This window comes from Oryza brachyantha, chromosome 10 (assembly GCF_000231095.2).
Source record: "Oryza brachyantha chromosome 10, ObraRS2, whole genome shotgun sequence".
Classification (NCBI taxonomy): domain Eukaryota; kingdom Viridiplantae; phylum Streptophyta; class Magnoliopsida; order Poales; family Poaceae; genus Oryza; species Oryza brachyantha.
The window spans coordinates 11,413,051-11,467,290 of record NC_023172.2 but is presented as its reverse complement, the minus strand read 5'-3'; the positions used below and the strand labels follow the sequence as shown (position 1 = coordinate 11,467,290).

The 54,240-nt window shown below is 44.5% G+C and overlaps 6 protein-coding genes, 1 long non-coding RNA gene and 1 pseudogene across 9 annotated transcripts; 3 read left to right on the top strand and 5 right to left on the bottom strand.

Moving 5' to 3' along the window:
- Positions 1-707: 707 nt before the first annotated feature.
- LOC102712474 lies at positions 708-2,918 on the top strand (annotated as a pseudogene).
- Positions 2,919-4,939: 2,021 nt separating this feature from the next.
- LOC102712201 (probable leucine-rich repeat receptor-like protein kinase At1g35710) lies at positions 4,940-9,489 on the bottom strand. The gene is made up of 2 exons (XM_040528151.1): positions 6,300-9,489; positions 4,940-5,660 (listed from the first exon to the last, which is right to left on the bottom strand). The coding sequence occupies exons 1-2, from the start codon at positions 9,013-9,015 to the stop codon at positions 5,293-5,295; spliced, it is 3,084 nt and encodes a 1,027-aa protein (XP_040384085.1). The 5' UTR covers positions 9,016-9,489; the 3' UTR covers positions 4,940-5,292.
- Positions 9,490-25,287: 15,798 nt separating this feature from the next.
- On the top strand, positions 25,288-28,950 carry LOC102717741 (probable leucine-rich repeat receptor-like protein kinase At1g35710). The gene is made up of 2 exons (XM_040528150.1): positions 25,288-28,268; positions 28,373-28,950. Exons 1-2 carry the CDS (start codon positions 25,394-25,396, stop codon positions 28,759-28,761), a joined length of 3,264 nt encoding a protein of 1,087 aa, XP_040384084.1. The 5' UTR covers positions 25,288-25,393; the 3' UTR covers positions 28,762-28,950.
- Positions 28,951-29,779: 829 nt separating this feature from the next.
- Positions 29,780-34,242, bottom strand: LOC102711919 (cellulose synthase A catalytic subunit 7 [UDP-forming]). The gene is made up of 10 exons (XM_015841884.2): positions 34,154-34,242; positions 33,861-34,059; positions 33,491-33,618; positions 33,321-33,390; positions 33,075-33,234; positions 32,359-32,971; positions 31,796-32,272; positions 31,125-31,712; positions 30,651-31,001; positions 29,780-30,546 (listed from the first exon to the last, which is right to left on the bottom strand). Exons 1-10 carry the CDS (start codon positions 34,235-34,237, stop codon positions 29,959-29,961), a joined length of 3,258 nt encoding a protein of 1,085 aa, XP_015697370.2. The 5' UTR covers positions 34,238-34,242; the 3' UTR covers positions 29,780-29,958.
- A 504-nt stretch (positions 34,243-34,746) lies between these two features.
- Positions 34,747-35,737, top strand: LOC107305194. The gene is made up of 2 exons (XR_001551318.2): positions 34,747-34,869; positions 34,986-35,737. It is a non-coding gene; the product is annotated as an uncharacterized LOC107305194 (long non-coding RNA).
- Positions 35,114-37,949, bottom strand: LOC107305069 (eukaryotic translation initiation factor). The gene is made up of 5 exons (XM_015841531.2): positions 37,587-37,949; positions 36,597-36,765; positions 36,344-36,469; positions 35,487-35,552; positions 35,114-35,372 (listed from the first exon to the last, which is right to left on the bottom strand). The coding sequence occupies exons 1-5, from the start codon at positions 37,802-37,804 to the stop codon at positions 35,322-35,324; spliced, it is 630 nt and encodes a 209-aa protein (XP_015697017.2). The 5' UTR covers positions 37,805-37,949; the 3' UTR covers positions 35,114-35,321.
- Positions 37,950-38,888: 939 nt separating this feature from the next.
- Positions 38,889-44,047, bottom strand: LOC102717466 (peroxisome biogenesis protein 12). 3 transcript variants are annotated; one of them, XM_006661785.2, is made up of 10 exons: positions 43,729-44,047; positions 42,606-42,711; positions 42,320-42,468; positions 41,317-41,569; positions 40,877-40,986; positions 40,334-40,408; positions 40,145-40,231; positions 39,790-39,876; positions 39,532-39,669; positions 38,889-39,424 (listed from the first exon to the last, which is right to left on the bottom strand). In XM_006661785.2, exons 1-10 carry the CDS (start codon positions 43,834-43,836, stop codon positions 39,353-39,355), a joined length of 1,185 nt encoding a protein of 394 aa, XP_006661848.1. In that variant the 5' UTR covers positions 43,837-44,047; the 3' UTR covers positions 38,889-39,352. The 3 variants fall into 3 exon arrangements, with proteins under 3 accessions (XP_006661848.1, XP_015697146.1, XP_015697147.1); XM_015841660.2 differs by lacking the exon at positions 43,729-44,047 and adding an exon at positions 43,063-43,692; XM_015841661.2 differs by lacking the exon at positions 43,729-44,047 and adding an exon at positions 43,028-43,688.
- A 3,062-nt stretch (positions 44,048-47,109) lies between these two features.
- LOC121055583 lies at positions 47,110-47,908 on the bottom strand. Its single transcript, XM_040528411.1, has one exon. The coding sequence runs from the start codon at positions 47,755-47,757 to the stop codon at positions 47,464-47,466; it is 294 nt and encodes a 97-aa protein (XP_040384345.1). The 5' UTR covers positions 47,758-47,908; the 3' UTR covers positions 47,110-47,463.
- Positions 47,909-54,240: the final 6,332 nt, after the last annotated feature.

Here is a 54,240-nt window from a genome sequence, read left to right as displayed (position 1 = left end):
TTAACATCATTTGACACGAAGACATTAGACCTCAACGGCTGCGGTAACGTATTCGGCGCGAAAAACGTAATAATAGATTAGTACATGATTAATTAATTATTAATTATAAAAATTGTAACGTAGATTAATATAATTTTTAAAACAACTTTTCTATAGAAAATTTTTCTAAAAAATATATCATTTACGTGCAAAAAAAACTAGAAAATTTGGGTTACGATGAGGTTGTAACGAACGTAGCCAATGTCAATCAAGCTAGTGCCAAGAAAAACATCCATTCTTAAAATAAGTTTTTTCAATGTTATAGTTGGAAATAAAAATTTTAAAAGACTAAACTGTAAAAAAAATACTGGATGATTTGGATTTATAGCGAGAAGGGGATGTCTAGTGATTGGCCGATCGAAATTCCAACATGGCCGGAGACGACGACGACGACGACGCGTGGTCGTTACGTCTTGCCGTGCTGCACGACCAACTAACGCGCCGCGTTTTATCCTTTGGTTCTCCGGTCTGCTCGCTACGACTCCGGTCACTCTGCGATGAAGAACGTAGCCCGCTTCGTCGTCGTCCCACTCCTCCTCGTGGCGGTCGCCGCCGCCGCCATCACTGCGACGGACAATGCCGCGGCGTCCTCGCAGACGGAGACGGACGCGCTGCTCGCGTGGAAATCGAGCCTCACCGACGCGGCCGCGCTGTCCGGATGGAGACGGATGGTGCCGGTCTGCGCCTGGCGTGGCGTGGCCTGCGACGCCGCCGGTCGGGTCGCCTCGATCCGGCTCCGGGGTCACGGTCTCAGCGGTCGTCTCGAGGCGCTCGACTTCACAGCGATCCAGGCGCTCACCGAGCTCGACCTCCGCGGGAATAACTTCGCCGGTGCCATCCCGGCCAGCATCTCGCGGCTACGCTCCCTCTCCTCGCTTGACCTCGGCAACAACGGGTTCGCCGGCTCCATCCCGCCGCAGCTCGGCGACCTCTCCGGTCTCGTCGAGCTGCGCCTCGACGGCAACAACCTCGTCGGAGCCATACCGCACCAGCTCAGCCGGCTCCCCAAGATTGTCCATTTAGACCTGAGGGGTAACAAACTCACCAACCCAGACTCCGGCAAGTTCTCGCCGATGCCCACCGTCAAGTTTCTGTCACTCAGTTCCAACCTCCTCAACGGCAGCTTCCCGGAGTTGGTCCTCAGGACCGGCAACATCACCTACCTCGACCTGTCGTTCAACAATTTCTCCGGACCAATACCAGACACGCTTCCAGAGAAGCTCCCAAACCTGAGGCATCTCAACCTGACTGACAATGCGTTCTCCGGTCGTATTCCTGCGTCGCTTGGGAGGTTGACGAAGCTCCAGGACATACAGTTTGGCTTCAACTCCCTCACTGACGGCATCCCGGAGATCCTCGGGTCGATGGCGCAGTTGAGGATTCTTGAACTTGGACCTAACCCGCTCGGCGGGCCTATTCCGGCAGCTCTTGGCCGGCTCAAGATGCTGCAGCGGCTCGACATCTGGAACGCCGGATTGATTTCCTCTCTACCGTCGGAGCTGGGCAACCTGAGCAATCTCAGTTATCTGGATCTATCCGTGAACCAGCTCTCCGGCGGCATTCCGGCGGCATTGGGCAGTTTGACAAGCTTGGTGATTCTTGATTTCTCAGAGAATCATCTGACAGGAGGCATTCCACCTGAGTTGGGTCATCTCAGCCATTTGTTATTGCTCGTACTTAGCAATAACTCCATTTCGGGGCCTATTCCGGGAAATTCGGGAGAAAATCCCTCCAACGGCTTTTGCGGATTGATTTCCCTCCAGTTTCTGCACCTGTCATACAACAAGCTTACAGGTGAGCTGCCCAACTGCTGGTGGAACCTGCAGAGCCTGCGGTTCTTGGACCTGTCCCACAATTCCTTGTCAGGTGAAATCCCTGAAGCAAAGACAAACTACAGTTGTGCGCTTATATCGGTTCATCTTGAGAGTAATAGCTTCACAGGATTATTTCCATCAGCTTTCAAGGGATGTCAGATGCTCGCTTTCTTACATATTGGGAATAACAACTTCTTTGGTGGCATCCCTCCTTGGATTGGGGAAGGCATTCCATCGTTGAAGATTCTTAGCATGGGATCAAACAGCTTCACAGGTAAAATTCCTTGGGAGTTGTCGCAGCTTCCACAGCTTCAACTGCTAGATATAGCCAACAATAAATTGACTGGAATAATTCCCAGAGCTTTTGGTAACTTTGCCTCCATGAAAGATCAGCAGTTTACTTCAGATAATCGTTTTGATCATGATATAACCAATATAATTTGGAAGGGACAGGAACAAGTTTTCCAAGGAACGATTAAATTACTGCTTGGTATCGATTTGTCAGACAACTTTTTGTCAGGATGCATCCCTAAAGAGTTAATGAATCTCCAAGGTCTTCTATTTCTGAATTTGTCAAGAAACCATCTATCATGCAGCATACCTAAAAGCATTGGCAGCTTGAAAAAACTCGAGTCGCTTGACCTCTCGTCGAATGAACTTTCAGGGGCCATTCCGCCAAGCCTTGGCGATATATCTACCCTTGGCGTTCTGAATTTGTCGAATAATCATCTGTCAGGGGAGATACCCACCGGCAATCAACTACGAACATTCAATGCATCGATATACAGCAATAATTCTGGGCTATGTGGTTTTCCGTTTAATATTTCTTGCACTAATTCATCACTTGCACCAAACGAGAGATACTGTAGAACTTGCGAGGACCAATATGTATCCTACTTTGTGGTGGCTGGAGTGGTTTCTGGTTTTTGTCTATGGTTTGGAATGTTCTTTTCCGTTGGGACATTAAGGTATGCCATTTTCTGTTTTGTTGACCGAATGCAGTGTAAGGTTATGCAGCAGGTATCATGTATTAATCAATTCCGCTGAAGAGGAAATACTGCTTAGTATGTGTGAAGATGTGGGAATATTGGCTGTGGGAATATTGTGGATTTCTGGAGAGACCCATGGGTGCAAGGACAGAGTGTTCAACAAAAGTGGCCGGAGCTATACAGCTACGTCGGCAGAACAAAGGGGATGGTTAAATACGGAGTCACAAATCGAAACTGGGTCAGGCAGATCAGGGGAAGCTTATCGGTTGTCGCGCTCGTGCAGTTTCTGCAATTGTGGGACTTAGTCAATCAGGTGGCCCTATCCAGTGAGCCGGATGTTTATACCTGGAAGTTGGAAAACCACGGATCATACACGACGAGATCAGCGTATTCGGTGTTCTTTTTGCCAAGAATCCAATCAATCGCAGGGGCATTGATTTGGAAATCGAGGGCACCGGGGAGAGTCAAATTCTTCATGTGTTGGCAACTCAGGGAAGTTGCCTAACAGCAGACAATCTGGCAAAACGAGGGTGGCCCGGGCAATCGAGGTGCGCCTTGTGCCAATCTGGAGATGAGACCTGTGAGCATATTTTCCAAACCTGCAGCTATACATCACAGGTATGGAGCAGCCTCAGAGCTTGGACAGGAGTGCATTTTCCTCTGCCGAGCGAAGTGCAGACAGACCTGGTGGGCTGGTGGCAAACAGCCAGGGGAAGCTTTCGGACGCGCTACCGTAGTTCTTTCGACTCACTCTGCATGCTTGTCACCTGGATGGTCTGAAAACAGAGGAATCAAAGAGTTTTCGAGAGGAGGGCTGCTTCAGCGCAGGACCTTGTAAGTGACATTAAAGCAAAGATTTTAATTTGGAGAGAAGCAGGGATTTTTCGGGAGGGAGACGACTAGTTTTTAATCTTTGTGTTTGTCTTTTTCTCTCGTCGATGGCCTACTGTCGATCGCTGATCATCTTGATCAGTTTGTATTTTTCTCCACAACTTTCTTAATTCAATTTGGCCGGCCCAGTTGGGTCGGCCCCACAAAAAAAATGTGCGAAGATGTGTTTCCTTAATGTACATCCTAATGATGAAGAAGTATATTTAGCTTTTCAATTGTTCTCCTCTTGTTCTGAATTTGGCATGTTTCTTTTGTGAGATTTGCTCCGGCCCAATAAAAAGTACCTTGCGGTACCAAATCATTTCTGATCGTTGGATCTAACCGTGCATATTCTACTCAGCTAGATCGAATGGTGGAAAACGATTTGATACCTCGAGATACTTTTTGTTGGACCGAAACAAATATCTTCTTTTGTATGTTAAGACCAGGAGAAGTTGAGAATGTTAATTACTCCATTTAATCAAATTGTGTGGTTTTATGACACGTGTCACCTGAATGAACAGCTGTACTCACGAATTTTTTGAGAAATATTATTAATTTAATGGAAAATCATAAAATTAGATGTTGTCTGCAGAAAATCGTAAATTTAGCACCCTGTCGAACGGTGGGTACTCGATTGGGCCTCGTTGAACTGCTGTTGTTCGATGGGGCCTCTATCAAATAACTATCATTTGACTAGTCCCACCACCTGGTGCCACGAGGCCCGTCGAACTGCTGTTGGCCGATAAGGCCCTCCCACCGCCCCTATTGAACTGCTGCAGGCCGATTGGGCTCTCCCACCGTCCCTATCGATCAACCAGCAGTTCGACAGGCCCCCTGTCAAACTTTCCCTGTTCGACAGGCCCTGTCAAACTCGCAGCCGTCTGATCTCCTCCCCAGTCAACTGCTGGTCGTTCGATATGGGGTCTATCGAACTATGGTAGTTCGACAGGGAGCTAGATTTGTGATTTTCCGCGAACGGCCTCTAGTTTTACGATTTTCTATTAAAATAATAATATTTCTCGAAAAAATTATGTACTCTACTCTTGTGACTAGAGTAACTCATTCCTACTACTATCCTGTTGTGGTTATCTGATGTTTGGACGGAAGAGCAGAAGCGCGTCCTCTCAGTTACAGTATTACAAACATTTATCTGCCATCCATTCTGAAAATATTCTTCTAATCACATATACAAAGGAGAAGGGACTATTAAAATGAAGGCGGTTCCTTTCAAAGATGTGTCGATTTTCTTTCAGATATTTATGTTGCAGTGGCACAAATTTGACCATTTCTATTCTATCTTATTTACAAGTTTATTGTTCCCATGGGAAAAAATAATAATATTACCACAGGAATAGTAACAAAAAATACCGTTATACAAAGTTGATGAAAGACAGACTTTTGTGATTCAGTGTACAAAATAATTTCACTATATTTTTTATCACCAGCTAAAGTAATGCACTATCCTAAGCTTGCTCTTGGCATTAATCTGGCAATGGATCTTACAAATCAGTAAGTCTCTAGGTGTGATCTTCCCCTCCCTGACCGGCGCCTCCATCTCTTCTGCACACACAGTTTTGTCACTTCTGGTAGTCTGTTAGCTTGCTAATTGTGATCAGTTTGAATGTTTCAGAAAGGTAGGCTTGAGTATGTGCAGATATCTCCTGCGCTACAGATCTCATGGAAGGCCTGGATTCAGGGTTTGCCCTTGTGCAACCAAGCGCGATTCTCACGATGAACACAACCTCTTCTGCAAGCTGTCCTACTGGAGCATCCAACCGCTGGTCTAGTATGTCCTTGAGCAGTAGGTCATCTTCTTGTGATGATGAGATAGCAGGCAGGGATGTTAAGAGGTCACCAGGGTGCTTTCCCATCATGACCTCCAGCGCAACCACGCCAAAGCTGTAAACATCGCACTTCTCCGTAACCCTCATTGTGTAGGCCAATTCTGCGAGAATGAATCGAAGTTGGTTAGTGTTACTGTGATGCAGTGATGCAATTGTCAGCATTAGTACAGTTTTTTTTTCAATGACAATCTTTCAAAGTTCTGCAAATCTTCAGGACAAGAAAATGTGGTAATCTAATTTAATAATAGCTATGACTTTAGTCCTTTCATGATAGGATCTTCACGACAAGAAAATGTGGTAGTCTAATTTAATAATCTAATTTAACATGCAAAATAATCTTAATCAGATAGGATCTTAGTTTCTTACTTGAATTCTCTTTTCTTTTTGTATTTACAAACAGACAATTTGACAGCCATATTTCAAAACTACTGCTCTTCTTTCGGTAGTTAATTGCACAAAATGTTTTTATCATAGTCAGAAATGTTTGCTTCTGTTATATAGTACATTAGTACGTGGGAGCATCGAACTAAATTTAGCCATCTAGTTTTTCATTAATTATATTACTAAAACATCCAAAATACTATTTGGTGCTACTATAAGGTTCTCACTGAAGCACTTTGAAGAATAACTAGACTTGATTGTATACGCCAGAGTCCAAGAATTGTGTGCATAAGAAACATGTGTGGTCTTTTAAGGAAAATGTGGTGCAAATTTAACAAAACCAAAAGGCAGATATATACCTGGAGCCATATATCCATATGATCCTGCCACCGAAGTCCAGTTTGTCGACGCAGAGCTGAGCAACTTTGCTGTGCCAAAATCAGACAGGCGTGGCTCGAAGTCTGACTCAAGCAGGATATTGTTCACGGTGATATCACGATGAACGATGACAGGGTTGCAGTCATGATGCAAGTAGGACAGAGCATGAGCCAGCCCCTGGACCACCTTCACCCTCATGCCCCAATCCATCTTCTTCTTCCCTTCCTCCCCATACAATGTCTTGCCCAAGCTCCCCCTTTCCAGGTACTCATACACCAGGTACATGTAGTCACCACTGGTGCAGAAGCCATGGAGCTTGACAATGTTGCGGTGGCGGACCTCCGTCAGCGCCTTGATCTCATTCTCAAAGCTCTTCTTGTTCGCGTCCGGTATGTCACCCGTGTCGGCGACATGGAAACGCTTCACGGCCACAACCTGCCCACTGGGGAGCTCAGCCCTGTAGACGCTTCCGAATCCTCCTTTCCCGACGCAGAAGGTTTCGTTGAAGTTGTCGGTGGCGTTCACAATGTCAAAGAATGTGAACTTGCCTTCCTTTTCCCAGATTGTGGACTCATATGAATCAATGGTGTTAGATTCCACCTCTTTCTTCTCTCTAGGCCTCCTTCTGCATAGCAGTATGAAGCAAGTGGCAATGGCTAATAGTAACACCACTCCAACTACTGACACAACGGTTGCAATGACTACTCTCTTGTGATGCCCTGAAGATGAACTGGTAGAACTGAAGCCACAAGGAGTTAGGCCTTGCACATCACCACAGAGCCCCAAATTCCCAATGTACGCATTAGCCGAAGCATTCTGGAAAGCAATCCCTGATGGTATACTGCCAGTGAGTTGGTTATAAGAGAAATCAACAGCTTCTAGGCTTGACATGCCAGAAAACCCTGCCGGGATCGATCCAGTGAGCGCATTGTGCGACAAGTTCAGTCTCTGCAGGGTTATCAAACTCCCGAGATTCGAAGGGATGGTGCCTGACAAAGAATTGCTGCTCAAATCAAGCAGCATCTGTAGCTGAACCAGATTACCAAGCTCATTTGGTATCTGCCCTGATAACCTGTTCTTGCTCAGATCAAGCAATGTCAGAGCACCAAGCTTACCAATGGCGGCCGGTATCGTCCCGCTAAGAAGATTTCCGGACAAATCGACTCGCTGAAGCGTAGAATTGGTGCTCAAACTTGCCGGAATTGGCCCGGAAAAGGAGTTATGGCTCAGGTTGAGACTGAAGAGGCTGAGATTTCCCAACACAGGAGGAATGCTTCCTGTCAGATCATTTCCAGCCAAATTGAGATCCTTCAAGCTTGCCATGCTCCCAAATGCGACCGGAATGCCGCCGGATATGCGATTGCCGTCCAAGTACAGGCGTGTGAGTTTGATGCATCCTCCCCAGTCAGACGACAGCCGGCCGGTCAGCTTGCTCCCGGAGACGTCCAGGTAGTCCAAGGCAGGGTGCACGCCGAAGGCCTCCGAGATGTCGCCGGTGAAGCGGTTCCCCTCCAGCCGCACGCGGAGCAGCGCCGTGCAGTTCTTCAGGCACGGCGGCAGCGAGCCGCTGAAGTTGTTGCGGTTCGCCGTGAAACGCTCCAGCGCGAATCCGTCGCAGAGGTGCCGCGGCAGCTCGCCGGAGAAGCTGTTGTTGGCAAAGCTCACGGTTTGCAGGGCCAGGCCCTTGCCGAGGTCCGCCGGGATGGTGCCGTTCATTTTGTTGTCGAACACGGAGAGGGACACGAGGTTCCTGAGGGCCGAGATGGTGGCGGGCAGCTCGCCTTCCAGACGGTTGGTGTTGACGTCGAAGCTTTGCAACGCCGTCATGTTGCCGATCGCCGGCGGGATCACGCCGGTGAGCTTGTTGAAGAACAGCGACAACCTCGTGAGCTGCTTGAGCTTGCCGAGCGAGCTGGGGATCGGTCCGGTGAGCGAGTTATCCGACAGATCCAGCTCTGTCAGATTCCCCAACTCGCCGAGCTCCGCGGGGATGGAGCCGTTAAGCTTGTTGGTGTATAGGTACAGGACGCCCAGTTTCCTCGCCTTGCCGAGCTCCGGCGGAATGTTTCCGGCCAGCGAGTTGTTCTGCACCTGGAAGGAAATGAGCTCAGGCCAGCTCGGGAACAACCCCGGCGGAATCTCGCCGGTGAGGTTGTTCGTGGAAATGCCGAACTCCCGCATTGCCCGCATCCCGGCGAACTCCGGCGGCAAGCCACCGGAGAGATGGTTCGTGGAGAGCTCAAGGAAAGTGAGATTCTTAAGATTCCCCAGCTGCGGCGGCAGAGTTGAAACAAGGCCGGAGTTCTTGATGTCCAGATACCGCAGCATCTGGAGCTGGCCAAGTACCGGCGGGATCGGCCCGCCGAGCTTGTTGTCACCGAGGTCAAGAACCCTCAACTGCGGCATTGATCCAAGGAACTCCGGGATGCCACCGGTCAGATTGTTGTTGGCCATCCGCAGGTCATGGAGGTTCGTCAACCTCGCGAGGAACGCTGGAATCCCGCCGAAGAGCGGGTTGGTGGACAGGTTGAGGTACCTCAGGTTCGGGAGCTTCTCCGGCAGCGTGTCCGGTACTGGGCCGGAGAAATTGTTCTGCGACAGGTCGAGGTAGGTGATGTTGCCGCTGTTGAGGACGAACTCCGGGAAGCTGCCGATGAGGTTGTTGAGGTAGAGCGACATGAACGTCACGGTGGGCATCGGCGAGAACTTGGCGTAGTCCGGGTTGGTCAGGAAGTTGGACCCCAGGTCGAAATGGACAATCTTGGGGAGCCGGCTGAGCTGGTGCGGGATGGCGCCGGCGAGGTTGTTGTTGTAGAGGTGGAGCTCCACTAGGCCGGAGAGCTCGCCCAACTGCGGCGGGATGGAGCCACTGAGCCCGTTGTTGCCGAGGTCGAGCAAGGTGAGCGAGCGAAGCCGCGAGATGCTGGCTGGGATGCCGCCGGTGAAGTTGTTCCCGTTGAGGTCGAGCACGGCCAGCGCCGGGAGCGCCGCGAAGTCGAGCGTGTCGAGGCCGCCGCCGAGCCCCAGCTTCCGGAGCCGCAGCCCCACGACGCGGGCCCCGGCGGCGTCGCAGGTCACGCCGCTCCAGCTGCACGCCGCCGCCGCGGCGGGCCGGGTCCATCCGGACAGCGCGGTCGCGTTGGTCAGGGTGGCCTTCCACGCCAGCAGCGCGTCGGCCTCCGTCGTGGCCGCATCCGCCGCGCCGGCAAGCACCAGCAGCAGGAGGAGCAGGCGCGCGGCGTGTCCCCGCGGCATTGCCGAGATCTGAGCTCGGCGAGCGTCGGCGGCGGCGGCTGGTCACGGGCTTGCCCGTTGCCGGAGAGGAGCGCGCGGGTGGACGCTATTTTAGCACGCTTGCGGCGCGGGCGGTCAAAGCTCGAAGGGATGGGGTTGACTGCAACACGTGGGGTTGGGTGAAGCGTAGCGTACAGAAACGGAGGACGCGATCGAAACGGCGATTTGTCCTCGTTTTTGTGCGGATTTTTCTGCGGCAGGCTGTGCAAATGATAGGGAATGCGGTGTTTGACTGTTTTAACGTGGAATGAATTGACCGTGCGATGTACGGCCAGCCGCCAGCACACTGTGTTCCTATTATACATACATATACGTACATCAGTACATGCATACATACATACATACTTATATATATAGTATATGTATATGTGTGTATAAATATGTATATTGTGGACCGGTAGAAATTAGGAATAGATATAGCTTTACTGGGTACAAGTAAACTGTTTATTCCATTGCCACGTTTTCATTAGCATAAAACCAAATATTTATCCTAACAAAGTAAATTCATATTTATACCAAGTTTACAAAAAAATATAGCAGCATTTCTAACATAAAACACATATATTATAAAAATATACATAATGGTGAATTTAATTAAACTAATTTGATATTGTGAATGCTGCTATTTTTAATAGGCAATCAATTTTCAAGAAGTCTGACTTAGGGTACCTATAATCACGTAAGCAAATACGATAATATGGAGAAAAAAAAAGAAAGAACCTATTGTTATACATGATAGCAGCTTAGAGTCGATTCATAATATTTATTAATTAAAAATACATTTTATTGCATAGGATGGATAAAAAGGAAAGGAGTGTAATAAAAAATTATTTTTTATATTAATTAAGAAAAAATACCTAACTATACATTTGTACATGTTCTTATAAGATTAGTTCTGATTGCTGATTTGGATCAGAGAAAATTCGACCATAGTCACTATTTTAAACATGTCCTTACGATAAAATCAAAATATCTTAAATCTTGAAACAGATGGGTACTTATGAATTCACCTTGCAATCTCCTATCACAAGAAGTGGAAAATGATCTTGTTGTAATACTTGCATCGCTTCTCTTAGAGAAGTGGATTCACAAAATGGTTCACCGGCCTCATGGTATTTTAATCTCATGTAATAATAGGATCGACTTCGACATATAAGAAGTTTATCAATGAATTTCGCTAGTGGTTGTCAAGATTGGCTAGTCTAACAAATATGGTGTAGATTCATTCCTACTCTCATGGATCAAACCATGCAATATATACATCCTCATATTTTTATTTTTTTCTTATACTTATAAGCCAAATTTGAAATTTCTAACCTTGATTTTGATATTTTTCATCGTAGTTTATTTTTAATCTTTATTTTTAGGTTAATTTAGAACACATATATAAAGTTTTATTAACAAATTATTTTTCATTCATAAATATATTGTTTAACTTTTTATCTGAAAAAGCTAAGCAATCAAATAGCACCAGTATTCTAAATATGCTACGTTGAATAATGTACGCATCTATAAGCTATCAACCATATTGATTGGACTGTTTTGTCCTACATTCCGTTTAAACCGCAGCACATGATTTGAGCCAACAGATATTGATTCAATCGATATGCACCAGTGTCCATGCTCTAAACTAGAACCTCAGATACAGAGGATAAATCCTAATTTGTAAGATCCACATATTTAGGCCGCGTTTTTTTGTTTGGTTTAGTAACGGCGTAAGAAACGTTTAATATATCATTAATTATTTATTTGTTATAAAAAATAAAAAAAATTAATTGGAATGTTCAAAACAATTTTTCTCTAAAAATTTACAAACAATACACAGTTTAGTAGTTTAAAAAAATACGTGAAAAAAGAGGTAATTTGGCTTAGCAAACAGAATAAACAAACGCAGCCTAAGGCGTAGAACACTTTGTAATAATAGCCGCAAATCACAGTGTAGTCATTAGTGGTATATATACACGAGGGTCAAAACCAGAAAGGCGTACATAGCGCAGCTAGCAACATCGTGCCAAACATAGCTTCCTCCCGCCTCATGTTTTGCACCTTTCTATCTACAATTTCTCTGCCAGTCTTCCTCCTGAATCCGTGGATGGTGATGTCCACATTCGGCAAGACCCATCGATCCTTTTCTAAAACCGTGTGTGCAAATTACTGCCCCCTCAGTTTTATAACGTAAGATGCTTGATTTATTTGTTTGTAATGTTTGACTATTTATCTTTTTTAAAAAATTATGGAAATATCATTTATTTTGCTTGTGACTTACTTTATTATTAAAAGAACTTTAAATACGACTTATCATTTTTATATTTGTACTTAAATAAAATAAATGATCAAACGTTATAACTAAAAAATCAAGCATCTTATATTATGAAACGGAGGTAATAGCACGTAGCACAGGAAATAACTCAACTTTGACCTCCTCACTTGCTTTTTCCACTTAGTTGTGTTTTTTTTTCCAATTATTCTTGGTTTTTCTTTTATTTTTTACGTACACGTTTTCTAAACTACTGGAGTACTAGACGGTGACATTTTTTGCCAAAAAATTATAATATAAGTTCATCATCTTACATTTTAATATAAAATTTTAACATTGTGATAGCTAATTATATTATTTGTATAATTAAATAGTTATCATAAAAATCAAATAAGTTTTATCTTTTATCTTAGGTTAGAAAATAACACGGCCTAAATTAAAAATGATATCCATTGTACGGCTAGGAGTGGTAATGGCCTGAGCCTCTGGTTCACAGCACCTTAATCCTTAAAAAAATTAGTGGAAAACTTTATATAATTTTATTTTAAATCCTAACTCATAAATTTTACATACATGCAAATAGGTTGAGCCAATTTTATTTTTAACTTATTTTAAACATAATCCTAAATTTTATCGGCAAAAAAATTAAAACCGCTGTATGATAATGCAGGTTGATGCGTGCTACAAGGACATGAACACGACAGTTACACGGATTCCATCCACTGTCGTACGTCACGGCCGGCCTGACCTGATCATATGTAATGGCTTTATACGTACTAACGTACAGATCAGTGGTTGGAGAGCTTCTTGTCGTGGTTTACTCGTGTGGCTGTATATACTACTGCTCCCTCCGTCCCAAAATAAACTAATTTTTTATTTTTTACCTATAATTTTTGACTCTTCGTTTTATTAAAAAAATTTACGATTAATATTTTTGTTTTTATTAGATAATAAATTATGAATAGTATTTTACGTGTGACTAATTTTTTTCTAATTTTCTGAAAATTTTATAAATAAGACGGATGGTTAAACACTACATAAAAAACCGAAGAATTGATTTTATTTTTGACAGAAGGAGTATACTTTAAGCGGAGTTAGGCGAGAATGCATATGCATTGATGCGTGGTAACTACCATCAGGCACTGATAGACCCGCCACCGGCGCACATGCGAGTATTCTACTGCTACGTAGTAGTTTTCCTGTTCAAAATGATATACTACAAGTGCTTACGATCGACCAGGCACCAGCACCAGGGGCATCATCATTTTAATTCTATGGCTATGTCGGACGAAAAAAATATCTATTTGTATAACTATTTAATAATATAAATGGTAGAATTAACTATTATAAAATTAAAACTTATTCTAAAAATTTAAGATAAGAAATTTCTATATAATTTTAAAAAAACATTTTAGCCATTTAAAAAACTCACGTGTAAAACAGAAATAAATTTTTTTCCATTCTTAAAGAGGTATCACGAGATACTACTGTTTTCTATGTAAAATTTGATATCTTCTAGTATCTAAGCTATCAAAAGATATCAAATTTTATATAGAAAACAGTATCAAATTTTATATAAAAAGCAGATAAGATACTAAAATTGCTCCTAAGGATAAGCTAGACGATAAGACGGTCTTATTACTCAGGATGACGACAAGCACGTACAAATGCCATCCCGCAGGCCGTCGCTCTCTCTCCCGCCACATCGTGCAAATGCAACTGCAGTCGTGGTCGTCGTCTCGTCGGCGTCAAAGAGTTTTTTAAAAAAATTCTCCCAGGTCCCAGTAAGCGGCTCACGGTCGGAACACGGGAAAATCCTACCTTCCGGCGGCCAACGTACGCGAGGTCAGGCACAGGCAGGCAGCGGTTGATAGCGCGCGTACGGCCGGCCGAGGCCCTGCAGTGTGCCCAACCGCGCGGACCCGCAGAGAGAGAGCGATGCTTGCGACCGCGACTAGGGCTGCGTTCGGACCCAATGTTACATGCGCACGCTTGCCAAACTGCTAAACGGTGTATATTTTGTAAAAATTTTTTATAGAAAAGTTATTTTAAAAAATCATATTAATGTATTTTATATTTTTTAATAATTAATAATTAATTAATCATATACTAATCTATTATTACGTATCTTACCAACGTTTCAAACCAACACGGCCTAGGCCTAGCTAGTGCGCTCTTGTTAGGCCTCGTTTAGTTCTTAAATTTTTTTTCAAAAACGTTACATCGAATTTTTGGACACCTAAATAAAGCATTAAAATAAATGAACCGAAAAATTAATTGTACAGTTACGGAAGAAATCTTAAGACGAATCTTTTAAGCCTAATTAGTCCATGATTAGTCATAAGTGCTACAGTAACCAACATGTGCTAATGACGGATTAATTAGGCTCAAAAGATTCGTCTCGCGGTTTCTAGGCTAGCCGTGAAATTCGTTTTTTCATTCATATCCAAAAACCCCTTCCAACGTCCGATCAAACATTTAATATGACACTCCTTAAAATAATTTTCTCGATCTAAACACCACTTGGCTGTTTGACCGTACCGGCAGCTCGGCTCGGCTGGCTTCGCCTTATACGGCGCACCTGTTCAACGCACAGTTCGCTCTGACAGAAGGGATTTGATTTTTTTAACTCAAAAAATTAAGGTTCGATTATTTAATATTTTGGTCTACTATTATTTTCACATATCGTAGGCACGAGTGTAATGTAAATAATTGACAAAAAAAAGCGTTAAATCATCGAATTTATCATCTGACCATGCCTATAATTTCTGACCGAAACTGGCTGCTCTTGCGCCTGCCCTACTCCTCCGTCACATAATATGTCCCTAAATGTTTGGTGGACATCTATATTTACAAACGAAAAATAACTTCTCAACAAATCTTTTTATATGCATGCTGTCCGCAATCTAAAAACAAAAATAAAAAAATAAACTACGATAAAGAAAATCGTAAAAGCAACTCCACATTTAAGGTTAAAAATTCTAATTTTAGCTTATAAGCATAAACATAAACGAAAAGATGAGAATGATGGTGCTATATCTTACTATTTAGATAGCTACTATATTTTAGAATGAATATACCACTATATATTTAGTATGTAAATTTATCCTATGATATCCATGCTTTGTCTTAGAATATAGAAAAACTTATATTGTTTAAATTTATCATAAAGTATAACGACTTCTATACACATATTTCCTTTTTAATCATCAATAACACTTCTGTTTAATTCTACCAACGTCCTTACTACTCGTACCGGCTCAAAAACTTTTTTATACTGGGAGGCGGTGAGTACTATTAATCCATGTATTTACCAATCACAAAATACCTATCTATTTTTTTCCACATATCTCCTAGTTTCAACCAATATAACTATTTCTTACTTTAATCTTAATTTCAAGAAAAAACGCTGGCAAATGTCCTACCATTATGGGATAGAGGGATTAATTAACTTATTGGTCCATGGATACGTCCTCTTAGAGATTTTTTATTAAAGATAAAAGATTATCTGATCTTATAATATATATATTTAATAGTGTAATGATATAATTAACTATTATAAAGTTAAATTTTTATTTAGAAATGCAAAATGATTTACTAATGTATAGATTTTCTTTATAGAAAAATATATTGTTTAATAGTTTATAAAATGTAAAAGTAAAAAAAACTAGTAAATGAACGCAGCCGTCTTATCAGGCAATAATTTGATGTCAAATTTTTGTGACAACTCAGTCCGTTTTGCCGTCTTAGACCAACCTATCCGGCTATCGGCTACTAGCTGCTATACTACAACCATCAACTATTAATTAGCCAAGGACCTTTCTTTGACAGTTAACATGGAGCTATTTTCACATTTTAATTATCAATCCAGCCCTACCTTCAAGCTGAAAAAGTCGCAGGATAGGATCTCATGAGCTCACACCATCAGCCTAACGAGATGGCAGACCGCAAAACGCCTAGCGTATGCATCAACTCCGGACAATGGATCATCTTCTTGCTTTTCTAAGGAAAGAACTAAACGATACGTTTGAAAATGAAAAATAATTTATAAATAAATTTTTTATATGTATTCGTACTGATCTAAATACAAAGGCTAAAAATAAACTACGGTGAAAAAAATCCCTAAAATCAAATCCAAATTTAAAATTAAATTCAAATTTTAAAAAGAGAGAAATTTGGGTTTATAAGCATAAATGAAAAGATAATTTATGCAAATAAAAAATAATTTATGAATATTTTTATATATTTGTTCTTAGTTATATAAAAGCTAAAACTAAAAATAAGCTACAATCAAAAAATCCAAAATAAACTTTAAATATAAAGTTAAAAGTTTAAATTTTGGTTTATAAGCATAAGCGAAAAGATGAGAGTGGTAGCACGTAGGAATAAAAATAGAAAGAAACCCTCCACTCTTGGTCTCTTGGATCCTACATTCATACTCCATTCATTTCAAAATATTTATAAATTCGTGTTATTAAGACGTGTCATATTTAATTTTAGGTTTCAATATTTTAAAATAGGAGAAATACTATTATTCGGTTCTCTGTTCCTGTAGCACAAGATCAGATCAAAATAAATTCTTTTGGGCTTGTCGGTCATCACACTCAGAAGTCAGAGCAAAGAGCCTCTCGAGTCTAATGGGGACAGATAGCTTTCATGATCGGCCACCTAGTGGATCTGCATGATTTTATATTTATTAAGAATTTTGATACATTGTGGGATCCAAAATCTGTTTAATATTACATGGATCCCTACGAGTAGAATAGGAAGTTGTGTACCACAATTTGCCATTTTTACGTTCGTAGTTAGGCATATTTGTAAAAAAAAAATTATATATGTATTTTTAGCGATCTAACAACCCATGCTAAAAAATAAATTTAGTAAAAAAACTTTAAAATCAACTTGTAAATTTAAAGTTTGGCTAAGCGTAAGCAGAAGCGAGAAAGTGATTACGTAGCTCTGTTTTAAACTAAAAATGGTTATGTTCAATAATGGTTACAATCACATGCAATGGGATGTCATTTCATGAATCTAGCGAGAGATGGGGGCAACCGGGCAAAGGACATGGAATGCAGTGCAGGCATAGAAACGGCGAGAACGGCGAAAGTCAAAATCAACTAAAATTGACGTTAATCATGTGTTTACTGGAGTCATATATTACTACTTCCATTTTAAAATAAAATTGTTTTGTCCATTTAGCTTGTCCTAAAATAAATTATTTTTAGAAATCATTTATTGAAGTTTATGAAAATAATAAATAAGTGAATTTTGTATAGATAAAGTAGTCTTGTATTGATCTGATAAAGTGGAGGGTATTTTATTGTTTTTATTAGTATGTGTGTAATGGGTAAAATTCAAGTTATTGTGTGACCGAGGGAGTAACTTCTCCGTATAGTACTAGGTGCCATCGATTTGCCCATGCACGTCCAATCTAATCCGTGTTTTGGTTAGGGTTTTATTTATCGCGGAGAGAGCCGAAATCACCGTGCGATGATAGCATGATTATCGGTGATAATCATGATAATAGCGATAATCATGCAAAAATCATGCGAATTTGAATCCAATTTTTTGAACAAAATCATCATGGTTTTAAAAGAGATACCATGTGATTTGGCGTGACAATCGTGCGATTTCCTACTATAACTAGTCGGTGATTTTCGTGGACAACGGCACGATAACCGTACGATATAATGACAAAACCACGGCGGTAGGAGATATTATCGCCCACGATCACCGGAATAATATTCTCTTATCACGCAGCAAGCTATCTAATTATTTTTTTCAATTTAACTTACCGCCCGTGTCAATATTTTTTATATCAAAATAGCTATCTAATTAATTAATTTAAAATGTCGCAACAATTTTTTTCAATTTAACTTAAGTCAAGTATGGAAAATAAACTTTAATAAAAAAATCTTATAACCAACTCCAAATTTATAATTAAAATTAAACAATTTGCCAGCTATGTACTTTATGTACAGCACTTCAGTATTGGGCCTGTAGATCAAGAATTTGGTTCAGAACCTGGGCTTAAAATTGGGCTTCTCAAAAAATGACATAAACAGGCACGAGTCGAGAACGCCACGGCCCATATGTAAGCTTGGCAGAACAGCCCATCTTGTAATTGCCCCAAAGCTTTCGGGCTTGAAGTTTTTTTTTTTATCTATTTCAGATTATATACCACTGTACTACTGTCAGTAGATGTCAAAATAGCTTTAGCTCTAAAAGAGCCAAGCCTGGCTTAGGCCAAACCTTTCGAGCTTTGCCAAGCTGACCTCAAGCTTCAGAGGAGCTTAACCATATATAATGTTTATTATGTATTTATCTTGTTTGTTTGATAAACTAATGGACTAAATATGCATCATGTACCTACACCATAAATTAGCAAGTATTAGTGGTATGTATTTACGTCCTGTCTTTACGCTTATACTTATACTCTAAACCAATATCTGAATTTTTAACCTTAAATTTATAGTTAATTTTTAGGATTTTTTACCTAAGTTTATTTTTCAGTCTTAGCTTTTAAATTACTGAGAATACGTATATGTAATTTTTATTCATAAATTATTTTTATTTACAAATATATCGTTTACAAATGTATTAACGTGAAAGTGGTCGAACAGAAACCGAGCCAAGCTTAAAAGACGATGAATGCTTGACTCAAGCGCAGCTTAGGCTTTGGTCGAGCTCAAGCTCATCTCGCACTGCTTACAATTGGGAAAGTACATCTTACTATCACTGTCATTGTTTTATTTTTCTGTTTATAAGCATGCTTATAAGCTAAATTTTTAATTTAGAATTGATTTTAAGATATTTTATTATAGTTTATTTTTAACATTAGCTTTTAGATCTCTAAGATCATGTATATAAAAGTTTTATTCATAAATTATTTTTATTATAAATATGTCGTTTTATATTTTTTTTCATAAAAAAGTCAGATCATCACCACCCCTACTTCATAAAGTATTTACAGTCCTATAAGGTTTTTACTATAATGAGAGTCGTTACTATTTAATGCTAAGAGGAAGTTCTATTAGCTCTAATTCATCTATAGCCAATCTAATAGTCAATTCATACAATAGTTGCATACAAAACATTAATACATAGTCCCATATGTCATACACACATGACGTCTTAGAGTACGTGCTGTAGGTAGCTACAAATTAGTAGTGCACTCTCTTCTCTCTCCCCTCATATTTCTTTAAAATATATTTACAGCTAGCTTATAGCCTGCTACTGTACCTGCTCTAATATATTCACAGTTGTCGACGAATCTAAGGCCTTGTTTAGTTCCCAAAAAGTTTCTCTAAAAACATCACATCGAATCTTTGGATATCTAAATAAAGTATTAAACATAGATGAAAAAAAAACAAATTGCACAATTATGGGAGAAATCGTGAGATGAATTTTTTAAGACTAATTAGTCCATAATTAGCCATAAGTATTATAGTAACAAATATGTGCTAATGACGGTATAATTAGGCTCAAAAGATTCGTCATGCGGTTTTCAGACAAGCTGTGAAATTCGTTTTTTCATTCGTATCTAAAAACCTCTCCGACATATGATCAAACTTTCGATGTGACATTTTTACCAAAAAAATTTTACCATCTGAACACCTTCTAAAGATCGTATATTTTTTTGGTAAGGTACGGAATCGACGTCGCTTTGGTAGCCACGTAACACACACGCCTGCGCTCTCGGTCCCGCAGAGCAGCTTCCGTTTTTTTCCTTTCCATTCCCGATTCCCAAATCTAACACGGCGACCACTACTGCTCTCCCTCTCTCTCTTCCCCAACCTCTCGAAGGCGCTGGAAGCAATTCCCCTCCTCTCCCTCGCTCGGCGATCTGGCCGGCCGACCGGCGGCTCCCTAGGGAGGCGGAGATGCTCTCGCTGCAGCCCGGTGCCGCGGCGGCGCCGGTAGTGCTCGGGGGCGCCGCCGACTGGCTAGGGTTCGTCCGCGCCGCCGAGCTCGAGTAGCCGACGGCGGCTCCATCGCCCGCCTCGTATTAGTTGGTTTCTGATGCTTGTATGAAAGACATGCAAAGGTACTAGTCATGCGTGTATTATTTTTTCTATTTTGAATACAAATGTAAAGAAACATGTTACAAACATATCAGGTACGAGCCGCCGTGTGCCTCGCGTCCTCTGCACGCGGCGGCGGCGGCGCGGCTCCTCCCGAGTCGGACATCGGGGGCGTGCGGCTGCCACCCGCCTGGCCGCCGGCGGCGTCGGCCGTGAGCGTGAGGACTTCGGCGAGTCGGCGTCGCCGTGACCGCGACCGCGACGCGGCGCGTCGGCCGTCGGCCGGCCCGTCAGGCGGGCGAGGCCGGCGAGCGGCACTACTGACTACACGTGTGGATTATTGTGGGCTTCCATGTCTGTCGGTCTTGACAAATTTTGGTGATAAAAGAGTAACAATATGGGCCAAATTTCCTTCTGCCGGCTGAATTCGTCCACGAAAACTTGGTGGGCCAATTTCGGTTATGGGCTCAATTTGTGTACATAACGAGATGGGCCGCATTTTTATCTTGGGCTGAATTCGTCCACCGGCACATGGTGGGCCAGATTCATTTATAGGCTGAATTTGTCCATCAAAAACATACTGGGCCAAATTCATTTATGGGCTGAATTCGTTTACTTGATAAGATGGGCCGGATTTCCGTCTATAAGCTGAATCTTTTACGTAACAAGATGGGCTGAATTTGTGCCCGTAATGAGACTGGTCGAATTTCAGTTTATGGGCTGAATTCGTCCAGTAAAATATAGTGGACCAAATTCATTTATGGGCTGAATTCCTTTACCTAATGATATGTGCTAAAAATTTCTGTCTATGGGCTGATTTCGTTCACCAAAACAAGGTGGGCTATTTCATTTATAGGCTGGATTCGTTATGTTATAAGATGGGCCAATTTTTCGTCTGTAGGCTGAATTCATCCTCCAAAACAGGATGGGCCATTGGCTTAATTCATTTACGTAATATGATGGTTGGATTTGTAGGCTGAATTCGTCCACCAAAGTATAGTGGACCAATTTCATTTATGCGCTTAATTTGTTCCCCAAAATAGGTAGGTCCCCGTCGTCGGCATCCGGAATAAGTCCATTTAAAGTCCCTCAACTTATCATTCAGTCTATTTTTCATCCTTGGATCCCAACACCGAATACAATCGGTCTCTGAACTTTTAAAACTGGCGCAGAAGAGGTCCCTTAGCGGTTTTGGCTAACTTGGCGCCTACATGGCTAGTTTGACTAAGTTTCCGTCCCACGTGGCATTGACATGGCACTTACATGGCAATTATATATCAAAAAAGCGGTGGGCCCACCTGTCAGCTACGCACAAAAAATGATTTAAAAATGACAGGCCCACGTATGCCCGTAGTTAGCTACCCAAAAGAAATAAATATAGTGGGGCCCACATGGGCCCCACATGTTATTCCTTCTCCCCTCTCAGCTGACAATTGGGCTCACTATATTTTTGATATATAATTTTCACGTAATCATCATGTCAATACGACGTGGGATGGAGAGCTAGTCAAACTAGCCATATTGGCGCCAAGTCAGTCAAAACCGCCTTTAAAACTATCGAGGAGCCTATTTTGCACCGGTTTTGATAGTTCACGGACCAGTTGTATCCGGTTTTACGGTCCAAGGATGAAAAACAGACTACGCGATAAGTTGAGTGACCTTAAATGGACTTATTCCTCAGCATCCGCGCGCGCCACGAGCAGCCGTCTCGGTGTCTCAACCTTGTTCTTGATTCCTGAGTCTCAACCTGCATCTCTCTTCGAGGATTCCGTAGGTGGCCGACATGGATTCTCTCCATCTCGTGCATGTCAAGCTCCTGATAGTTTTTAGTTACTATTTGGGCAGTCCTTAATTCATGAAACTGACTCACAGACAATTTCTTTTTTTCTCTTATTTTCAGAGTTTATTTGGCATTGTATAACTAGGGCAGGATAACGAGCCAGCTCGGCTCGGCTCGGTCTAGCTCGTTAATATAACGAGCTAAAAACCTGGCTCGACTCGGCTCGTTATAAAACTCGAGCTGGCTCATTAGGCTCGTGAGTCATGCATTGAAAGTGAATTTAAACAATTTTTCAATAGATTATACAAACAAATTTTCAGTTCAAACATGAAAATCATATGAAATTGTATCTAAATATTAAAGTTTGAACCAACATATCACATGATGAACCTATGAAATACTGATCACATGCATTCCGGGGTGGAATCAATGAACGCCGGCTAATCGCGTGTCTTTGGTCTAGCTCGTTAGGCTCGCGAACAGCTCATGAGCTAGCTCGAGCTGGCTCATTATCTTTAACGGGCTAAAACGCTAGCTCGGCTCGTTAGAAAAATAAAACGAGCCGAGTCGAGCCGAGCCGAGTTTGTCACGAGTTAAGCGAGCTAACGAGCCACGACCTTTCTGTTCATCCACGTATAACTGAGAAAGCAACTCCTGAAGGTTCTTGCTGTCATCCTTGGTTGCATCTCAGCTACCATTCTTTTGGCCGAGGCCACTTTACTGCCCATTGATGTTGATCTGTCTCTTTTCTCTGTTCTTGCAAATGCTGTAGGAAAGCAAGAAGTTCTAGTCCAGGTAATTAGTAGTATTGTTTAAGTTCATAGCTTTGACTCGTTGTCTTTGAAGTAAATAAAAGATGTTCCCCCCACCTTGAAGCCAAATTACAGCAAAGTTCTTTTTATAGGGCCACTTACTACCCCTGTCCTAAATATTTGACACCATTAATTTTTTTATACACGTTTAACCATTTTTTTATTTAAAAAATTTATATAATTATTAATCATTTTTATATCATTTCATTTGTTGTTAAATATACTTTTATGCATATATATAGCTTTACAAATTTTACAAAAAATTATAAATAAGACAAATAGTTAAACGTATATAAAAAAGATCAACGACATCAAACGTTTAACAACGGAGAGAGTATACTCTCGTAGGAACGAGGCACGTACAGTACAAAAGAAGCTGTTAGGTGTCAGCAAAGTCCCCCACAAATTAATCAACTGGACTACATGGCACGACAACCTGACACTAAGCGTGATTGCCCAGATCATGCAACGATCAGATACTAGAAAATTGAGTCTTCCAGAGAAGAGGAAGAGAAACCCTACACTTTGTGTCCCTCGCAAACTCCCTGGATTTCACCATTCCATGTGCCAAATGATACACTAACCACATGTGCACACGGTGTGCAGCACACCCCTAATCGTGACTTTGCGTAAGTAAGTTTCACGTCATCTTTTAAAATTTTTCTACTTTTCCAGTGTGATCGGGTGCACAAATCCTAGTACTCATCAAAAGAAAAATTGGCACATAGAAATCTCGTTGGCAGGATGGAATTATGGAGACAGGTTAGGTCACAGTCACATTTGAATGTTGTATGCGTGTAATAATATTATTTTTTTTCTTTACAAAATGATAGCTTAATTCCTGCTTGCTTCTCGCAGTACTTCCTTTGGACGACTTGTTTACTAATAGTGGACCTTTAACTGAGCATATATGCAGTGCCAAACAGCAGGATTAGGCATCCCCTGATTCTCCTGCCATCAGTTTTGTCAGCACACTGAGGGGGTGTTTGTTTCTAGGGGCTAAACTTTAGCCCCTAGTCATATCGGATGTTTGAACGCTAATTATAAATAGTAAATGTAGTCTATAAATAAAACCCATGCATAATCTTAGACTAATTTAGAGACGAATCTAATGAGCCTAATTAATCCATGATTAGTCTATGTGATGCTACAGTAAACATTTGCTAATTATAGATTAATTAGACTCAAAAAATTCGTTTCGTGGATTAACTCTCATTTATGAAATTAGTTTTTTGATTAGTCTATATTTAATACTTCAAAATAGTGTCCAAACATCCGATGTGATATGGGGCTAAAAGTTTAGCCCCATCTAAACAACCCCTGAACTGAACTGTACAGTCCAGCTCATCTTATTCCTGATCCTAATCCTGAAATTGGCATCAATAGCTAAGCTGATCAAACAACCAGAATTTTCAGACAAAGACAGAGTCTTTTCTTCTGGCAACTGGCACCTGCATTTTAGATTTCTTCCAAGTGACACGGCAGAAAGAAAGGATTAAGGTTGATCGTGCACTGTTTAATCTGCCATCTTGGACGATTTTGCAGAGTTTACTATTAGCTTCTCAACATCATAAGCTTCCATCTACCAACCTGCCGTAGAATTCGTCCTACCAGTGAGAGCAAAGGATGCAAGATCAACTGCATAAACAAACAAACAAACACGCTTTGCAAAGTATTAAAAAAACCCAATGTCGCCTTAATTACATGTAATGCAGTCCAGCAAGCAGCAGGGACAATTAAATGCACTTGGTTGACTTTATAACATTAAAAAAATCGGTAACAAAATTGCTGACATAATGTTATATAGAGTTGAATCATATGTATATTGGTCAATCTAATTGATGGTGCAACTACCTGTACATGGACAGCAGCTCAAGCGAGGACGAGAGCTCAACTAAGGAGGGTATCAGAGAAATAATTGGTGGATTAAACTGTTGATTTGCGTGCTGGTCGACGCAATGGAAGAGCTAATGGAATGCTGTCAAATAGACTTGACATTGTTGGGTGCCTTTTGGAAACATTTGTTTTTTTCTCTGAAATGTGGCTTTTGGAACTCGAGCATATCGGATAGACAGATTTGCATCAAGAATCCAACTATGAAAGTACAGAATGGTTGTTAGCCGTACATTCGAGGGAATATATACCTTGTTTTTTAAAAATAATTTATCAACTTAAACAAGGAAAAAAATTTAGGGGATTACCTATTCTTCAGCCCATTTAACAACAGATTGCCTACCGAAAGCCGCAATAACCAAGCTATTATGAATGAAAACTTGCAAAATTTGGACAAAAAATGTTAAAATTTTGAAATCTAGCTTGATTGTGTGACTTAGCATGCTTATGTTACCCTAAAAGGGATGATTGTTTGGCTTTTTACATTTGTAAATAAAAAATAATTTATAAATAAAATTTTTATACAAGTATTCTTAGTGATTTAAAAGTCAATGCTGAAAAATAAAATTCAGTGAAAAACTCAAAATTAACTTTAAATTTAAGGTTAAAAATTCAAATTTAGACATATAAGCAAAAGCATAAGCGAAAAGATGGGGTTGTCTTCTGAATATCAAGTTGTGACCTCATCGTTTGAAAATTTTAGTTTTCATAATTTTTGGATGCCAAAAGTCTAGCATGTCTTTTTTTTCTTTGATATAGATATATTATTTACGAAATGGCAAAAATTTCCAAACTATAAAAGGAAACGGCAAGACACCAAACAAGCTCACCTCACCACGCCCCCCCGATCGAACAAATGGTGAGCTTGATGGCAACCCGCCAACCACCGCCACCCCGCTCTCCGCAAGCAATGCCTGCCATGGCTGCCGCCGCACTCTCGCCGGAGCGTGTGCCGTCGTAGCACCTTCTCGTCGGCGCCGCGCCCGGATCGCCGTAGTCCAGCCACACGGCACGGATGCAGAGAGAGATGAAGCGCCACGACGCGGGAACGCCGCGCGCGCGCCGCCGTGTGTGCGGCGCGCTTCTGCTTCACCTGCTGCTCCTGTCGGCGGCCTCGCTGCGCCTGCGCGGCGCGACCGCCGCTCCGGGAGAAGCGGAGGCGCTCCTCGCGTGGAAGGATAGCCTGCCGCGCGCGGCAGCGGCGCTTGGCTCGTGGACGACGCCGTCGCCGCCGAACGTGAACGCGGCCGTCGCGGCGTGCGGGTGGCGCGGCGTGGCGTGCGACGCCTCCGGCAGCGTGGTGGGCGTCGACGTGGCCGGCGCGGGCATCGCCGGCACGCTCGTAGCGCTCAACCTCTCGTCACTGCCCAGCCTCGCCAGCCTCAACCTTAGCCTCAACGCGCTCACGGGGGCGTTCCCGTCGAACGTGTCGTCGCCGCTGCTCAACCTGAGGTCCGTCGATCTCTCCAGCAACAACTTGTCCGGCCCGATCCCGGCGGCGCTGCCGGCGCTCATGCCCAACCTCGAGCATCTCAACCTTTCGTCCAACCAGTTCTCCGGCGAGATACCGGAGTCCCTCGCAAAGCTGGCGAAGCTCCAGAGCGTCGTTCTTGGTTCCAACCTGCTTCACGGCGGCGTGCCTCCGGCGCTCGGCAATATCTCCGGACTGCGAACGCTCGAGCTCTCCAGTAACCCGTTGGGCGGCGCGATCCCTGCCTCTCTCGGCAAGCTCCGATCGCTGGAGCACATCAACGTCAGCCTCGCCGGGCTGGAGTCCACCATTCCCGACGAGCTCAGCCTCTGCGCCAACCTCACCGTCATTGGCCTTGCCGGAAACAAGCTCACCGGCAAGCTGCCGCTGGCGCTGGCGAGGCTGACGAACGTTCGGGAGTTCAACGTCTCCAAGAACATGCTCTCCGGCGAGGTCTTGCCGGACTACTTCACCGCCTGGACCAACCTCAAGGTGTTCCAGGCGGACGGCAACCGTTTCACCGGCGAGATTCCCAAGGAGGTTGCCATGGCGTCGAGGTTGGAGTTCCTCTCCTTGGCCACCAACAACCTCTCCGGCGCGATCCCACCGGTGATCGGAATGCTGGCCAACCTCAAGCTGCTTGACCTCTCCGAGAACAAGTTCGCCGGCACGATCCCCCGCACGATCGGCAACCTCACGAACCTCGAGACGCTGCGGCTGTACACCAACAAGCTCACCGGCCGGCTGCCGGACGAGTTCGCGAACATGACGGCGCTGCAGAAGCTGTCCATTAGCACCAACATGCTGGAGGGCGAGCTGCCGGCGGGGCTCGCCCGGTTGCCAAATCTCGTCGGCCTCGTCGCCTTCAACAACCTCTTCTCCGGGACCATCCCGCTCGATTTCGGCCGGAACGGCCAGTTCGCCATTATCAGCATGGCAAACAACCGCTTCTCCGGCGGGCTGCCTCGGGGCGTATGCGCGAGCGCCGCCCGCCTCCAGTGGCTCGGCCTCGACGACAACCGCTTCTCCGGCACCGTGCCGGCTTGCTACCGCAGCTTGAAGAACCTGATGCGCCTCCGGATGGCAAGGAACCAGCTCGCCGGCGACGTGTCGGAGATCCTCGGGTCGCACCCCGACCTGTACTACCTTGACCTGTCCGGCAACTCGTTTGACGGCGAGCTCCCCGAGCAATGGGCGCAGTTCAAGAGCCTCTCCTTCCTCCACCTGGACGGCAACAAGATCGCCGGCAAAATTCCAGCCAGCTACGGCTCCATGGCCTTGCAAGATTTGGACCTCTCGTCGAACCGTCTCGCCGGCGCGATCCCGCCGGAGCTCGGGAAGTTACCGTTGACCAAACTGAACCTGCGTCGCAACATGCTGTCGGGGCGTATCCCTCTAACACTGGGCAACGCCACGAAGATGGAGATGCTTGACTTGTCCGGGAATGTGCTCGACGGCGGCGTTCCGGTGGAGCTGACGAAGCTGGCCAAGATGTGGTATCTCAACCTGAGCAGCAACAACCTCTCCGGCGAGGTGCCGGCTCTGCTCGGCAAGATGAGGTCGCTGATGGCGCTTGACCTCAGTGGGAACCCGGGGTTGTGTGGCCGCGACATTGCCGGGCTGAGTTCTTGCAGCTCGAGCTCCACCGGCGGCGGCGACCATCGGAAGAGGCTGATACTTGCCGTCACGCTTGCCATCGCCGCCGCGCTTGTTGTGTCCATTGTCGTGGTGGCTTGCTTGGTGCGCCGTAATGCGAGGCGAGCCGTCGTCGTAGAGAAGGCGGAGACGTCAGCGAGCAGCAGCTCGACGGCGACGATGCAGGCTTCGATATGGAGCAAGGAGACGACGTTTTCCTTCGGCGACATCCTGGCGGCGACGGAGCACTTCAACGACGCGTACTGCATCGGCAAGGGAAGCTTCGGGACCGTGTACCGCGCCGACCTCGCCGGCGGCCGCTCCGTCGCCGTGAAGCGGCTGGACGCGTCGGAGACCGGTGACGCGTGCTGGGGCATCAGCGAGAAGAGCTTCGAGAACGAGGTGAGGGCGCTGACGCGCGTCCGCCACCGCAACATCGTCAAGCTCCACGGCTTCTGCGCCATGGGCGGGTACATGTACCTGGTGTACGAGCTCGCCGAGAGGGGCAGCCTCGGCAAGGTGCTGTACGGTGGACGCGACGGCGGCGGCAACAAGTTCGACTGGCCGGCGAGGCTGAGGGCGATCAGGGGCCTCGCGCACGCGCTCGCCTACCTCCACCACGACTGCTCGCCGCCGATGATCCACCGCGACGTCTCCGTCAACAACGTCCTGCTCGACCCGGACTTCGAGCCGCGGGTGTCGGACTTCGGCACGGCGAGGTTCCTCGCCCCCGGCCGCTCCAACTGCACCAGCATCGCCGGCTCCTACGGCTACATGGCACCAGGTACACAATCTTGTCCGTACATCGCTCGCCGTGGCACGGCGAGACAAGACACGCCGAATCCTCCATGGACGGACGCTGACACCATGCACACGTTCTTGCCGCAGAGCTGGCGTACATGAGGGTGACGACCAAGTGCGACGTGTACAGCTTCGGCGTCGTGGCAATGGAGATGCTGATCGGCAAGTACCCCGGCGGGCTCATCAGCTCCCTGGAGCATTCGGCCGAGGGGCAAGGCGGCGATGGCGAGTCGTCGTCGTCGCGGCGGATGCTTCTCAAAGACGTGGTGGATCAGAGGCTGGACACTCCGGCGGGGCAGGTTGCCGGTCAGGTCGTGTTCGCCTTCGTCGTGGCGCTGTCGTGCGTCCGGACGAGCCCCGACGCCCGGCCGACCATGCGCGCCGTCGCGGAGGAGCTCGCCGCTCGCCGGCGACCGCTCCTGGACAGGCCGTTCGGCACGATCAGGATAGGCGACCTGACTAATTCTCACAGATGAGGAAATAAATCGTGTCGAAATGTCGATTCTTTGTGCTGATGACAGTAGTGTTTTTTTCTAGTTTTTGTACAGTGATATTGTGATAAGACATGTAAAGCTTAATGAAATTACAAGCACATTGTGATAAGACATTATGGGCACGAACGTGCACTCACTGTTGGGCCAAATCTGCACCAACTTATGGGCTAATTACGAGCACTGATGGGCTGAACTGACGTGCACATTTTGAGCCAAATTTACAAGCAACAAAGGATGGAATAAGTCCACTTGAGCTCCCTCAACTTATTATCCAGTCTATTTTTCGTCCTTGGACCGCAAAACCAGATACATCCGGTCCCTAAACTATTAAAACCGGCGCAAAAGAGATCCCTCGGCGGTTTTGAAGGTGGTTTTGGCTGACTTGGCACCTACATGGCTAGTTTGACTAGATCTCTGTCCCATGTGGCATTGACATGGTGCTTACGTAGTATTATATAACAGAAAAACAATTGGCCCACCTGTCAGCTGCAAAAAAAAAAGATTTAAAAATGACATGCCCACGTGGGCCCATAGTCAGCTACCCAAAAGAAATAAATATTGTAGGAGAGTAGGAATGACATGTGGGGCCCACGTGGGCCCACCATATTTATTTTGTGTGCGCTAACGGGTGGGCCCACTGCTTTTCTGATATATAATTGTCATGTAAGCATCATGTCAATGTCACGTGGAACGGAGACCTAGTCAAACTAGTCATGTATGCGCCAAGTCAGCCAAAACCACCTTCAAAACCACCGAGAACATTTTTTGTACTGGTTTTGATAGTTCAGGGACCGGTTATATCCGGTTTTGCAGTCTAAGAATGAAAAACAGACTGGACGATAAGTTAAAGTAACTCAAGTGGACTTATTCCACAAAGGATTGAATTGGTGTTGGATTTATGGCTCTTCTGCCAAATTTATTCTCACATTTGGATCGAATATACGCGCACAAATGGGCCGAATTTATCTGCAGCGGTACGGAGTGAAAATTTACTTTCGTATAAAGCTTAATGAAATTTCAGGAACAAATGTTCTTCCATTCGTGTAATTAATCTCCATCTCAGTTCTTACAAATTTACCCCAAAACACTTAACCCCACTCACAAAAACTTGTACAAGAACAAGTCAAAATAGTCCATAGAAGAAGAGGCCCCAAAAGCAAGCAAGAAGCAGCTTGGAGCTCAGCACTCGACGCCGCATGGCTTGAGGATAGGGCCCTTGGGCTTGGGGATGAAGGGGTCGATCCTGACCCAGACGAGGGAGAAGATGGAGGCGAGGAGGATGGACCAGAGCACGACAATGGTGGGCGTCCGGTTCTGCCTCCCCATGAGCCCCTTGAGGAACGGGTAGAGGTGGACGATGACCCAGAAGGAGAAGAAGAGCTTGCCGAAGAGCGGGCCCCACGAGCCGTAGCCGTTGTTGACGGCGTCGGACACGCCGGCGACGATGCCGACCATGTTGATGATGATGAGCGTGGTGGGCGGCACCAGCAGGGTGGTCCACTTGAAGAGGTAGAGCTCGCCGAAGGCGTCGGTCTCGTCGGCGGCCGCCTTGGAGGTGACGGTGAAGTTGGTGTCCACGCCGCCGAGCACCTTGAGCAGGCCCTGGAACACGGCGAACAGGTGCGCGGACACGCCGCCGATCACCCAGAACTGCTCGTTACGCCACCAGTCCTCGATGCTCACCCCGCTCCACCGCAGCTCCAGCACCCCCGTCGCGATGATCGACAGGAACAGCGCTATGAACCAGATGCTCGCCAGATTGTTCAGCTGCACGCACACGCGCGCGCCATGAACGCGTCAGATCAGTACCACGCAACATACATCGACGAGATGCGTTCGAGATTTTTTTTTTTGCGGGTTTGGTTGCTCACCGTGGGGATGATGAACTTGCCGGTGAGGAGGCAGACGGCGGGGATGGTGCAGTAGGCGAGGAGGGGGATGGAGGTGAAGGGGTAGACGATGGTGTTGGTGTAGGCGAAGCGCTCGAGCCACTTGAGCCGGCCGCCGTAGGCGTACCAGAGCGGGCAGTGGCGGCTCATGAAGATCTCGACGGAGCCGAGCGCCCACCGGAGCACCTGGTGGAGACGGTCCGACAGGTTGATCGGCGCCGACCCCTTGAACGCCGCCCTCGCCGGCGTGCAGTACACCGACTTCCACCCCCGGCAGTGCATCTTGAACCCCGTCAGGATGTCCTCCGTCACCGACCCGTAGATCCACCCGATCTGAGAGCAAATCAGAAATTTTCGTCAGCTTCTTCTCCGTCGAGCACCAGTGTTCGACTCCCGGGTGGTGCAAATGGAGAAAATTTTTGTGGGTTAATGGTGGGATTAGTGGTGGTTAATTACCTCCTTGCCCCACTCGGTCTTCTCCTCGTAGCCGCAGCTGATGACGTGGATGGCTTCTTTGATGAGGGCGGCGGGGTCGGCGGCGGCGCCGAGGGGGAGGCCGCCGTCCTCGACGAGGGTGGAGGCGATGAACACCGGCGACTGACCGAACCGCTTCTCAAAGCTCTTCTGCGACATGAGGGAGGATCGCTCGAGCTCGTCGTACCCCTCGAGGCCCTCCTCGATCTCCTCCAGCTCGAACCCGCGCTGGTGCTTCCGGTAACCCTTCTTCCCTCCGGCGAGCGACGCCGCGGCGCCGCCGCCGAGCTTGTCCTTCTTGCTCCGCTTCTTGTAGAAGCCGAGCAGGCCACGGCGTGGCTCCTCGAGGCCGACGTCGCCGCCGCCCTTCTTGTTCTTGTGCGACTTGCCGCGCTTGCCTCCGCCGAAGCAGCAGCAGCAGCAGCACCACGACGGCCAGCAGTCGCACGTCATCTTCGGCCTCTTCTCCGGCCGCGGCGGGTCGTAGCCGTACAACGCCTGCCTGTTGAACACGCACCCCGTCCCCACGTACACCGGCCCCTGGATCCCGTCCAGCCCCTTCATGTTGATCTGCATCAAGAACAACGAACACGATCAGCTCAGCTCAGCTCACTCTCACGCACGCCGGCGCCGGAGAAGAAGGAGGCACTCACGTCGAAGAAGACGACGTTGCGGTTGGCGTAACGATCGTGGCGGTCGATGCCATCGAACCGCTGGGGGAACTGGACGTAGCAGAGCTTCTTGCCGAGCTGCTTGTCCATGAGGAAGCACATGGCCTCGCGGACGGCCTTGCTGTTGTTGACGTAGTGGTCGCAGTCGAGGTTGAGGATGAAGGGCGCGTTGGTGAGCACGGCGGAGACGCGGACGAGGCAGTTCATGGCGCCGGCCTTCTTGTGGTGGTTGTACCCGGGCCGCTTCTCGCGGGACACGTACACCAGCCGCGGCAGCTCGTTCCCCTCGACGTCGAGCGCCCCCTGGCTTCCCAGGTACACCTGGATCATCCCCGGGTGGTCCCTCGTGTTGTTCCCCGGCCATGGCGTCCCGTCCTGCATCACCCACCCCTCCTCCGGCTTCTTCTGCGCCTTCGCCACCAGCGCGTTTATCCTCACCTTGAACTCCTCGTACTCCCTCTGCAGCAATCGGCATCGCCATTAGAGCACCACGATATATCGAAGCTGTGGCTCTTGGCAACAATGGCGGGTGGATGGAAGGTTACCTTCATGGCGCGGCGTTCTTTGACGAAGGTGGGCTGGACCTTGTCCTTGAGGTAGTCGATCTTCTGGGAGAAGTAGAACTCGGGGGCGCGGGGCTCGATGGTGAACTTCTTGCAGAAGGGGACCCAGCGGCGGGCGAACTCGGCGGTCTCGGAGAGGGTGTCGAAGAGGAGCATGGAGGCGCCGTCGTCGGAGACGTAGCAGGAGACGCGGTCGACGGGGTAGTCGACGGCGAGGATGGAGAGCACGGTGTTGGCGGTGATGATGGGCGGCTCCTTGAGCGGGTCCACCGTGCTGACGAAGAAGTCGATCGGCGACAGCCGGCACGGCTCGCCGTCGCGCTCGTACCGCAGCGCCAGCCGGTCCAGGTACGTCTCCCTCGTCACCGGCGACCACTTGGGCAGCTGGTCGAGGATCCACGACAGCGCGAACCACAGCTCGCAGATCACCGACGCCAGCCACAGCGGCACCGCGTCCATCGCCGGCGTCGTGATCCGGAACTTGAGGAAGAAACAGAGCACCACCAGCCGGAGCACGATCACGATCCGGTACGGGTTGATCTTGCTCGACGGGATCGGCACCTTCCTCCACAGCGGCTGCCTCGCCTCCGCCAGCCTGCATCGCCGTCCACAAAATTTGGCGCCAAAAAAAAACCCGATCACCCGCCGTCCAAAAATAAACCGATCACCCCGGCGGACGAGGTGAGGTGGACTCTTACAGCATGTACTCGTCGTCGTTCTTGTCGTCGTCGTCGTCGTCGCTGCCGTCGCGGTGGAGCTTGCCCCGCTTCTCCTGCTTCGTCTTCCACTTGTCGATCCTGTCCTTCCACTCCATGCTCCCCTCCATCTCCCTCTCCTGCTCCAGATCCTTGCCGGCCACTGCAATTCCACACTCATCTTCTTCAGACAGATCGCTACACCCATGAACTGAAACTTTTTTTCGCAGGGTTCGAGGAACCACTCACCGCTGCCGGTGAAGGACGAGAGCGCCGGGCCGCCGGGGCGCCACTTCTGCGCCGGCTGCTCGCCGTTCTCCTGCAAGACACGACCGGACGGACGCAGGTTTCTCTCGCATCAGTTGGGACGATAATTACGCAAATCGCAACGGCTGAAAAGCAATGGCGATCGGGGTCACCGAGTAGACGTCGAAGTTGACGGGCTCGTGGGGCTTCTGCTGCTTCGTGGGGCTCTTCATCTGGAACTCCTCCTCGAAGTCGTCCATGTCGTCGGCGTCGTCTTCGTCGCCTTCCACCCGAGGACACCCTGCAACACATGTCAAGCTCGAGCTTGTGAATATGTGATCACTTAAAAGATGATACACATATTGACCCTATCTTTTTACTTATGTTTATACTTATAAGTTAAAATTTGAATTTTTAATCTTAGATTTTAAGTTAATTTTGAGTCTTTTTGCTAAAGTTTATTTTTCGATGTTGACTTTTAGATCGCAAATTATTTATCATTTACACACGTTGGTGATCGCGCGTAACGGATAATGTGGTTACCTTTTTGGCGCTTGTAGCGAGTGTTGCACTGGGGGCAGCACTGGGTGCCCTCGCTGCGCTCGTACTCGTAGCAGGGGCGGCACACCGGGAAGCCGCACTCGGCGCACGCCACGAACGGCTGCCCGTCCTCCCTCGCCGCCACCTCCTCGCCGCACACCCGGCACGTCTTCACGTCCGCCGCACTCCTCACCTTCCCCGTCTGCACGCACCATCATCACATCCATCCATCAGCCAGCGTGCGTGCGTGCGTGCAAAGAGATGAATGGGAACAACTCTATAGACTCGTCTCTCACCTCTTCGTGGGAGCGCATGACGTGAAGCTCGTCGCGCTGGTGGGAGCCGGCGACGAGGCCACCGGTGACGGAGCCGGTGTCCATGGCGGTGGGGGGGGGGGGGTGGGGTGAGGAGAGGCCACGGAGACCGAGACGGAGGCGTGGTGGAGGCGGCGAGCTAGGCAGGGGACGTGATATAGCAGCTGGTCGATCGGGTGGCGGCAGGGGAGGAGGGCGCGGTAAGGTGGCGGGGTGGCGTCCCGCACCAACCGTGAGTTGGGGCGTCGTCCCAGTTTTTGATTAGAGCGCAAGCCAAGGCACGCGGACGCGGGAGGCAACGGCGCCATCGCTTCGAAAGCAAGCTGCTGCTGCTGCTGCGTGCGTGCTGCTGAGAAGCGCGAGGGTGTGGGAAATGTGTGGAGGAATCGCAGTGAACCTGAAGCAAAAACAACGAAGGCCATCGGTGAAGGGACGTGGATGTGTTCGGTGGGTTGCGGTGACGCCTCAGCGTTTTTCTGGTGAGATCCGGCGCGGCTCGGCTAGTCGTCGTGTAAGCGTCAAGTCACTGCGTGTATAAATTGGCAGGCGGTCGGAGGGCCATCTGAACCCCCCTCCCCCGTCAGGTGAGACCGTGAGATGAGACCCTGCGATGCTTGTGTTCGCGCAGTTGAAAGAGAGACTAGTGTAGGAGCACGCCGACACACAGGAGCTCTCTCTGTCTCTCTCTCGGCTCAAACGTGAGCAGTTGAAATCACGTTTGTTCGTACAAACCAATCGCATTACGATGCTGTCTAGGGAAAATTAGGGCTTAGAAGCAACATCAGTTCAGAAATCTTCCCCTTTTTTTCTGCAGAGATTTTCAATGGAGACCAGATGTGCAGGGAACAAACAATGCTGTGATGCTTGCACTGAAGGGGCAGTGTACGGCCTCATGTACGAATATGTCGAGTATGAAGTTCTCATTGCCATGGCTTCTCTCGGTTGTTAAAGCACGTTACGAGCAAAATTAAGTGGCGTACAAAATCATCAAAATCTCTGTATCTTTTACCATAAGCTATCATAGAGGAAAGCAACATAATGCGTTGGAAAATAGCCTCGAATAACAACACTAGCTGAGGCTGTAAAGAAAACTGACAATATCAGCACACCACTCGTCGGCCGCTATCCAAGCTTGGATGTTCACGATGACTTACACGTTGTAGCGTCCCCCTCTGCTTGGTTTCTCCCTTTTCGCGTCATCCTGCATTGAAGTAGGATCCAAATAGAATGAGCGGTGGGCATACTGTGATCTCTTTTACAGGTGACTAACAAAGAATATATCAATTGAGATAACAAAAACAGTCTAAATGCATACATGGAAGCTGTAGACCATCTTATCATTGTAGTCAATAATCTCCTTCCATTTCTTGCCAATGTTCACCTGCATAGAAAATGTCATGTTAGTTTTCTCTAGTATTATTGATCACCGATTGAAGATATATTACAGAGGTGGCACTCAAATATCATCATGCACCGAGAAAAAAACATATAGGGATTTCCTTTCAAAGCAAAGGCAAGTGGTAAGAATGAAAATTTGATAAAGCATAATAAAAAGTGATTGCTTTATTGCTTGCTACAAGTGAAAAATTTTAGTACTATATCTCAATGCACATCGATAAATGGACCACAAACAAGCAAATACATGTTTATGTTCATGTTATCATACAATGCTCCAACGCAATACATAAGAATCAAAATAGATCTTAACGGATGCATCAACAGTATTGCAGATGTGCGCACCAGGTAATATTTTTTGAACCTGAGTCTATGACACAGCTTCAAATTAGCTCGTATAATAGGCTGTCCTATCAAACATACCTAAAATTGGCTGAAATTCAAATCAAACAAGAATCTCTCCTCAAGGGAAACAAATTGTTCCAATAAAACCAGCAGAAACAAGACAGGGAACTCATAAAGGCAGTAACAAGTCTAGCCTGCTACAAAATACTTGTCCAATTGTACCCCACATGAATTGAGCAAAACAAGTGAAATGAAAACATTGATAAATAGAGTGCTAAAGAGAACGTGGCAGCTTTGAACAACGCCTTTAATGTTGGCTATAGAGGTGATGGGAAAGTACAGTACTGATTAAATTGCTTGCTACATCAAATATATGAACAAATAGTAAATAAACTCATACTGTTATAATACATAGTATTTTTCAAAACTAACCTGAACAGCTTCATTGCTGGCAGTCCTAGTCCATAATGCAAGCTTGTCTCCTCTCTGGCGGATGCTAGCAACAACGCCACAAATTTCCTCGCTTTCATCAAACTGCTCTCCAATCAGAGCCATCAACTGTATGTTCAAAAGGTTACTCAGCATAATTGATAGAAACATCCGAAGACACGTCAAGCAGAGATGTTATCTCCAAAGCACTTTTGAGCCTCTGACCAAATTTAGCACTGATGTAAGAGAAATGTACCGTTTCAAGCCACATGTTCTCAAGGGTGGTCTTCCTGCTACATGGCACAGTCCATTTGCCCCCATTTGCACACTCTGGGTCCTCCCACTTTGGCTCTACGCCAGCCTTGAATAGATGAAAGTCAGCATTGACTGTCACCTTACTTGGACGGAAAATCTGATCATACAAGCTGCAGCAAGAAATAAGGGACATAAGTAAAAGAAAGAGCTTGCATGCATAAAAATAACATTAGGTTAATCAAATTCAAAAGTATATGGCAGATAATAGAAAGCAATCCCAAAACATACAAACAACATGACAGAGTGACTATTATTACTTACGCCTCCATAGGCACACAAAATAATAGAATGTCATTATGATCGTTAAGGCTCGAACGGTGTAACTACTTTACTAATATTTAGACACAAAAAAAGTCCTGTGCAAGCTTCAGTAATAAACAACAAAGATAGCTGTGTGTTTCTATATTGTATAGTTGATACTCTATACTCAACCATACTAAAAGACCCGGAACATCCATAGAAAGAATTAGAAAATATACTTCATCCATCATGTTTGGAAATAGGGCGCATCTATCGACAGCTAGGTCAACAAGGAAAATCTGAACATTGCAGTTGATAGAGGAATATTGTTGTTGACAACAAAGGCAACCCTGAACCAGGGTTACTTCAGGAAACAACAGAATCAAGACATTCCCTGAACATCAGGGGTTCAGGAATCAGGATACAGCTAAACATAAAATCGGTCATAAATAATCAGCGCATATGAATAGTAGTACCTAGATCTGACGAAAACTGCAGCCAGCCATATTATCAACAAAACACATCTACCTAAAATACTAACCAAAAATACCATCTAATCAATCGCTATAGATTGTGCTCGCGTAGGGATAATCAGAATCCGATCTACTCCACCAGAGAAAACCACAACATGGCCACTAGATCAACCAGATCCGAATACCGGAACGGATGGGGCGCAAGGGCGGGCACGTACCTCCAGAACTCCTCGACGGTGTCGAAGGTGTAGGCCTTGCGGAGCGAGCTCCCCCAGGCGGCGCCTGGCTTGGGCTTGGACTGGATGTCGTACCAGAACGCCCACTGCCTCTGCAGCTTGTGCGGCGCCTTCGCCGCCGGGGCTCCCTCCGCCTCCGTCGCCGCCACGGCCGGGGTCTCCGCCGCCGCCGCGACCGTCGCCGCCTCCACCTCCGCCATGTCCGCGCGCGCTCCCGCCGCCGCCGCCTCTCCTCCTCGAGGGGAAACGAATTAGCCGCGAGAAGGGGAAGGAAGGAAGCAGCCGCCGCCGCCGCCGCCGCCGCCGACGATGGGAGAGAGGAGGGGAAGGGAAGGGGAAGAACCGAAGAAGGTCTCGGCTTCTGGGTCGAGAAGGGGAAGAGTTGTAGTGCGTTGGGTTGGATATGCTTTGGGCCGCGTCGGCGAGCGAGATGGGCCGCGTTTTCACCTGGGCTACCGTTTGGGGGCCGGTCGCGCGGGCGATCGGGTTTAGACCCTATTCGTATACGTATAGGAAAAACTCGATTAACTCATCACGTTTTCTCGATTACTTTTGCCCACCCCTAAAAGGCGTGGTTCAACTTCATCACCTAAGGTTCCCAACCAAAACTTCCTTGTTTTCCTTACACATACCTCCCAAACTATTAAATAATATATTTTTGCAGAAAAAAATATATGCAAAGTTTCCTTTAAAAAATCATATCAACGCATATTCATTTTTTAAGCTAATATTCAGTTCACTAAAAGCCAAAGACAGTAACCCAGCGTCAATGCCTCACGCCTCTTAACACCACTTATAAGTTATTTTTGGGGAGCTTCTTGCATCCATAGTTTCTCTTATAATCTCCAGTTCTCCTTCACAGTTTAAATTCTCATCCACATTATGAAGACGTAGAATCCAAAAGGTAAATTAGAAACTAAAGCTCCACATTTTTCTAGATTCTGAATTTCACGGAATTTTTGGAGTTTTTTGGTTGACTATCACAACTTTCTAACCTTGCCATGATTGGGATTAAACAAATTTGACCAAGCTATGCATGTATTTAATTTATGCCACATTTATGATAAGACTTTATTTTCAATATATAAAGCTCACATGTCAATGATATAATAAATTATGAGAAACTTATCATATGTTAGCTAAAGTATCGCTCTCTTTTTATTTGTCATAGACAAGTTAGCTAGAACATTATGACGACCATAGATAAATTGAGTATATCAAGCAAACAACCCCTAAGCTCTCCAACATAGCCCAGGAATTTCCCAGCAGATCAGGAAATGAGCCGTAATCCTCAACATGGTTGAGCTTTAATGAATTATATAAGTTCATCTTCACAGCATAACACGGTAGTTTCAGAAATACAACCAATTTTCCTTTAAGGAGATGAAAGTAAAAATATAGGCTTTACATGGCATCAAATTAGCTTAACAGGTGGGCTAGGACCTCTCAGTGGATGTATTCACCTCGTATAAGTAAATTAGTACATTGATTGTACGTCAGTATCAAAATCTCGAGCTTTGCATGTTTTGCCGTCCAATTTCAACAAAATAAAAAAGAAGTGTTGCAAGAATTTCCTAATGGACCGAAGAATCAACAGCATCTGTTCTGACCATGCCTTGAATGTCAGGAGGTACCGGGCTGAGTTCCTCGGGGTCTTCTCAACAAAAATGGATAGCTTCGTAGTATGATTTTTGTATACCCGGCTTCGGCTGATCTTTGGGAAGCAGAGTGTGTTCTGTCTAATCAAACTACAAATCATGAAAGAGGCGCCTGATTTGTTCTACTGTGGCAGGCATCAATGTAATGGGGCACCTTTTATGCTGTAGAGCAAAACAATGTGAAATTAGCAAATGGTAAACAGCTAAGGTAATGGGCTGCTTATCTCAGACCATAATAATGTAAAGCTTCTTTTGTGACAGTAATCTACCTGGGAGACTGACTTAAAAATGCAACTGTAGCAGAATACAAAACCAGAAACAGAAAGAACGGAAGGGTTATTGCGCTTCTGGCAGCATAGGGGGCACAGTGTCCTGTCGGGTGGCAAGGGAAGTCCATCTTTAGCAACCTGGAAAGAATTAAACGCTCCATATCAAACTCATAAAAACCACAAAATATATCTGCTTGAGATTTCAGAGAACAGTAGTTGCCTTTTGTAGATATGGGACTAAGCATACAACTTATATACCTTTGGCAGCGGTGGAGGAGGGGGTGGGGGGTATACAGTTGGAGCAGACATTCGTTCCTCAGCAGATTGGTACCACCATTCCATCATCTAGATAAGATCACCAAATAGAGAACATTAAGTGCAACCATTGTAGGGGGAATTGAGAAAATTCAACATAAAAGGTGTACAAAGAAAAACAAATTATAACTTAAAGTTATAAAGTTAAATCCAATACATATGATCGAAAGATTCAATTCAAGCATGCTTACATCACTATGAAACAGCTCTACCTAAATAGATTAACCATCGAGAGAATATTTATACAAGACAAAGTGTAGAACTTAAGATTCCTAGAGCAGAAGATTGGAGAACTCACCTTGAAAAAGAAAACTGCAGCGATCAAACCAGTTTGTGCATAGTCTAGGCTAGTATACATACAGTTAAGTAACACCCTTTGCACGGTCTGCAGGATAAAAAATAAAATTTTAGTGCTATATGTTATTATATACGACTCATCCTTGCGCAAAGCCGCTATTTTAGTAGTGATGCTATAGTATTTGACTACCTTCAGCCATGGAGGACCACGAAGTCTTTCAAGTTCACGACTTCTGATTCTTGATATCCTAGAAGATGAATCCATCTACTTTGTCAAGAAAAAACCAATAGAAAACAAATTAGCAAAATGCAAGATAACCATCTGAATTTAAAAACATAATTCAATTTGATATTTGATCATCAGCCTCATTTTATCGCTTAAGGTTATGCTTATAATCCAAAATTTGAATTTTAAAACTCAAATTTGAAGTTGATTTTGAGGCTTTTCCATCGTAGTTTATTTTTCAGTCTTTATATTTACATCGTTAAGGACACGTATATAAAAGTTTACCCATAAATTATTCTTTATTCATCAATAACCCATTTCGTTTATTCTTACTATAAACCAAAAGATGAGAAACCATGTTCCCTATGATTTTTAAAAAGGTCAATGGTCAACATGGAAAACTTATAAGAAAGAAGGGAAGTAGGGCATTCATAAAGAGGTTAGGATTTGAATGGGCCTCCGCATATGTTGAGCTAACCAAAGCACTGACACAAATAAGTACCATACCAGCTCTTGTCCTGTAGCACGACAAACATGAAGCCCAAGCGCATGCAGTGCTGGACTATAAAATGCAGTACCATCCAGCAAATACAGCAGCTGGTAAGCAAATGAAAGACCTGCAAAACAATGTAAGACCTGATAAGTAAAAGCTATGGTACCCGTGTAGCCCACCTGATGAAACAAACAGATCAGCAGTACGTAGTTGTGTAACTGAATTTGTTTAGAAGAAAGCAACCAGTTAGGCAGTGAAGAAAGAGGATAAAGCAAATAAAAAGTGAGTTATACAAAAGAAACAAAGGTTGGGCTGCCAGAATGATTTCATTCCTTATTGGTCTCTAACTGACAATAATGCAACTCTAATAAGATATCAAAAATAGATAGATATAGAAGAAAGCAGGGATACTTATGATTTATATGAGATGACTAGGCATATGGGTAGTGCAAACCTTCATTGGTCGCATGAATCCATGGATAGCAAACACCTATTAATGCCGCAAAATTCTTCTTAATGCGTGCCACATTTGACACTTCTCCAGTTGTAGCCTCAACTTGTGCTTGAGGAGTCTCCCCTTGATCTGAAATAACACCAGCTTCATCAAATCTAACATCACCCTGACCCCAAAGGCTTGCCTGCAACCTGGCCTCCCTTTCTTTGTTATATATGGACTGTAGCTTTGACTTGAAATATGGCAAAACAACCTGCACAGATATTAAGAACAATGTAAAGAAAATAAATACTCCAAACCCAAGAAATTGCATCATGACATAAAGTAAAATGTGTGACACATTTTGAATCTTTTCATGAGCATTTTGATAGTGACACATATATTATGTCTGTCGTTTTACTTGAGCCACTGAGGAAACACATGGAATCGTACCATAAAAACAAAACAAAAAAGAAATAATAGTTTCACAAAGTGCATTACTGATACATCCAACAATCATATGCAAGGATGAAATTACCAATTACGAGCAGACAGTGCATGAAAATGGGGGAAAAGGTTGAATACTAAAAAACAATAATCTAATCTGAACTCAACTCTCAATAAGGAAAAACTGAACACAGAGATTCAGGAAGAGAACCAGAGTCAGTAATTAAAACAAAAGGACACTCTGATTCTCGTATTTGAGTACTACAAAAAAAGCAGGCACTGGTCTCAGTTGTAAGACATTGATAAACAACGCCAGAGCAGCTCAGGGCACATGATAGAACCATGCAAAATCACACAAGGTTAACATGGCTACTTTTGTTTCTAGTTGTTCAAGTCATGATAAAACGATTTAAACCAAATTGGTAGAGAGAGGTACCAATTTCGTAGATTTTGGAAGTAGTTACATATGCAGTAGCAAAACAGCACAAGCCAAACTGCGTTTACCGCAAAAACAACAAAGCAAAAACCAAAAAAAAGCAGTAATATTTGACACTAAAGCTGGTAGATGAAATCATACCAAGAAAACAACAGAAAGGACTTTCTGGCGCTTCCTTAGAGCAGAATCATAGGCTTTATCGCTGAATTCTGCACTAGAACTACTACTCTTTACTGAAACCTTAACAGGTCTCCGCCTGAGACCGTACAATGACTCTGAAAAAGAACCATCTGAAAAGAAAATGTGCATCACAGTTGTAATCAAATACAGTGATGTTGAGATATCCCAAAGAAAAAAATAGTGCAGAGGTCATAAACAAAGCAAACCCTTTACAGCGAAAGGACCATATGTTTCTGTGATGACAAACCTGTTGTCCGCAAGCTATGGGACTCGAGGACAGCCATTAACAAAGCAAAGAATTCATCCTCGTAATCTAAAACTTTATGTAGTATTGGTCGTCTTAGGGCAAAAACCTGTGAGCAGTAATATGAGGTAGTTAGAATCTATATAAGAGGCATGATGAACTAGAATTAAACACAAAGAAAGTTTAGTTTAGGAATCTGGATTCTGGAAAAAAGAAACATCAACTGAATAAAGGGCTACCTCTAGTCACGAATTTTGTTCTTATTAAAAGTGGTCCACATATTACATAAAACTCTACTTTGTCACTCTCCATTACATAGGCATATTTTTTCCTAAACATATAAAAGTAAAAGCACGGTTATGTATTTAGCTGCCTATGCAACAATCCTTGTGTACCAGATAGAGCATAATTTATATCATGCTTACAGGTCCTATCTTGACATTTTGTTGTGTACAACAACCTGAAAACTTCCCTTCTGCATGTATTCCTCTTGGGTATTTTGTGGCCAGCGACGCCCACTGTATTGAGTACTTTTCAACAATATTATGTGGGTTTATTCACCAATATACTCCTGCATAAGTTCCACTTGCACGGATGCCAAAATACTTTGCCTGCAAGGTGATCCCAACCACTCAATATGTTGGGAAGTGCATCGGTTGGACACAGTCACATTTTTCCTCTAAAAGAGTATTATTTGTCTAACATAATGAACAGCATCATGTGAGCTCAATGTCCTCTAAAATGTAACCGTATAATGCAATGATCCTGATGAATCAACCCTAAGTTAGTGCAGCTACCCAAACAACCTAAATAACTGTAATGGCCATCAGCAGAAGAAGCAACTTCTGTGATTGGCTGACTGCAAATTGCAAGCCGCGTATACTGTCACACTGCAAATTGCATACGCTCGAACTAATCAACTCTACTACGAAGTCCAAACAACCACCACCCAAATCTGGCACAGAAGACAAACAGAATCTGCGCCCTTCAATCGTCTCCAAATCTTCATACTAGATCACTACAATGCGCTGCTACACCTCGCGAAGTCACCTTATCCCGACTCGATTAGGGTCGAAATTGGGGGAGAGAGGGAGGGAGGAGGAGGGGCCGAAGGCCGCCCGCTTACCCCGAGCGAGTAGGAGAGCGCGGCGTGGAGGCTGGCCGGCAGCTGCTGCGCCGCGGACATCTCGAAGAAGGTGGGCCGCGCCCCCTGCCCTCCCACCTGGAACAGCATCCCGCCGCCCTCCGCCGACCCGTCCTCCTCCCCCTGCCTACTCGGCGCCTAGGGTTCCGCTACCTCACGGCGCGGCCTAGCTTGGGGGGATCTCCGCCGGACTTGCCGCGCGGGGCTATCCGGTGCCGCTGCCGCCGCCGCCTACGGTGCTGGTTAGTGCAGTTCTCCGCGTCCACGGCGATGTGGGGGAGAAGAGAAAGGAGAGGCGGGGCGCAAAAGAGAAGCCGTGAGGGAGACGGGACGCGTGGGGGAGGAGAGGAGACGAGGGGACTCTGTGCTGACGTCATCCGGCCGTGATGGGCCGGGCTTGGAGAGGATAATGGGCTCGTTTGTTTGATGGGCCTTTTTCCGCAGAATTATTGGGCCTTGTGTGCAGGGTTTGCTATCACTGGGACGGGGTTATCGTATAATTAAGCGCGGTTGATGTGGTAAACCGTGAAAAACCAAACAAAATTTATTAAAACTTGGATTATTTTTTTTTAATTTAGTGCGGTTAGCACGTGCGGTTACCGTCGACAGGGTAAACCGTGACTGTGTGACGTAGCCCCTCTCAAAAGAGGAACAGTTCATGCAACCACAAATTATCGTGCTGCTTGCAGAACTTGTTTGTTAATATTCCACATTAGTTTTGTCACCAGCTAGATTATTAGTACTCAGAAATTGCACTGTCCCATTTATAAACAACAGTACTACGTACAATGTACAAACATACTAGCAGATCGATCGAGTATTGGATTCTCCTGTCTCAATGCTCCTAACAATGGCAATTAAGCAGGAGAAGTTTCTGTAGCTAGCTATATAGGCCAGAGACGAGGCCATCGTCGAAGTTGCGGGAGTAGCTCTCCAGGTCGTACGCGAACCTCGCCGTCGCCGCCGCGCCGCCCTTGTTCGGCCGCGACGGCGCCGAGCTCCTCCTCCACCTGGACCTCAGCTTCCAGTACAGCTGCCTCACCGCGGGCCGCCGCGGCACCGCCAGCTGTGCCGCTGCCTCCAGCCACCGCTGCCGGCCCCCTGCGCTGCCGCCGCCGCCCTTCGCGCTCGTCCTCCTCCGGCCGCCGCCGCCGTACAGACCAAGCAGAAACAGTACCATCTCCGGCCGGCGGCTCGATCGACCAGCTGCTGATCACCACCACCCCACACACAGCAAGCTCACGACGTAGTAAGAGGAAGGAAGGATGCTGCCCGCGGTTAATTCGATGGCCTAGCTTGTGTTCTCGCCTGCCTTCCACCTGCGTCGGCTTATAAAGCTCTCGCGCTTCGCACAGCACGATCGACCGGATTATTCGGAGAATGTGGCCGGCCATGACCACTCACGTTACTGTCACTCTCGTCTTTTTTCTAGTTCCACATACAGCATATAAGCTAAAATTTAAATTTTGAACTTTAAATTTAAATTTGATTTTAATATTATTTTACTAAAGTTTATTTTTTAAAACTTATATTTTAGATAATAGGAATATGTATATAAAATAAAAGTTATTTTTCGTTTATAAATATTTTGTTCCATCGTGGATTTCTCCCGTCACCTTCTCTCGTGACGACCGACGACTGACAGCCACGACCGAGCAGGAGCATCCATATATCAGCTCTAGGGTAGGCTTTGGATCGAGCAGAGTGGACGTCGAAAGCGGCGCGGCCAGACGCCATTGCGCGGATATGCACGCATCGCATGGCCGAACTAGAGATATCTGCGCGGCGCACGCGTGAAACACATGGGGGAGGGGAGAGAGAGAGAGAGAGAGAGGCATAAGTATGGTCGAAGCTGCAGTGCTGCCCCTGTACCGCTGTGCGTGTACGTGTACGTGCAAGAGCGTGAAAATGTCACGTGAATCATGAGCCTGTAGCTACAAATTAAGGCGTGAGAAAGAAAATGTCGCGTGGAAAAAATGGTCGATCTCGCGACAGAGGTCTCACGAAGGAGGGCCATGTGTGGGCTGGATGGATCATGGATGGTAACTGGGGATAAGCATGTTTTATTTACCAATGTGATTAGGGATCATGTAGGATCTGTTTGCTAACTAATAGTGTGTTCAAAACAAAATCATAAGTATTTTTTTCGAGTAGTAACCTTGGCCTATATACAACTATAAACTTAAACTAAGTCAATGCTCTGTATTATGAATTGGAATTAAGTAACGACAAATGCTGGTATACTACCATTGTCTACCATTGTTTACGCGATAATTTTTTTTTTGTTTAGAACACGCAAAAGCTTGTATGTCAATATTAAAAGTCATATCTATGACTGCACCTGATCTTCCAAATTTTGATCGACATGGGTCTACCCTGATCCATGATTTTGGTTCGTTTTCCACCATGTGTTGATGACACACCAACACTGATGCTGCTGATGTAAGTAATGTAATCTACATTCGCAAGGCGCACGCCCAGTTTAAGTAATGTAATCTACATACGTAGGGCGCCCAGTTTACAAAATTCCTGCATGCAACTAACCAAACAAAGAAATTTTATATCTACTCAACCCGACTCTTCTCAAATACAGGGACCAAACAAACCCCAAGGAAGTCGATTTACAAAATACCAGAAGTCGATTTACAAAATACCATGGTTACTTGTATTGTATTGGGTTTTTATTGTCCATGTTTATGGCATGTCACCTAAATAGTTAGAAAAAATCAAGATGAATTAATAAGGTGTATCGCACCACAGACACATAATTTTAAATTTGTTTTGTACCGATTGTAAAAGCCAAAGTACAACTAGTATAAGCATAGTTATACAATTATATTTGTTTTTTTGTGTAATTTATATGTTTATAGTGTGATATATCATATATATTAATCTATTTTATAAAAAATTATGATTATTTATGTGATACGTAAGAAACATGAGTCCATATTGCATTGCTTACTATCGGCACGGAGGCAATCATGCACTCCTGCGATTTAGGGGGGAGGACATTTAACTTTTTGCACTTTTAAAAATAAATGATAACAGATCTGTCTGCTCACTGTCTATGACATGTGGATCCAGTGACAAATCTATTAGTACCAAATGCAAAATTGGTAAAAAGTTAATTATTCCCTATTTAAGGGTGGTGAATGAACCGTATACTTCGTTTTATTAATGTTAGCTAGCTTCATCGTCATATGCGTGCCACTTGATGCCTTCCGATTTTGTTTCATCTACTCTCCAAAAGCTTTCTAATCTCCTCGTAAAACATACTTGTTCCTCTCAAGAGTGAAGAAAAAAATTCAGAAAACAAGGACTAAATAAAACGGATCTGACATTTCAATATTTGATACTCTTCAGTAGTTTCAGTCTTTTGGCAACCAAACACACATTCATGTCGCAGTTCAATTCATAGATTACAACCCACACAGCATATATACATGGACAAGTGTTAATTCCTCCGTTAGTACGATCATCACCAGATGATTTCTCATACGATCTAAATCAGAATAAAAACTGAAGACTGAAGAGCCACCAAATTGTATGAACAATGAACAACACAGTCAGTCAGTACATTCTTGTACTAAAATACCACTTGCACAGTTGCAGGCCAGACCGGCAGATCGAGTAATTAATTAATTGCGCTCGATCTCCGGCCGGTCTCCGGCAATGGCAGGGCACTGTCCGGATCGATCGATCGAGATGCTGGTTTGTCTAGCTAGCTAGAGCCACGACGGGAGCCTGGAAGCGGTGGTGGTGGCCGGAGACGAGGCCGTCGTCGAAGTTCCGGGAGTAGCTCTGCAGGTCGTACCCGAACCTCGCCGCCGCGCCGGAGGCGTGCCGCTTCGGCCGCAGCCTGGATCTCAGCTTCCAGTACAGCTGCCTCACCGGCCTCGGCGCCGCCGCCACCGCCGACGACCGCCGGCCCCTTGCTGCGCCGGCGGCGCCCTTCGCGGCCACCCTCCTCCGGCTGCCGCTGCCGCCGCCCAGCCCCAGCAGAAACGCCATCTCCGGACTCCGGCCGATCACCTCCTCACTTGCAGAGATCGATCGATCGATCGATCACCTTCTTGCTCACTGTACTCGAACTCTCGAAGCCCTACGCGAGTTTGCAACTGTTCTTCTGCTGCACCGCTGCGAGCTAAGCCGGCGTGCCTCCACCGGCTTATATAAAGCTCGCGGCTTTGGCTGGGTTCTTTGCGAATGGCACCGCACCGGCCGCCGGCGGGGCCCGCCACCCACCACACCGGCCGGAATGGTCCAAGCTATAAAGCGGATTCCAGGTATCTTTTCTCTCTCTCTCCACCATTGCCGCTGTGGTCAAGGTCTCAAGGAGAGAGAGATGGAGATAGCCACAAAGAGGAGAGCATCGTAGGTAGGCTGGCCTTTGCTTTAGGCCTTTGTTTTTATCGATCGGATATCGAAAAGAGTTTTTAATACGAATAAAAAAATAAATTTTAGATTTTGTCTGAAAACCGCGAGATGAATCTTCTGAGTCTAATTAATCCATCATTAGTATATGTTGGTTAATGTAGCACTTATGATTAATTATGTCCTAATTACGCTTAAACGATTTATCTCACGATTTTTCCATAACTATGTAATTAATTTTAATGTTCATATATATTTAATGTTTTATTTAGGTGTCCAAAAATTTGACCTCTATTTTGAAAAAAAATTGGAAACTCAACAGGCCGTTAGCTTTAGCCAGAGACAGAGAGTGGTGTTTAATTGCCCAAATTTTTTTAAAAAACATCATATCGAACTTTTGACAGGACGTCGAAACAGATTTTTGGACACGAATGAAAAAACGAAGTTCATGGCTAGCCTAGAAACCGCGAGGCAAATCTTTTGAGCCTAATTAATCCGTCATTAGCACATGTTGGTTACTGTAGCACTTATGGCTAATCATGGACTAATTAGGCTCAAAAGATTCTTCTTAAGATTTCTTCTATAACTGTACAAATAGTTTATTGGTTCATTTATGTTTAATGCTTTATTTAGATGTCTAAAAATTTGATACGATGTTTTAGAAGAAAAAATGAAAATTAAACAAGGCCTTGGTGACCACGGCGACGCTAGGGAATGGACACGTCTCCATCGCATGAAAAAGAGCAAACTTTATGGGTTGTCTATGGTTTGTTTAGTTGTTATTTAGATCTTAGGATTTTTTTTCTCTTGTCACATTAGGATTTTTTTTTGTCTTTTGTCACATTAGATATTTAGACGTTAACTAGGAATATTAAATATAGATTGATAACAAATAGTTTTTAGGGCTAAATTTTAGCCCCTAGTCACATCGGATGTTTGGACACTTATTATAAATAGTAAATATAGACTATTAATAAAACACATCCATAATCTTGGACTAATTCGCGAGACGAATCTAATTAGCCTAATTAATCCATGATTAGCCTATGTGATGCTACAGTAAACATTTCTTGATTATGGATTAATTAGGCTTAAAAAATTTGTCTCGTGGATTAGCTCTCATTTATGAAACTAGTTTTTTATTAGTCTATATTTAATACTTCAAATTAGCGGTTAAACATCCGACGTGATATAGAGCTAAAAGTTTAATCCCATCTAAATAACCCCTAAAGGGGTGTTTGTTTCTAGGGACTAAAATTAAACATAAACTATTAATAAAACTCACCTATAATCTTGGACTAATTCGCGAGACGAATCTAATTAGCCTAATTAATCCATGATTTGTCTATGTGATGCTACAGTAAACATTTACTAATTATGGATTAATTAAGCTTAAAAAATTCTCTCACGGATTAGCTCTCATTTATAAAATTAGTTTTTTCTATTAGTCTATGTTTAATACTTTAAATTAGTGTCCAAACATCCAATATGACATATGCTAAAATATTTTAGCTCCATATGAACACCCCCTAAGGTCATGTTTAGTTCCTAAATTTTTTTTCAAAAATATCACATCAAATATCTGGACACCTAACTAAAACATTAAATATACGTGAATATTAAAACTAATTACACGATTATAGAGAAAATCGTGAAAAAAATTAATTTTTCTTAGGAGAGAGGTCAAAAATGACGATAGGGGTCACAATACTTCAAATTGTAACCGTAGTAATAATCACGATAGGGGTTTCGGCAGGGCGTCGTGTCGATCGACGCGCGCGAATACTGCTTTGCCGCCGCACTCCTGTCTCGATCAATCTCTCGGCTCTAACCTCTGGGCCACTGCCGCCGCCTGCGCGCTCTACCGGAATCGTCAGTGGATGGCGAAAGCGGCGCGACCAGACTCGCGCGCGCACGACACCGCAACACGGAATTAAATTTAAATGTCACATGAACAATGAGCTCGTATCTACAGTGAGAACTGTCCGATCGAGCTGCTTCTTCATCACTGAGCTGGGGGTGATCGATCGACTCTGGTCGCGTGGATGTAACCCGGCCACACGTGTTCGAGTTAGGCAATCGATCGAGATATATCTGAATCTGATGCATGTTCCAGGGAGGGCTTTAATTATGTATGCCTGAATCGTTGATCTCTGGACCATGTAAGGTATAATACTGGCACCTTGGCACCTGATCACATAATGATAACACTGTAGTTATGTAGTTATGGTAATTTTACCTACGGGTATGATATCCGTGGGTACCTGACCCGACGGATACGGGTATGGGCATAATTTATTTTGCCTATGGGCGAAACCGCTCGTGACCCGACTACCTAATGGGCAGCGGTCAGATTTTAATTTTTACCCATGGGTAACGGGCGTCCGATTTGAATATAATTTTTCCCTAATTGACCATATAAAAAACTATATATATTTTATTGTGATACTATGGTTGTTAGTAGTTCACTATTTTTAAGTGTGATACTATGATTTTGATATCATGGTTCTTTTTATTTGTAATTTTGAGTTTATTTTTCTTTTACTATTCTTTTATATATATTGGATAAGAAATTACGCATATGTTAATTTCGAAATACCCACCGGGTACCCAGTGGATACCCGAGCGTTCGCCGGATATGGATATGGGTATAATATTTTGCCCGCTAAGCAATTCTGGCACGGCCAGGTATTCATGGGCGGGTATCGGGTTGGGCATGTTCCTACCCCGCCATACCCGACTTGACCCATTGTCATTGTCATCCCTAGATAACAACCTGACGTGATGTGACTACCATGTTGCTTTCTTTTTCTATTTTCATTTGTTTTCTCTGTTTTTTAAAGTATGTTTTAAATTATATATTTCTAAAATTTTATGTATAGAAGTTCATCGTCTCGTATTTTTAAGATAGTTTTTTACTTTATATTAACTAATTTTATCGTTTATAACATTAAATAACTATTGAAAATATGATAATTTTCATCTTTTGTTTTTTTTCCAAAAGGAACGCAGCCTACGTTGACGTCGTTCAAACGATCGATCGACCATCCGTTTCAGATATCGCGTGATACGTCGTTGCTTCGTCTGTACGCCGGTCGATATGGCCGTCCACGTTGCGAGAAAGGTTGGTATGGTGATGCAGCTGAAACAATTAAAGCATACGCACTCGAACAACGGATCAAGATATATAGGATAGGGCTGTGTTATTTTGTGAATTTCATCATCAGATTATTTATCAGCTTTTACTTATAAGTTTACCAAATTACTAAACGATATTTTTACCAAACTTTTATATATATAAGTTCACCGTCCTATCTATCTTGATAGGTAGCTTTCAAACTTATAATAGTAAATAGTTAATTTTATCATTTATAATATTAAATAAATTAAAAAAATAATAATCTTTCAGTTTCACCTCCATCTGCTTTTGCTTATACGAAAAAGTTTAAAATTTTAACCTTAAATTTAAAATTGATTTGGGGGGTTTATCGTAAATTATTTTCTATATTTGATTTTTAAATCACCAATAACATTTATAAGTTATTTTTCGTTTGTGATATGACTTCAGCTAAAAGAGCGAAAAGATGATCCTTAAAAAAAAGAACGCTGCCCAGATCAATTGATAGGATGAGAGGGGAAGTGCAGGAAGATGACTGCATCAAGACGCTTTACGTGCATGCACGAATGATTGATGGATTTAATTGTGTGCGTTGGCATATCCACTGATCCATTCCCAGGATCAATACGATGTGAGCAGCGATCAAGTTGCGAATTTTCTGACGAACTCACTTCGCTGATCGATCAGGCGCCGCGTCGAACAACCAAAGTGAACAGCTTTTGCACAAAAGAGACTGGCCGGTTACTTTTGTGGCCTCTTGTATCACGGTCCTGCTTAACTGAATATCTGCATTTAACTCTAGCAGATATATATACTGACTTTTGTCATATTTAAGATCTATAAAAACAACAACAAATTAAAATAGGTGTTGATCTGTTTTAAAACTATAATTCTGAGAACTTTTTTTTGGCACCAAGCCCCAAATTAAAAACTGAACAGATTTTAACCTGAAAGCTAATGTTTATGTCATGATGGAGTACATCGTAGTAGTGTCCAATTAATTAGCTGCTAGGATAAATAGATACTATTTTTGTTTCATAACGTAAGATGTTTGATTTTTTTGGGTTGCAACGTATGACAATTCAGCTTATTTAAAAATTTAGTACAAATATAAAATAGACAAATCGTGCTTAAAGTTTTTTTATAATAAAGTAAGTCACAAGCAAAATAAATGATGTTTACATAAATTTTAAATAAGACAAATGCTTAAACATTATAAGCAAAAAAGTCAAACATCTTATATTATGAAACGGACATAGTAGATAGACGGAAGGAAATACACTTGAGTTTGCAGTCCAGTGAGCCAAACGATACCATATGACTGTTGATTTATGATCCAAATCCCTAGCGGCCGACTTCGACAGAGTGGAGCGAAGGCGAATGTCGGCCCATTGGGCCGTGTGCTCGAGGACGCCCGGGGTTTTGCTGGCTGGCGCCCGTGATTTTTTCTCTTCTACTTTGAGAAGGTTTTCCACGTTAAATTTCATGTCTTCTGTGATTAATCTACTATATTCATCGTTTTTGTCTGTTGTTATTCTAACAATGACCACACATCGATCTCGGGTCTGGTTATTTCAGACATCTGGAAAAGGAATTAAACATCTACGTACTCCTAATCAAACTTCAATTTCAGACTAAACGCTGAAATTAATTCTACTCACAACCTCTGCCTGTTTGCAGTATGCTCTACACAAGAAAGAGCCGCGAAGTTTGAACAGCAGGTGATCCTGAAGCTTATAATCAGTACCATGATGATGACGATTATCTAGCCATCGATCACTTATCTACTTATTAACAACTTTTCTAGGACACAGCAGCGAGCGTAGCAGGAAAGTGAGGGAAAAGTTAAAAAGCAAAACCACTAAGTTCTAAAGCTAAATATAGCTACCAGGATCAAAGGGAATTAGCCGATGAGCTGATGACTCATATCCACCTGATCGGCAGACTGACAGATCTTACAAAAGGACGGCTCATGTCTAGCACCCGGCAGCTTTATGATCAAGAAAGTAATTAAGAAAAGCAGTAGTCAAATTATCCGAGTCACTCGTGGTCCATGAAATCGATCCGCCCATGGCAATCAGCTTCGATTCGAGCACGACATCTTCTTAAGGTCATCAGACTAACAGAAAATTGCCACATGACAGAAGCATATGCGATCAGATTTCAGATAATATCGCTAGTCCGCTACAGGATATGTATGAAAATTTTACCAATGTACTGTATTACTGATTGTTATTATGCAGGATTAGTACGAAATCTATGTTACAAAAGTATCGTTAATTCCTTTTAAGCCCATCCCTCCCACGAGTGCACTTCGGCTGCAATTTTGCCACGTAAGATAAATATCCCACTTTAAGATAGATAACCAAGTAGGATACCTGCAAAAATGCTTGTCGCTGTTGGCCCCCGTTTGCCACGTAAGATAAATTACCACTTTAGAAAACAAGCCGATAAGAAAAGTTATGATGCAGATGATACTGATTGGTATCAAATAATATTAATTGGTATCATTAACTGGTATATACTATACGACACAAACTGGTATTATATGATATCATCGGCATCGGCACATCAAGGCAACATGGAGGGGCGACAGGGTGCGAGGGAGGCACGTGTCGAAGTCAAGCCAGCAAACATCTTCCCCTTATGTCCTTCTGAACAATTTCATTAAATTGTACCGTTCTAGGATGATATCATGTGGATACGGTGTAGTTTAAACACCTATTGAGTATCGTGAGTATAGAACTGTTAAACAAAAATACATTTTTATATTTCTTTAAAAGTATATATAAATAAAAAGTTTCTTTGCTTAACCCTGAACACCGATGGACCATTGACAACACCAAAGCCCAGACACAAAGCAAGCCTAGGTCATGGGCCCATGGGCCAAATAATTACTCTTATGAAAAAGTATACCTAAGGTCACTCATCTTGTCATCGAGTTATAAAATCGTCCTTAAACCATAAAACCAGATATAAGATATCCCTAAACTTATAAAACT

What these genes read in the sequence shown, in the direction of transcription:
- LOC102712201 (XM_040528151.1), bottom strand. Translation starts at nt 9,015, where the DNA reads ATGCCCACCGTGACGTTCATGTCGCTCTACCTCAACAACCTCATCGGC. An exon ending in ATATGGATATATGGCTCCAG is followed by an intron (nt 5,661 to 6,299) that starts GTATATATCTGC and finishes TCATTCTCGCAG; the next exon opens with AATTGGCCTACACAATGAGG.
- LOC102717741 (XM_040528150.1), top strand. Translation starts at nt 25,394, where the DNA reads ATGCAGAGAGAGATGAAGCGCCACGACGCGGGAACGCCGCGCGCGCGC. An exon ending in CTACGGCTACATGGCACCAG is followed by an intron (nt 28,269 to 28,372) that starts GTACACAATCTT and finishes TTCTTGCCGCAG; the next exon opens with AGCTGGCGTACATGAGGGTG.
- LOC102711919 (XM_015841884.2), bottom strand. Translation starts at nt 34,237, where the DNA reads ATGGACACCGGCTCCGTCACCGGTGGCCTCGTCGCCGGCTCCCACCAG. An exon ending in TCAACTTCGACGTCTACTCG is followed by an intron (nt 33,391 to 33,490) that starts GTGACCCCGATC and finishes CGTGTCTTGCAG; the next exon opens with GAGAACGGCGAGCAGCCGGC. An exon ending in CTCGTCCTTCACCGGCAGCG is followed by an intron (nt 33,235 to 33,320) that starts GTGAGTGGTTCC and finishes GTGGAATTGCAG; the next exon opens with TGGCCGGCAAGGATCTGGAG.
- LOC107305069 (XM_015841531.2), bottom strand. Translation starts at nt 37,804, where the DNA reads ATGGCGGAGGTGGAGGCGGCGACGGTCGCGGCGGCGGCGGAGACCCCG. An exon ending in ACCGTCGAGGAGTTCTGGAG is followed by an intron (nt 36,766 to 37,586) that starts GTACGTGCCCGC and finishes TTCTTGCTGCAG; the next exon opens with CTTGTATGATCAGATTTTCC. An exon ending in AGAACATGTGGCTTGAAACG is followed by an intron (nt 36,470 to 36,596) that starts GTACATTTCTCT and finishes TTGAACATACAG; the next exon opens with TTGATGGCTCTGATTGGAGA.
- LOC102717466 (XM_006661785.2), bottom strand. Translation starts at nt 43,836, where the DNA reads ATGCTGTTCCAGGTGGGAGGGCAGGGGGCGCGGCCCACCTTCTTCGAG. An exon ending in CCATAGCTTGCGGACAACAG is followed by an intron (nt 42,469 to 42,605) that starts GTTTGTCATCAC and finishes TTTTCTTTTCAG; the next exon opens with ATGGTTCTTTTTCAGAGTCA. An exon ending in GATTCATGCGACCAATGAAG is followed by an intron (nt 40,987 to 41,316) that starts GTTTGCACTACC and finishes ATTGTTTTGCAG; the next exon opens with GTCTTTCATTTGCTTACCAG.
- LOC121055583 (XM_040528411.1), bottom strand. Translation starts at nt 47,757, where the DNA reads ATGGCGTTTCTGCTGGGGCTGGGCGGCGGCAGCGGCAGCCGGAGGAGG.